The following is a 72,089-nucleotide window of genomic DNA, read 5'->3' on the forward strand; positions in this document are numbered from 1 at the left end:
ACACATGTCTTTACAGTGACCGAAACATTTATTTAGATAATTTGTATCTTCTTACTTCTTTTTTGTTCTTACTTCTTTGTTCTTTCTTAAAGTACATCGTTCATATTAGAGGACCAGAAGCCATCGACTTCAGCACGTCACGCCATCGACGTGTAGCCTCAGCTCTTTCCGCTAAACGTTGCTTCTTCTGGTCTGCACTCTCAGCAGGACGCTTCTGACGCTTTACTTCATCTTCCGCTGCTAACAAAAGTTGCCTCTGCTCTTCAGTTTCAGACTCAAGCTTTCGGCGCATAGCTCCAGCGTTTCGTTGCCCCCGCTGTTTTGCAATTGAAGTAGGGCCACTAGGACAAGGCCCGAGATCCATTGGAGAACGTTGCAGTTTAAACTGCCACACGACATGATACACAAACTCAGCCGCTTACGAAATTCTCGGGGAACTCACGAGACATGACTGAAGACGTCCAGAGACGAGGCGCAACTGACGAAGTCTCCCGCCCCAGATGCCGTCGCTCCGCGATTCCACGTGAAGCGTCGAGCAGGTACGAGAAGAGTGAATCAGCTTGCGGAGCGCAGCCTGGTTCGCTGTTCTCCGTCACGTGACTCACTGTACACGGACACCTCGGTCAGCCCACTACGACGCCGGCTTTTCCTCAAAATGGGGCTTCTAGCGCAATAAAAGTTTACGTAACACGGCACTGGCATATTTTTTATAGGAGTTCCCTGTTCCCTGATATGTTTTTTAGGAGCCCCCTACTAGCTATCAGGAAAAGATCTAACATGTGACCGGCTATTCTTTCCATCCCTCAGTATGTGTGTCCACTCCTCTTTGCTGCTACGGTGTCGCTCCAATGGAGAAAAGCGACAACTCGGTGTTTCGTAAACTTTTGTCCCAAGCTGTACAATCCAGCAAAAGGTCATGGCCATGTCTTTTTAGGCTGCAAGGGAATCGTTCAAATCGACTGTACAACGAGAGGAACCCTGCTGTGAGCCTGCAGTGTTACACGGCACCCTCCTGCACTGACACGCGCCACAACAACAACAACAACAACATATAAACTGAAAATAGAACGAAAGAAGGAGAGAGAAAGCTGTGGTATGTTGAGTCGTAATGCTCGCTTGCCACCCGCACGACATTGCGCCGGTCAACACAACAGTTGTTCCAAAGGCTCCCGTGTGGGAACGTGGGTTCAGTCAACCAATTCAATCAACTTTTAGTTTTCCTTTGTGGGTGGAACAAAGAGCCAAAAGCAGCCAGTAAGGTTTGACAAAGGTTCCTGGAGATCAATCACTTAGCCTACAGGCAAGACCTCGCACCCAGCGATCATCGCTTGCTCTCAAAACTGAAGTTTCATTTTCAGGGAATGAAGTTCCACTATGAGGACGAGGTCAATGATGTCAGCCTCTAACATTCTGGCATTTTGACATAGACAGTGGCATATTTTCTCAAAGGCAACAGAGGACTGACAACAGAGAGCGGCGCGAGACTTGTCTCGGAGTAAATTGGCATTACATTGAAAAGAAGCGCGGTTGTTTTGTTGCTATCTCTTTCTCTCACGTTCTGCAAGACACGCAAATCATATCCCTCTATATATCATGCACGGTGACGTAACTGTATCTTTCAAGGTAAAAAGGCAACAGCGCTCAGATTACTTCGCAACTCAACATCGGATAACCTTACTTGCGGCCCGTCTGAGCGAAGTCCCATAAGGTCCAACATTCTTATGACCTACTTCCCTTCCTGCTTCTGTTCTGATATACACTCCCATCAAGCAAAGGTACTATTAACTGACACCCTGCGTAAGGGAGCCTACTGGTTAGGCCCATCGGTCGAAAAGCATGACTCTGTATACCGTACTCTTCTGGATGTGTACCCTGGTGTTGCTGAGCAGAGCTCGGTACGAGCCAAACTGGAAGTCCCTGGACACGAGGCCGCTGCCTTCGTGGTACGATGAAGCCAAGATCGGGATTTTTGTGCACTGGGGAGTGTTTTCGGTACCCAGCTTCGGGAACGAGTGGTTTTGGATGAACTGGGTCAGGAAGAGACCGGGTGTAGTGAAGTTCATGAAGACGAACTACAAGCCAGGCTTCACCTACCCCGACTTCGCACCCCACTTTACGGCGGAGTTCTTTGACCCAGGAGAATGGGCTGACATTTTTGCTCGATCGGGAGCGAGGTACGTCTCGCCTGCTTGTAACGTTACTTTGTCATCCATAGTGAATGCGAATTTTTGAGATTTCAAGAACACGTTTACAAAGTGGGAGATTTCTGCTTATGCTTGATGATGGTAGAAGGAAAATTATTGTGATATGAACCCGCTCACCGATGGACAAGCTTCTCCAGATCTAGTACAAGAAAGAAAAAAAAAACGGAAGGAAAAAAAAAGTCGAAAAAGACGAGAGCCCGCTATGGTCTGTGAAGTTGCAATCCGACACCGTGACATTCTTGAGTATGTGCGAGGTATAAGCATTGTTAGAGATTAGCACTCTGTCAGCTTCAATGCCATAAAAGTCAATACAATGAGAACATGTATAATATAAGAATTAATGATTTTCCCTCGTGTCACGTAACGTACTTCTCTTTTAATTGATTCGTTCTGCCAGAATTTGGAATTCCCCCAAGCACAGAACGGGAAGAGCAACGAGCATAGAACTTGGGAACGCGGCTTATCACATCGTTGCACAAATGCCTGTGACAATTATCCAGCGTACCTCGCGGTGAAGTGTCACAACCACTTTAATATCATCAAAGCAAGTACTAACTGGCGCTCAGCGGTATTTGCGCATGCTACATTGATATTGTCCTGGAATGTTGAAGCTGTCGCATCAGACACAAAGCCCTTAGTTTTTCAAGCCCCCATACATGCCGCAGACATGCGGCTACAGGAACAGAGACACTATATATTAATAAGGCACATTCCATGCGTGATGCGACCGCGTTCGTAGGGGCGTTACGAGGCTTGAGTGACAGACTATGCGGTAACTCGACGTCAAGGTTGCAGGGGAAATTATCCTACAATACGTTGTAATTACGACAGAGAGCCTAATTAGCTTTATCGCACACTACATCGCACTTCATCGTACTTCATGCAGCTTCGTCGTTCTTTGTGTCTTACTGCCCATGCAGTTGTTGCAACAGGCATATTTTTCATTTTTCTTTCAAATACAGGTATGTAGTCCTGACGAGCAAACATCACGAAGGGTACGCACTCTGGCCTTCGAAAGTGTCCTGGAACTGGAATTCCATGGACGTTGGACCGAAGAGAGATCTAGTAGGTGAGACAACACAAACTTAGAGCTTGTACTCCAGTGCAAAGCAGTTTTGCCACCACGTACCGGTACAACTCTGGTGGCGCCGAATCACACTGCGAATCGTAATGAATTCTAAATAAAGTGTACTAGTGTTGACGTTCAATAAATTTCCTTAAACAATCACACGGTGCACATGTAAAACAGTTCGTATACCTAAACTTATTTTCAGGGGAGTGCGTTGGAGGATTGCATTCACACCGAGTCTGGAATGTGTAGTAGAGACACGCGAATCTGCACAGTAGTACTTCAAGGGACTTTCGGTCTCAATAGACCTCTACCCGAGAAACGTCATCATGACGTTGGTAGACAGACCGAAACTGAAACAGATCGGAAGGGGAGGGCTGGGTTCCACGAATGGCCACTTGTTCGCTGCCTCCTACTGAAAGAAAAGTAGGGTCGAAGGTCGCGTCCCTTTCAGGGACCGTCGTAATCCCCTCAAGATAGTGGTTTTCGGGTGCGACGTTGTTCGCCCCTAGCTGGCTAGCTTCAGCAGCTTCTAGCTAGCGTAGTTCAACTCTAGCAATACCAAATACCACATTGGTGGCGCTGTCGAACACTATGCATTTGCTTACAAACACATTTGTTTACAAACAGGGAGAGGTCTATTGGGTTTGATCTAAGTCTGCATGCAATGCCGGTACTGCTAAAAATATAAGCCATAACTGTTCATCTCTCCCCTAAGAAGTGGTGGTCAGTGATGATTGAAACTTGTAGATTTTATAAATTGTTCTAAACTGTGTAGAATTTTTTTTTGAATATTTGGCCAATTTGATTGCAATCCCTTGTTTTTCTAACGCGTGCTTCCCAGGTGACCTCGCTAAAGCCATAAGATCCCAGACGAACCTGCACTTCGGCGTCTACCACTCCTTGTTGGAATGGTTCAACCCGTTATATTTACAAGACAAGGCAAACAAGTGGAGGACCAACCATTTTGTCCAGGCGAGTCATGATGCCTATGAAGCCAAGTAAGGTTAATGCAGAACAGGAAACAACCTGGAGAAGGCTGTCTTTTGGCAATGTTTCATGTAAACCTGCTTACAGTTATTAATTGTTACTTGGTAGCATTGGCTTTGAGTCGGAGCGCTCATAGTTCTCTAGTTTCAGAGAAATGTACCAGTCAAAGCATTTATCACAAAAACACAAGTGTACGGTGAACAACAGCCGTGCACCCACCATTGAGAACTCTCGTGCAACACTATGCGAAGCCTTGGGCTCGCACAGAAGCCGAACTACAGAAGAGGGGCATCTCTGGAACCACAGGGGCTCCCTACACTGTTAAAGCAGAGGGGGGGGGGGGGGGGTACTTGCAGAATAAGCTCGCCGTTGTTGGCCACACTGAAGTGGGCGTCGTCACGACTATAGCAGAAAAAAAAAAAAAAAGAAAGAACTCAAAACACACAGAAAGGACGGACGGATGGAGGATGAGGATGCGTTGAGGGTGCACGAGTTCGTCGGGGAGAGCAAAGTATTAGATGGGTCGTTGAGCAAGGCCCGCCTTCTGCAGAAAGAGACTGAGGTTAAAACAGAACTTCACCACATAGCAAGCTCCTAGCCAACCATCATTCCGAATAATATCAATCTGTGTCCTGATTTGTCCAAAACAGGGTGGAGGCGCCTATCTGGGGGGGGGGGGGGGGGGGGGCTATATTTATTAGACGAAAAGGAAAAAAAACGAGGGAAAGGTCAGCCAAACGAGACGTCGGCTTGCTGTTCCAGAAATAAATAAATAAAGTAAGAAAGAAAATTAAGAAATACTAAATAAATAGAAAGAAAAGAAAAGAATTAAAGAAAGAAAGAAATAGATAGGCGCCTCCTCCCATATTCAACAAATCAATACACAGTGATGATACATTCGGAATGATGGTTGGCTATGAGCGTGCTATGTGGTGAAGCTCTGTTTTAACAGTGTACCATACACATACACATGACCATAAAAATGATACGACGACGTACCCTGGGAATATCAACATTTATTTGTGGTGACTAACTAAAGAAGTAGAAATTCGAAAGCACACTCAGAGGTGATACTACGAATTATTTTTTTTTAAATTCGATCCAATATTTTTCTAATGTAGATGGCGACACGCAGACATCCGGTTCACATCCACACTCTTAAAAATGAACTTCACCGCATAGCGCGCGCCTGCCCAACCATCATCTCGAATGATATCGTTATCTGCCCCGATTTGTTGAAAACGGGAGGCGTACACTTTTTTGTGACACGTATGCTGTTCATAATTGTCACAGAAAAGGCGTACGCCTCTCGTTTTCAACAAATCAGGGCAGATAACGATATCATTTGTGATGATTGTTGACTAGGAGCGTGCTGTGCGGTGAAGTTAATTTTTAAGAGTGCAGGTGAGCGACGTAAAAGGAACCGCTGGTATTAATCGCTCCATCCTCTGTGCGAGTGTATACTTCCACCAACATGTGTGACCTCCTTGCTTTTGAACGATAGGCGGTTCGTGGATGGTAATAGATCGCTACCCGAGAAACGTAATGATGACGTTGGTGACCGAAACAAAAAATCGGGGAGAGAGGGCTAGGTTCCACGAATGGGCACTTGTTCGCTGCCTCCCATTGAAAGAAAAGTAGGACCGAAGGTCGCGTCCCTTTCAGGGACCACCGTAATCCCATGAAGACCGTGGCTTTAGGGCGCGACCTTGTTGGCCCCTAGCTTCCAGCGTAGTTCAACTCTACCAAATTGGTGGCGCTGTCGAACACTATGACGTCATGTGTTTACAAACAGGGAGAGGTCTATTTTAGGTAACAAGTCTACTAGTAGTTGCGTACTCTCGTTGGCAGATGCTCATGTCCTACCGGCCATACAATCGGCCTACAAAACCAGCATTTGTGCTGGTCTGCTCAGCAATCTGCTCTCATAGCTATCTTTATTAAAAATCTGTAACGGGTCAAAAAAAGAAATCACCCTGTATTTCATTCTCCCGTGGATTCTAGCAAAGTATATTTGGAGCGTGTAGCTTTGCCGTGTGGTTGATTTCTACCCGCTCCCATAAGTAATAAGCACTATCAGTCCCTGCAAAGACCAGTAGAAAGAGTCAGCTAGCTGTGAGCCAGTTAAAGAACATCAGGTGCTGGGGACGATGCTTATCTATGCAGTACAGGAAACCACGATGGACAATCACAATATAGTGCATTCTAGACACACTCGAGATACTCGACACTCTGTAGACATCGCGCTAGACTATGGACTCTCTATGGACACTTGACACTGGACACTATCTCTAATTGACACTTGATGATACTTACCCTTTTTGGACACCCTACGGCACAAATAGCGAGCTCTTTAAAGACGCGTCACAGCGGCAACATATCCCGGTCATCAACCTGGTGAATAACGCCACGTTTTCGAACATGTTTCAGGGAAAAACCATGGTCGAACTCTACGACTTGGTGAATAATTACAGGCCAGAAGTGATCTGGTCTGACGGGGACTGGGAAGCTCGGGATACTTATTGGAACAGTACGGCTTTCCTCGCTTGGCTCTACAACGACAGGTGAGGGCATGGAGACTATGAAGTAGTATGCGGTGCTACACTCTAAGAAAAAAATATAGAATTTCCATTTCTTGCCAATCCACGCGTGCCTTCTCCTCCGCGGGTAGACGCGGCGTCGTCCCTTTCCTTTGCTTCTTTCTCTCACGTTTGCTCTAAGAAAAAAAAAAGGTAGAATTTCCTACCCAAGCTGATAGAACGTCAGTTTCTACTCTGCAGTTTCTTTCTACTCTGCAGTTATACCGAAAAGGTAAAATTGGTTTGAGTAGAAAGTGTTTGCAATACAGCTCTACCGAGATGGGTAGAAAATTCTGCGTTTTTTTTTTCTTTCTTAGGGTGCACATCAACCAATGTACTGTCAAGTATTCAATTTGATATGTGTCTACTTCGCTATTCTTAGCAACGTTCGATACACGATTTCGACCAACAGAACTTCTACTCCCTACGCGGGTCCTCCGATGTCATCTAAACATTTTGCGATAAATTAAAGGAGCAATGACGTGACGTTTAACATCGCTCGAAATCCTACCTCGTCTGTTAAGCTGTCCACCAGGAGTCACCATGCAAACTATTTTGGCTCTGTGGTACGTTATAGGTGTGCAATCGAATTTACAAAAAAAAAAAAAAAAGAAGAGAAGAAAGTCGGAGAAAGCAACCGCAGTCGGCCGACAAGATGCTCTCGTGACGTGATGAAGGCTCCGCGCTTTGTCTCTTTGTTTTTTCTTTGCACGCGCCGCTTATGCATGCTTGAGCTGTGCCGCCGTACGTCACTTGTCACGTGAGGAGAGTATCATATACGTCACGAAGTCCTCTCATTCTGTGATGCGCTCTTTTCATAAGGAGAAGGATTTTTCAAATGTGTCCGGAACGTAGCCCTCGCGCTCGCTCTGTAGGTCACCCACCCTCATCGTTCTTACGCAGGAACTCATTTTATTCGTTCGAGGACACTCTGCGCCGAAAAAAGTAAACAAAGTGGGCGTTACCCCAGTGCTCCTTTAAATCAGCATGGATACGCTAATGCGATAATTGCAGTAGTTATGCATTTTAATGATTTTCGTTTTAGAGCACCTTGCGAATAGACTGGTTTTGTGTTGTAGAGGGAGCAGGGCATCTGTCAAGGTACAAGGTTGCACGTTTTTGTGCTATTTCATAACCACTCATTGTTGATGAGAAACACTAACGCGAATATGAGCTGAAGAATGGACGTTGCAAAAGTGCGCACAAAAATAGAAGGGGGTGGGGTTATGTCGAAATTGGCTCGACGTTGTTGACTATGCACACGGGTGGGCGTCGTCACGATTATAGCCAGAAAGGGGTGAAGGGGAAATAGGGTGAAGAGCTTGAAGTGAGACATGTATCGAGGATGAATGCGTTCGATATGCACTGTGGATGGGGGCACGTTGCTGTATTTGTTTAAGGAAAAGGCGCACACCACAATAACCTCTGCGCAAGTCAGTGTGCCGGAAGACACGGCGATCACCTCTGATTCGAGGAGAGAGCAGGCCATACGCCTTTTCGTGGCCACCACCCTGTGGCCGGATGCATAAGCTCCAGGCGACCTTTTCAACAGGGAGTCCCGAAAGGCAATGTTCTCTCTCGAACTCTATTCACAAAGGTCCGTGACCTACTTCGTATTCTCCACACCTCACTACGTTGACGATATTTGTTTCCGCATAACAGGGCGGAACAAGGAAAGAATCCGTGACTCGACGGAAGTTGCTCTTGCTTCAGTCAGTGCAACTTTGTCCAGTAGAGGGTTGGAACTAGTACCTTGGGAAGTCCCAGTGCCTCGTCTGCATCCCGCGTGGGAGCCACGTTGGAAGGGACTTCCCCGGGATCAGCTTCAATGACGTCTCTATCCTAAGATGGAAATCGTGCATTACATGCCTCGGCATTACAATCGACAGTGCATAGCGCTGGTCGAAGTAAGTCAGTGACATCGTCTCTCGCGGAAAGAAAACACTAAAACTTCGACGAGAATCTCGGGTAAGGCACGGTGTTGCAGCTCATGCCGCGCGCAATTTCTTGCAGACTGCAAGAACCATACGCTGCATGCCATTTTACACCCCAGCACGACCCTCTCCTCTAGACGCCTGAGGGTTCAGAATATAGGGCGCCACGCATAACGAAGCTGCCTTGGAGGCCTCTATAATGACTCAGACCCAACTCGGGTTTCTGGTCGGACGACGCACAAAACCACCGAGCTTGCCGACTTCACTCCCCCATCTTCTGGTCATCATCATCTCGTTATCATCTTATCACCATCTTCAGTCTACTGTCGCGAAGATGCCCACATCTGTGAGGCCAACTACGGCAAGCTGTCACAATCACCACCACCTTATGGCAATTACCATGAATTCAAAAGTCAACAAGAAGGTATGCGCGGTAACTTTTTCATAACGGTATCATTTTGCATGGCGGTTGAATCGGAGTGTGTGATGCGGTGAGTTCCTCTTTTTTTTTTTTGTCCTTTTTTTTTGTTAGCGTTGCACATTTTACGCTCTTCTGTAACGCGTGACGCTACATCGAGAGAAGAGCAAAGGCAAGGAAAGTCTTACCAACGGCGTGACCCGCGTGTAAGGGCGTCCCGCTCGTTGGTCAAAGTCGTGCTGAAGACTGGGAGGAGGTGGGTTCGAATCCTACCACCGGCTGTGCTGTATGATGTTTTCTCTGGGTTTTACGAAGACTTATTTCCAGACGAACGTCGGCACAGTTGCCCCTGACGTCGTCGCAGGGCGCATACTAACCCCCCCCCCCCAATACCCCACTCCTTCCTGCTGTCCACTTTCCATCTGTACGCCGCTCATAGCCACTGTTGCTTCGCGGCGCAAACACGGAGTGCAAAGAAGAGGCAAAGTCCTCCTTTCGTGCTAGTACGCGGAATTCGTGCAACTCTGGCTATATGGAGAACAACAAGTAGCAAGGGGAAAGGTGAGTACTCGTCCTCGGGAGAGTTCAGAAGGACCTGTGATGTCATTTGTCTGAAAAATATGTCGTGAGAAATATCGGACCCACCCCATCAACCACACGGCCACATTGCAGCTACCACCACCGTCGTTGGGTGCTGCGTCCAACAACAACAATGGATGCTGACGATGTGATGAGGGGAGAGGGTGACGTGGGGATTCGAGCGGTCTGCCTGCTTATATTAGCGCACGTTACTCGGGGAAGGGATGAAAGGGGGTGGGGGAAGGGGTAGGGGAAGGCTCACACGTAGATGTGATGGTTGATGTAGATGTGATGTAGATGGGGTGTTCCAGCGCGGCGTTGCGGTACCATACCCCATTGCACGTAGAATATTATATGAGTGTTGCGTCCACTCCACAATGTAAAAGGTAGGAAATTAGGGAATTGGAGAATGAACACAACTTACGGAGCTCCTCAGCCGTGAGCACTGCTCTCTCAACTTCTGTGTCTTTCAACTGAAGACTTGTGTACCTGACTTCGTGCTTCGTGGTCACTCGTACAGCTCTTTTTCCGGCCCCCGACACCTCCCTCTGCGTCCCAGGGCTAACAAGGGAGAAAGGCGACGTTGCAGCATACGTGAGGAAGCTGCTCACTCTAGATATGATGTGCGCGTGGTATGCGACCTCCACAGCAGAATAAACCTCTACCCGAGTAACGCCATCATGACGTTGGTAGACACACCGAAACCTAAACAGATCGGAAGGGGAGAGCTGGGTTCCACGAATGGGCAATTGTTCGCTGCCTCCTATTGAAAGAAAAGTAGGACCGAAGGTCGCGTCCTTTTCAGAGACCATCGTAATCCACTCAAGACCGTGGCTTTCGGGCACGACCTTGTTCGCCACTAGCTTAGAACGTAGTTCAACTCTACCAAACTCGTGGCGCTGTTGAACATTATGACGTCATTTGTTTACAAACAGGTAGAGGTCTATTCACGGACGGCTCAACCACGAGCTAATCGCCATCGTCTCTCACATAAAACATCGTCAACATGCGCCGAGCTTTATGCTATTCCTTTCGCCACCCGGAAAATTACTGACAGCCCCGTTCGCTCTTGGGTCGTTTTTACGGATCCCAGGTCTGCGCGGCAGTGTGTGGCAACTACGGGACGTCGCGGCTCCCTCAGCCCTGTGGTCATTGAAATTCTGTAAGTACATAAGACACACAGGGCCGCTCTATCGTCTTCCAGTAGATCCCGAGGCATGTGGGCATCAGTGGAAACGAGGGCGCAGATCGCACAGCCGCAGGCGCGCATGAGCACACCCAGCGTGTGCCCATCATCTTGGCTCGGGAGGATCGCCGTTACCTCGCATCACCGGACCCGAGATGCACTCTCAATGGCAGCATGACATCACCACCCATTGTCTGCTTTACTCTGTCGACAGTCTTCCACCGCATGAGGCTTAATGTAGCTTTTACACATCTCATCGGTGTCGGCGCATCCAGCCTCTGTTCCACGTGTGGTGTGCGCGGTGATCTCCATAACATCCTCCTGGTCTGCGGACAGTAAGTCAGCTTAACATCAAGTCAACGTCAGTTCAGCGTAGCCAAATTTCTCGGGCCGTGGTCGGACCCATCCCATGAGATATGCAAGGCGTACGAGTTGTTGCGGAGTTCCTCTCCAGCACTGGACTAATAGACAATCTCTAAGTGTACTGCCATATTGTGTGTGCGCGCAACTTATCACTAGCAACAATTTGTTCTACATCCAATTTCCAGTCCCGTTCGCGAGACCGTGGTTGTGAACGATCGCTGGGGAATAAACGCCAACTGCAAGCACGGTGACTTTTACAACTGTAAAGACAACTACGACCCGGGTAATCCAGCGCTTTTTCCTCGTACTTCGCATTTCCATAATGTTTGTTTTTTTACATGTCGTTCCTTGTACGTATTCAGGTGTGCTTATGAGCCACAAGTGGGAACGCTGCACCACGATCGACATGAAATCTTGGGGTTACCGCAGACACGCTAGCGCCCAGGACTATCTTACCATTGAGGAGCTGCTCCGAAGAGTTGTCAAGACAATCAGGTGCATGGGTTTGCGAAATACTGGTGAATTGAAATGGAGAGAATCGTAAAGTGTGTTTATGCTACAGATAACGACAAATAATTAAAATATGGTCACAGTCAATCCATGAGATATGCAGGGCTAGGTATTTGTAAGCGCGAATTTCTGTAAGTAAACTTATTTGCCAGTGCAGTGCTTGCTTGCATTCTGTCTTTTATGGTTCCCCTGCACTAGGGGTTCTTAGCGCTTTTTTAGAAAACTGTAGTTTCCTCGCGGAATCGCTGTCATGGTTCACTTATTTACTTGCCCCTTGCAAAAAGATGTGTTTGCTAGCAAAATAATCTGTTGGTGCATAAACAGCTGCAACGGAAACATCTTAATCAACGTGGGTCCTACTAAAGATGGTGTCATCACTCCCGTGTTCCAAGAGAGGCTTCTGCAGTTGGGTTCCTGGCTGAAAGTGAACGGAGAGGGTCTCTATGCGTCAAAACCTTGGAAGCACCAGAACGACAGCCACACTCCTGGAGTATGGTAAGTACTCCTACGTCGCCACAACTATTCAGACGCTTACGGCCGTATTCGTAAGCGGTCATCCACGCGACACTCTACCTCGACCCCAGTGAGAGGAAGAAAGAAGGGACCCTTATGAGAAGCCACTGGGCTTCAAGAAACACCGACGCTTCCGTTTTAGTACTCGGGGAAAAACGCGATGGACTCGCCCCGTATTATAGGGCCATTTCTAGTCAAGGTCTATTTTAGAAGGATACTATACAGGAGCAGCTCGAGTGGAGGCTCGCGTCGAAGATCGTTTAACAATGCGGCCCTTGAGAGTAAATATACCTCTACCCGAGAAACGTCATCATGACGTTGGTAGACAGACTGAAACCGAAACAAATAAGAAGGGGAGGGCTTGGTTCCACGAATGGGCACTTGTTCACTGCGTCTTATTGAAAGAAAAGCAGGACCGAAGGTCGCGTCCCTTTCAGAGACCATTGTAATTCCGTCAAGACTGTGGTTTTCGGGCGCGACCTTGTTCTCTCCTAGCTTCGAGCGTAGTTCAAGTCTATCAAATTGGTGGCACTGTCGAGCACCATGACGTCGTTTGTTTATAAACAGGGAGAGGTCTATTGACATAACAAGTGGCAAGAGACATCCCTGTTATAATCGCTTCATCATTTGATGGTTCTTCCAACCCAATCCAAACGAGAGCAGTCTAGTGCGCCGAAGCATCAGCCTCCTGAGAAAGAGGAAGCCTGTCTTCAGAACTTTTTGTTTGTTTGTTATGTTTTTAATTTTATCAGATTTTTTTTTTGTCCTTTGCTTAGTCGTATGGTTCCTGTTAAGCTCCTTCAGACATCTTATACTGAGTTTCTCTTGCCGTTTTCCCACTTGGACACAAGGCTTATGATTGATTGATTGATTGATTTGTAAAAGAAAAAAATGGAGATGTTAGTCTCGCGCCACTCGGGACTGGACGAAGCTTGTCTCTCAATCGCACTGCATTGAATTTAACATCAATTAAAACATGTACTACGAAAAACGCGTAGGACGGTACACTGCGCCGACAAACATCGATTACCCAGAGCGAAATATTCCTCGTAACACCCACGGCTACGCAGCGTTGGTACTTGCGTCAAAATTCTAATTTCCTCCCACCTGATCTTGCAAAAGCACGAAACCTTTTTCGAACAGGCGTCGCATGTTTGGAAAGATGATAATCTGCTATTGGAATTCGCGTGGGCACGGACAAACGTGAAAGCAGCTCGATATTGAAACTAAAGTTTTCAATTACGCCATTCAACGGTTGTTAGAATTTCGACAAGAAGCTGAATACATTGAGACTGAAGCCTCCTGAACTTCATGCATGACGATCAATTTGCCAATTGAAAAATGCTAGTGCGGAGAGTAACCTTATGAGATTTCTGCGAATGAACGGTTGTCTTACGGTTCTGATATTGAGTGTCTGCTTACGATTGACGGCAGAGAAAGAAATCCTTCGTCGCACACTGTCCATTAATCTTTTTGACGCGACAGGACACGGGAGTACGAAACAACCCGCAGTCCCAAGTCAAAACCACCTCTACTGAAGATACTAAATATCCATGCCATTCAGCACAGAATATTCTTCGTAAAACAGGGTTAATATCAGGGAGACATGTAATTATCAAACACTCTCGCTATCACAAGCGGTGACATTGCATCACATGCACGTGAGGTACGACGTACGTTCGCGACTGGTGGCGACTGGTCGCGTTTGCGTTCCATGGTCGCTTCCTCTGCCGCAGCGCGACGTACACACTAATGACCTGTGACGTGGGCTATGCATTATAACCATCGCCACCTTGATGAACAGCGCGATCGCTTAAGCGACGTGACGTAGTCATTACGGGTCCGCCAGTCACGACCGTGTTTTCGGCTGACGAGGCGAGACGCCATCAGCCATGGATAGCCATTGGTAACCACAGAAAGCCTCTGTTTGAAATCGACTGCACCGTTTGGCTGAAGCTGACGACATGTGGCGAAGGAGTGAAGTGTCAGCGCTGACTAATTCGTTGCTTCTCAAAACTGGCACAGGTAGATGATGGGAATTGCAGTCACTGCCATCAGCTTGAAATCGTCGAAAAGACGAAGACGAAGACGGCCGAAGAGGACGTGTTTTCTGCGCGTTCTTCACTCTAGGCCTAGCGATTTCTGTCAATTTTATCCTCAAGACGAAGTTTTTCCTATCTCCACTGCCCTGCCCTGCACCGTCCTTTTGTTCGCCAGGGGGAGGTCCCTCCAGCCCCATTGGGGCCTTTGACGGACGTCGGCCCGCCGGTGTCATGGACACAGCAAGAACAAGTGCCGTTGCAGCTGTTAGGCTTCCAGAACCTCCAGCGAAACGCCAGCGAGACGAAAATGATGATGACGTCTTTGAGCGTGGGTACGTCCCTCACGATGACGCGAACCCCGCCTCCGACGACACAGTGGTAAACCTGGAAATCGATAACGAAGACGACGACGACACGACTCCTTTCCAAGTGGTCACATACAAAAAGAACCGTCCTGCGGGCATTCCAGTTGTCTTCAAACCGAAGGACTCAAGTCAGACGTTTTGGGATGTTAACCCAAACACCATCGCAAAAGACATTCTAAAAGAAACGCAAGAGAAAATCCTCTCGCACAGGATCAATGGAGAAGGTTGTTTGGTCATCAACGTCGCATCGGAGGGGTCCGCAACTAGCCTGCTGAAAATTGAGGTGGTTGCCGGCCTCGCAGTTGAGGTATTTGTGCCATCGTCGTATCTTCGTACAATGGGAAGGATAAGGAAGGTCCCTAAGAGATATTCCGAGCTTCAGTTGAAAGATTACCTGAGCGCATATAACATCCAAGCTGTGAAACGTGAATTCGCTTTCATCCGAGACGATGACGGGACGTGCACCTCTGTTGAGAAGGACAGCGTCATCCTCACATTTCAGTCAGGGCAAGCACTGCCGTCGGAGGTTCGACTAGGTTTCACTAGCTACCCTGTAGAAGAATATGTGTCACCTCCTACTCGGTGTTTTCGCTGCCAACGATTCGGGCATATTGCTCGGCATTGCCGATACGATGAACGATGCAAAGTGTGCGCGGGCCCCCATGACTACAAGGTGTGCACCGCACGGAGGGAGCCAAAGTGCGCTAACTGTAGCCTCCCACATGCAGCGACGTACGGAGCGTGCAGGGTGGTTAGAGCGGCAGTCGCAGCTCAAGTTCGTCGGGTGACAAATGGTCAGCCTACTACAAGCAAGATGGCACCACCTAACCCCGACTACGTAAGAGCTACTTTACAAGAGTATCCCCGTCTCACCAGCCAGACAAAGCAAAAGGCAAAACCCAAAGCTGGGAAGAATAAGGGCATAGGAACGTATGCTGTCGTCGCAGCTGGAAAACCTCACGTTCAAGGAGAGACCCATGGCCCCCTTGAGAAGTCGGCGGGATGTCATAGCACAACCCCGGAGCCCCGACGACTTCGTGTGAAAGCGAATTCGTGCAGGACCACGGTGGAGTCCTTAGATATGATTGTACCAATGTTATTCGTCGTTTTGCGTGTCATTCTGCGAGATCACCCTGCGTCACAGAACCTCCCCGAGGTACAAGCGTTGCTAGCCATGGAGGCTATCTTACTAGAAAAAAACCATGAAAGAAGCACTGACTCACATCATGGCAACGGCTCTTAAGTCGGCCATCATCTTCCAGTGGAATTGCAACAGCCTTAAGCCGAAAATGGGAGATTTTCGCAACTTTATTTTTCGCCATAGTTTCCCAATATTGGCATTGAGCGAACCGAGAGTGGACAGTAGCTTTGGTCTCTCAGGGTACGAGGTGTACAGTTCTCAGAGGACAGGTAACCACAGTCGAGCAATGTTGTGCGTGAGAAAAGACATACCGTGTGCCTTCCTACGATGCTCGACAGATGAAAATTTTGAATATGTAACGTGCCGGGTGCAGCTCAAGAGTACGCGTATCACAGTGACTAGTATGTATGTGGCCCCAAATGTAAGGATCAACGTGGATCAGTTTCGCGACTTTCTCCGAGGAGTTCCTTCACCGGTCATCATCTGTGGAGACATGAATGCCCACAGTGTTGTTTGGGGTAGCCGGCACACCGATACTCGGGGACACGTGCTTGAGTGTGTGATGGATGAATTTAACTTGACTGTCCTCAATGACGGTTCGCCGACATTCTTTCGAGGCCACTCCTGCCACAGTTCCATAGATGTCACCTTGTGCTCTTGTGACATAGCTCACCACATGGAATGGACTACCCATACAGATTCGTTGGACAGCGACCACATGCCTGTACTTGTTATACACCGTCTGTTCACACCTACGAAAGGACAGAGGCAAGTTCGGGTAACAGACTGGAGGCTATACAAGCTTCAGTCCCCTCGCCACATGACCTCAGTAACTACAGGGGAAGAATTCTCAGCTGCGGTGAAGGCCACAGCTGAGGCTGCAACCAAGGTTGTCACAGTTCCCGACACGTATCGTCAGGTGGACGCGGAATATGAGAGACTGCGGGCGATACGGCGCAGGGCTGAAAGGAGGTTCCGTAGGTCTGGAAGCCGTGCCGACTATCGCGAAGCATGCCGCTTACAGAGGGTCATCCGCCGTCATCTTCAAAGGTTGTCGCAGCAACAATGGAGAACCTTTTGCTCTACTTTGACTCCTTTCACACCTACAACGAGAGTATGGCAGATCATTAGAACGCTTGGGACGCCGACTACCCAGACATACCCGTTTAGAGCATTGGCTATCTATCGAAATACGGACGAGAAGACGGTGGCTAATGAATTCTGCATGTCACTTGCTAAACCGTCAGTGGCATCTGCAACTAGCGTGCATCAAACATCTGTGAAAGAGGTCACGGACACCACGTGCTTTACTCGCAATGCGCAGTGCGAAGCACTTGACTTCGACTTCAGCCTTGCGGAACTCCAGGCTGCATTGAAATCAAGGGCTCGCCAGTCATCGCCAGGTCCTGATGGTGTTACATATAGACATGTGGTTAACTTGGACCCAACTGCTCAGACGACCTTACTGCATATCATGAACGCCAGTTGGGCTGAAGGCAAACTACCAGCGTCATGGAAAGTCTCTAGAGTGGTTCCTCTACTCAAACCCGGAAAGTCCCCTCGTGACGTCAATTCGTTTCGTCCCATCAGTCTCTCCAGCTGTGTGTGCAAGATCATGGAAAAAATGGTCCTGAGTCGGTTGGAGTGGCTCCTAGAAGCGCATTGCGTTTTCCCTGACTCCATGTCCGGGTTTCGTAAAGGCAGATGTACAATGGATAGTGTGCTGGACTTGGTCACGTATGTAGAACATGAGCGCGCTCAAGGCCGGACAACTGCAGCAGTTTTTCTGGATATTAAAAGAGCATACGATACGGTCAGCCACAGTCACGTGCTCCACGACCTCTTCACTCAAGGCATCCAAGGGCGTGCTTTACGGTGGATTGCTGACTACATCCAGGGCAGGTCTGTTTACATGAGGACGGAGAACGGTGCAAGCGATAATCATGCTCTCACATGTGGAGTCCCACAGGGGGGCGTACTGAGTCCTCTACTGTTTAATGTGGTCTTATCATCTCTGCCACAGCTGCTGCCAAAGAATGTACATATTACCATCTACGCTGACGATATATGTTTGTGGGGCTCCGGAGTGCAGATGCCTGCGCTACAAAAACGTCTTCAAAATGCGCTAGACGTAACTGAAGGCTTCTTAATGCAGAGAGGAATGGACATCTCAGCAGAGAAGACGGTCTTCCTTCCGTTCACCCGAAAGAAATTGAAGCATTTTCAGTTGCATCTAAATGGGCAACGAGTAACAAGAGTATCTCACCATCGCTTTCTGGGAGTAATCATCGACGCACAACTCTCATGGGCTGCTCATGTCAAATATATAAAAGGAAGAGCCGATGCGAGAAGCAACGTGTTGCGTCATACCGCAGGTTCTCACTGGGGACTGTCGACCAGATCCCTATTGGCCATACACAGAGCTCTCATTCGGCAGATGATTGCATTCCACCTTCCGGTGTTACATGGTATATCTGACACCTCGGAGCGAACACTGCAGAGTGCACTAGCCAAGGGCCTGAAGATATGTCTTGGAGTACCGTGCGCCACTTCTAATATTCTAACCACAATAGAATCCCGAGAACTTTCGCTCGCTGTGCTGCGGACACAGGAATCAGTGCGTCATTATGCGCGGCTAAGCACGTCACACTACAAACACCCGCTTGCACGACAATTAGTCCACCGAAAATCGAATTTTTCAAATGCGATCGCTCAACACCACCGAACAATTCCTAAGGCGCAAAGACAGGAAACGGCGCTGCATCCTCCATGGACATTTATACCCCCGGTAGTTTGCACGTCCGTACCAGGTTTGCAGAAAAAAGCACATCACCCAACCTTGGCGATCCGACAGTACTGCCTTGCCACAATGGACAATCACAAGAACAGGACGGCGATTTTTACTGACGGCTCGACGACGACCTCAGGATCTGCATCTGCATTTGTGGTACCAGAGCATAGTAGGGAAGGGATCGCGAGACTATCGCATCGCACGTCGTCGACCATGGCTGAGTTAGTTGCGATTAAAATGGCAATAGATTATATAGGCACAAGGGAGATACCGGCTCAGTGGGTTATCTACTGTGACTCCAAGGCTGGACTTGAAGCTATACAATCGTTCTTGACTGGCGGACGTATTAATCCAGTTGTTCACGACATACTGAAAGAATATGCAAGATCGTACATCACCGGTCATGACGTCCTCATCCAGTGGATACCTAGCCACATTGGCATACCGGGTAATGAGGCCGCAGACAAATTAGCGGACGTAGCACATCTTTCGTCAACGAACTATGTGGTGCCATTTTTCAAGGCAGACGTGAAATCGCTACTTCAGTCCATTTCAAGAGCAGGTATGGAGGAACAGTGGCAGGAAGCTGATCGCCGATCATCTCTCCTCTTCAAGATCGACCCGGAAGGGAAATACAGGTTCCCATCCGGTACACGGAGGCCCATTGAGACGCTGCTGCATCGTTTTCGGTTGAATGTCCCGTACGGTCAACATTTCCTCCACAAGATTGGGCGGGCAGACTCTGCAGACTGTTCAGTGTGTGCGACAGTGGAGGACACTGAGCACATTCTCCTGCATTGTACAAAGTATGCTCCACAAAGGGCTAGGTTGAGGTATATCCTCGACCGCCTGGACAACAGGCGTTTCGACGTGGTGAAAGTGCTCGGACTGTGGGACCCAAGAAAGCGAGACACTGCCTTTGCGGCACTTGAGAACTTCCTTGTGAGCTGCGGCATGGAACTCATATTTTAGGATTTTGTGCGAGTGCCTCCATCAGTGTGTATCTTTGTGTATCTTTGTAGTGTGTATCTTTGCATTAGGGTGTATCTGTTTCTCTGCATGTTCTAGTGATATTTATTCACTTGCATTAGGGTGTATCTGTTTCTCTGCATGTTCTAGTGATATTTATTCACTTGCACCTAGTGTACTAACACACTAATTGTTGGGGATGGGGAATGGACTTTGTTTGTTTTTGGTTGTTTGTAGGTTGTTGTTTTGTTTTGGGAGTAGCAGAACTAGTCAGGAGACAAGTTCAATTTCTCCCTGGTTTTCTTTTAAATAAATCTAAATCTAATTGAAATCGTCGAGCACATCATAAAGGACTGTCGCGCGTAGAAAGTGGCGCGCGCAAAATGCATTGCAGACTGCTAGAACGATACCCTGCAGGTAATTTTACTCTCCAGTGGTGCCCTCTCTGCGAGACGCACGAGAGCCCAGAATTTAGGCCGCTCTCTTTGTGCAAAGCGGCTGGCTTGGAGACCTCTGTAATGGCCCTGGCTCAACTCGAGTTTCTAATCGAAAGACGCTCAAAGCTACTGAGCCTGCCTACTTCGCTCCCTCATCCCATCATCTCCTTGTCATCGTTTAGTCATCGCGTATACAGCTACAGTGGTGACGATGCCCACAGCTGTGAGGCCAACAAACGGCAAGCTGTTTCCGCCTCCACCGAATGAGAGGTGCCTGCCGGCTCTGCTGCCTGAGTGTTTTCCCTGGGTTTTCCTCCGACGGCTTTAAGACAAATGTCGACACAGTTCCCTGTGAAGCCCGCTCAGGACGCACTCCCCCCATCCCCCCTCCCTGCGATAGTCCTGACGCTATCCGCCTTGAGCGTGGCCGGCTACGGCAAGCAGTTCCATCACCACCACTACCGAATGATAGGAGGTATTCAGCAGGCCTTCTGTATAGGTGGCGCTAGTATTGCATGTTTGCTATGCTCACAGCAGATATAATGCGCGTGTAGTTCTGTGTGGGAACGCATACAATGCGTTTGGAGGCCACTAAAAACCTTGCTCTTGAGTCTTGTACGGCTTCCTTGTGCCATGCGACCAATATCCGTTGGCGTGAGCTCTAGGAATGCCTTCCATGTCGAGTTGGCACGCAGCACCATACATTTGTTTGACTACGAGAGATTTCTGTAATTAACGCCATTGACGAAGTAACAGATCGCCTTCATAACCGAATGTCGTTTGTTTTCAGGTACACCCAGAAAGCTGACAACGTGTTCGCATACGTGCTCCAATGGCCGAAAGGGAACGTACTGACCCTCCATTCCCTCAAACTGAACAAAGCGTCTCGCATTACTCTTCTCGGATACGACAAAGGAGACCTCGCCTGGTATACAACGCCAGAAGGCGCAGTGGCTGTCGAGTTCCCTGCGTTTACTCCATACGCTCTGCCCTGCCAGTGGGCGTGGACGTTGAAGATTCAGGGTGCTATGTAGAAGGAGAGGTACCGTTTGATGCACATTAAAGATAACGTGCTGCATCTGTCAAGAGCAATAAATAGAATTCAAATATTTTTGCTACTGTGAACACTGAGCAACAAATACGTAGTATGTATGGACAGTGGGGTCAAGTTTCTCATACAAGTTGGGATGAGGAGGTAAACCCCACTCGTCTCGCTATATTTTGCTGTGGTGAGCAAGAAGCGGGAAGAACGCGTCGGCTCATACGCTGATATCTGATAGGCGCCCATCAGCATGCTTTGCCCGACGGCGTTGCGTAATCGATGATGTAGGGGGCTTAACTCGTCTATATACCTGGGGAACAGGTCAATTCCTACAGATCAATTCCACCCACAAATCTAAAGACGTCTGTGATTTGCTTAGACGGGCGCATGACGCCTTTAAGTCACAATGTTGTGCGTTCAGAAACTGCCGTTTGTACACCGATCACATTGCGAAAACCTTCGTAAGGGATGATGTACTGAGAGCACCTTCGCATACTTTTCGGGCAAACGTTAAATACTCGCGTTAACAAAACGTGAGAATCGGCTTCCTGCTTGGCTTCCGTAAACTTCTCGTATGCTCTATGTTCCACTCCCAATGTGCGAACTACATTCTCCTCTTCCCCCTGTCCCCCACTCCTTCCTGCTGTCCTCTCTCCATCTGTCCACATCTGTACGCCGCTCATAGCCACAGTTGCTTCGCGGCGCTAACACGCAATAAAAAAAAGAAAAAACATTCTCCTCTGTCTGAGATATACTTGTGTGACTTGTGTGTGTTGGGTTGTCTGAGTGTGTAGTTCGTCACAAGGTAACAAATACGTACATGGGTCTTTGAAGGTTGGCCGCGGAGACTTTTATTTCTTTAAAAATACAATGGCAAATTTGGGAAGCAAGAAAACTGCGCCAGTTTTTCAAAGCATTCACAGTGCGCGTCTAGACACTGGTGCCATCGCTGTGGAAACTCTTTGATGTCTTTGGCGAAGAAAGAAGTGGACTGCTGTCGTAGTCACTGCAGGACATCTTTTTGGCTGCCTTCATCTGTGTGGAACGTTTTCCCTCCAAGGTGCACTTTAAGGGGCACAAACAAATCGTAATCGCTTGTGGCTATATCTGGGCTGCAAGGAGCATGGGGCAAAACCTCCCAGCGGATTTCGGCCAGGGTTTCTACGTCAAATTCGCCGTGTGAAGCCACACATTGTCATGAAGAAGAATCACCCTTCCGGACAACAGCCCAGGCCTTTTCTAGAGAACTGCGTTTTGCACGGCATCCTTTATCAACGTGGAGTAGTAGCGAACATTAATCGCGGCCCCTTGATCCAAGAAATCCACATAGATGGCACCTCGCATGCCCCAGAAGAGGCCTTCCCAGCAGACGGCTACATCTTCCTTTTCATTGGGTTTATGTCGCCATTCCATGTTGCTTCTTTTTGTCTGTGGGGTGAAACGATCCCTCAAAGGTTTCGCGTGACGATTGATTGCAAAATTCGTTCCCTTCAGATTGAAACCGCTTCAGCAGCTGCTCAGAGATTGCCATGCGCGAAACCCTTCCGGTCACAAGTGATGTGTCGGGGAACCCATCTTGCACAGACTTTGCGGAACAGTAATTTTCATGAATGATTGTCTGCACACTGCCGACACTAATATCACTGGGCTGCAATGTTCCCGAACTGTTACTCGCTGGTTCTCGAGGACGGCTTGCTCAACGCATGCGATGTTCACTGGCGTGACTGCAGTTGGACGCAACGTGTCCACGTGGTTCATTCGTCACCGTATCCCCTCCTACGCCAAACTGTCTGCAGGCCATTCGTACACACTTCCTCTTGACTTTGTCTTTTGCACATACTGTGCCTGAAATCTTTGCAAAATCGCAGCTGGTTTGACATTCCCCTTGACAGCTTGACTATATGCGTTGCTGTTCCACACTGCTCGCCGCCATGATAGCTCGTCCTGAAGTCGGCCCAGGACGCATACTAACACGCTGTCACCCACTCCTTCCTAATGTCGTCTTCATCAGTACGCCACTCCCAGCCACAGTTGCTTCACGGCGCTAACACGGAATAAAAAGAAGAAGATAGCTCGCGCTGCTTGACGTGCCCTGACCCGAGGATTGCGATTCGACCTTCCAAAGTTTTTGATTCTATTACGTTAACACACTTAATGCAGCACCCTGGCATCCGGGACATCCTGGAAAATCATCGACTTGATCTCCCGCTGAAAAGACTTTTCCGCACTGCACAAACTCTGCACTTCAGGTTGCGAACAAGAAGAGCTTTCACCTAATCGCAATTATTCAAGATTGGCTCTCGAGACAACGCAAACTGCATACATTGTCAGTAAATTGAAGCTGTCGAACCCACCCTACTGCATTGCTGTGGATATGCTGCTGTGCGGGACAAATACCTTGGCCATTGCAGGAATTGTACGGCGGATGATGTCCTACATCCCAGAGGCTCTTTCACGGAAAGACACTACAAAATTTGCAGCCTCGTCTGCTTTCTCCAGGAATCTGGCCTCGCTCAAAGGCTATGAGTACTGCTCGGACGTCTCCATCAACTCTGGCAGTTACTGCCGTAGATCGTAACATTCGGCCGTCATCATCCCTTGATCTGTTATCACATCATCTCATCTCATCCTGGCTACAGTCGTGACGCAGCCCTGGATGGACTTCCTGTCGTCCACTGGATTGCTCCAGACACTTTAGCTTTTTTCTCGTATTTTCATTCTTTTCATTCTTCCTTCATCATCTCCACATAATATTCCACATGCAATAGGGTAGGGTACCGCACCACCGCGGTGAAACACCCCATCTCATCGTCATCATTTATTGTTGTTGTTGTGGTTGCACCCCACATTCGTGAGGCGAACAACGGCAAGCCGGTTTCCGTCACCAACACCACCATGTTAACACACTGATTTTTCTCGAGCTAATAAAGTCTCGGTCAACCTTGAACGGCCCTTGTGCAAGCGAAATACACCATATTCTGAACCACCGATCCAATAGCATACTCTGCCGGAAGAACCTTGTCAAAATGTTTCTGGTTTGAATGTACCATGAATCGCCTTAGATCCCTTCGTTTAGAGGTCTTCCGCTACGGGTCCAGTACCGTACTGACCAATGCCGCAGATTACGGTGCACTGTACAAAACGCACAACGTTGGAAGCCCCGTAAAGATGACAGGCAAGTGCTCACTACTTAGTCAGGAAGAACGATTATGCAGGTTTAGCGTGCCACCGTGCCCCACTGGTGTGTGCTGCTCTATACCGTCATCTGATGCTAAGACCGGAAAAGCGTATAAAATTGCAGAACGTGATGCTTGTGTGTCAGCACAAACACGGTGCGTCACGCCAGTTCAGGATTTGCGGAGGCGTCGATGTGGATGGGTAAGCTATCTCCTCGTTTTCTTGGAAAGGCATCAGAGCAGTGTCTGTTCTGCAATCGTACTCTTTGTTGATAGATTACAATTTGCCCCTTTGTGCAAGCTTTCCTGCTGCCTGCCCTTGCCTTCGTTGTTTAGTTGCTGTTAGTCAGACATTTAGTCAGATTATGTTGCCTTGGCCACAGTATTTTAAAAGAGAAACACTGTTGTTCCTATAGCTCCACGTGTTCTTATAAATGCCGTTATTTCTGATACCTCGCAGTTCTTCTTTCAGCTCTTGCGTCACTCTCGATGCAAAGTGTCTAAGCAAGGACATTTAGTCAGATTATGCGGTCTTCGTCACAATATTCTTGAAGAGAAACGCTATCGTTCCTATATAGTTCCACGTGTTCTTAAAGGTCAGCTCCGGAGATACCTTAACTTCTTGGAACTGTAACAATATTCTGGAAGCCCGTATCGAACTGTATCTGAAACCACCCTTCATTTCCACAAAAGAGCCCCATATTTTAAATAATCGTAAATTAACCATTTCGAAACAGACATGGGGGTGGCCTCCATTTTTATGACGGCAGCTGTTCACGCGGTCTATATCGCCGACGTAAGTGATATCAGTGTTCAAGACTTCCTTCCCTCTCTACGGAGCATACGGGAATGTAAACAAGCGATGATGGCAGGGAGCGTCTGCTCGATCGACGTAGGCTTTTTTGATCGCATCGATTTTTTATATTTCGGATGATCTGCCAATGCCAAAACACGCTGTTGATACCATTTGTGCGGTTAGAATTCGTATAATTATGCTGTCGCGTTCCGGCCAGTGGCAAACTGGCTAAGAACGCAATGAACGTCACGTATGTCGTCAACGGAACTGTGCTACGCCTAATACGAAATATATTTTTATTCGCATTGTAGGTGTCTTTGATAAAGTAAGTCAATTCATTGCTCAATTAAAGACTTCACTCTCTTATAGTTACGGCTCACCACTGCTGCATCATTTGCGCATATCTTTCTCACTCTCGAATACCTGGCGTTTGACGTTACAGGAGCAGTAATCACATTTCTTGGCATTATACCGGGTGAACGAGTTGTGTTTGGCAACGCCATGTTATCGTATACACACTGCAGGTACGTACGTAAGAACTGGGCTTGAATGACAACCTTAGTGTAGATTCGCGATGAACGTATTTGCCGAAATTTTACGCTGTCGAGAGAGCAAGCACCAGATACAAGAACAAGATACTTACATGAGGGCATACGTGGCTTATGAGAGCTGAACAGAAAAAGAAAGGAAGGAAAAAATAAACGAAAACAAAAAATACATTGCACAGTACAAGGACACCGTGCAAGTGTAATTATCAGGTATATCTTGCATTTTATTTCGGCTGGTCTACTAGTGCAGTGCAGCCATGAGCCATCACCTTAACCAACCACAAAAAAAAAAAAGATATGAAGATGATGAGTTGCTTCCGTACGTCATCTACACCAATATTACATCTGGATCTGCATGCTGGTTTCAGGAGCCGAGTTACTTCTTGAATCAATGCAGATCTCCACACATTCCACAGATACTGTCATTTTACACGTAACATTGAATAGACCATAATTTTATTGAATACACAGAGATCATAAAACCCCATAATCCCTCGCAACAGGTAAACAAGTACACTGCAAGATGGACAGAATACAGGTGCAGTTGAGGGGAGTTGCCTCAGGACAGAAGCCGCCGATATTTCGTACGAGACTGTTTGTAGACGTTCACTGAAGCCCTTCTGCTGTCGACTTGCATATAATGCCTTGCAGAGCTGTTAGCGTTGTACTGACTCATTCACTGTAACGCTTGCGGTGAGCCCTCCTTGTGCAGTCTCTTCCTTCTGTTCGGGGGCTCATGAACAGCCACCGTCCACGGAGATCGAGCAGAGCACCAGAAAGCCCCTGGACATACCCTGACATGAAAATTAGCATTACTAGCAGTAAAGAAGCAATGCAATTCTCTGTTTCAGTAGTTTTCTCACACACATTCCTTATGCGTAGATACAATATGTGGCACACAGATAAGGTGGAAGCGGTGGTGTGATACATGACCTATTTACCATGAAATACTTAGATACGTGACCGAGTAACAGCACTGAGACGAGGCAACTTTTAGTGCACACAATGGCGGGATGTCTTTCAGAATGGGAAGTACACCCACTATCCCCAACAAGGCTTCGAATGTTCCAGTTCCTGTAAGTGAGGAATGCAGGACAATTGCTTAGTAATCGCTGCTAGCTTGAAATACTGTAAATCACCTTCGTGGGCCAAAGCAGCTTCCCAATGTCTTGATGTGCACATCTTGCATGGTGACTTTGATGCTCATGGATATGTGAAGCAATGTTATGATCCAAATATTCATGACATGCCAGAGTATCATGAGCCATTTTACCAGAACCAGGTTTCCATTATCATTGCTTGTCCATGTGCACACACATGTGCATGTTCACGATACTGTGGCACCATTATTGTAGCACCAGACGTCGCTTCACCAGTGCTGCATGCTGTATGTACCTGTTTCCTGAGCAAGGAGAAGCAGAAATATAATTATACCTGTTAAGGCTAATATTGTTAGGAAAAGCAAAAAAGCATCTACATATTTAAGAGCTACAAAATGTGATCAACAATGTTGACAGCATAGCTTGCCCCCCCCCCCCCCCCACACACACACACAAATAGAGATACGATGATGAGATGGGGCTGATGCTGAGCTTGCCCCAAGCTATACCCCTGCTAATAGGAAATATGTTGTTCAACCAATGGACAGCGTACATATGTGTTATGACGGTGTGCTACAAAGCAAATGTGGCCCTCTTGCAATGTGCCATGTGTCAAAACGATGATTCACAGATAGAAGAGTCTTTCTCATGACTTCACCTATTTCTGCGAATCTGTGACGAGGATGCTGACCGTCATCCCTTGCTGGTCAAGGTACTCAGTTGCTGGAGCCAACTTCATTAGTATAGAAGGACAGAATGGAATTTTTGGCACGTAATAACTTTACAACTTGAATACACAGCACTCACAGACACAGCCCGGTTTTTAAAGAGGAACAACAATATGCTACCATGTATGCAGGATATGGGGTAGTTCCATGGTTGGGAAAAGGCTGAGTGTGATCATACAGAAGTCCAGACAGACACAGAGCGTCTCAAAACAGGAACTCCTAAGTTGTTGCTGATTTCAGCTGCTGTGACTGTTTTGGCATCCCTGTGCCCAAGCTCAGACTTCTCCAAACTGATGTAATTTCTCAACCAGCTTCTCTGAGAAACTGCGTAGTTTTACATACAACCGCGGATTATAGGACTTAGCAGTCCAATATTTGTCGTTCACATGTTTACATTGTGTACAAGCCATAGTGCAAGTTTGTGCGGACACTTACCCGCAACTTTGGTCCTTTGGTGCTATCCTCTCCTCTTCGTTGTTGTCGAACGAGGCAGGTGCCGCATCCCTTACTTTTAGAGTCCAAATCGGCCGTCAGGTGAACGACCTCGTAACATTCTGATGCAAAATGCTTCGAGCACACACGACAGTTGCCCTGATAAGTTCAGAGCACTCAACCACTGGTTTCGTACCACTCAATCACGCACAATATCAACTGGGAACCTGGCACGAAACATCTTTCTTAGTAGCGTACCTGCTCGTACTGCGAGAAGCACGGCATTGTCACAATTCACTCACGCTGCATCTCTCACAAAGTGACAACGTAGGTGAGGTTGTGTGTACTGACTAGCCGGAGTAAAAAGATGATCAAATTAAGGCGCGGAGAAAGGTGCCCGTACTACTCTCGATTTCGCTTTTAGCCTGACCAGTGACGAGTGGTGATTGCTGGCGATTGCGAAACTGCGAGCCAGCAAACAAGCCAAGAGGAGCCAAAGCGAAAGCTGAGCGTGACGTCAGCTGTTCAAGCGGACGATCGGACGGCAAACCAAAAAACAGATTTCGCAGTAAATACAGGGTATTCGCCCAAACTATTTTGAAAGTACATTCAGTAGGCATCAACATTTGTGACTGCGAGTTTTTGTTGTAATCTGTGGCAGTGAGTTTCCTCCGGAGCTGACCTTTAAAGTTGCCCCTATGTCTGATATTTCGCATTTCTTTTAAACACCACGCTCTTTTTGTTTTGTCTTTCCTTGTTTCAAAGATTCCATCGTTTTTGGTTGCTGTTCACTGTACACAGTACTGAATCTCTCAGGGTTAACGTCTCAATGTTTTTGTTTGTTTCTATTTGCACCTTCATTATCAACGTAGTAACAGTACATTGCTCTGTATATTCCCAATCTGTGTCCGTGCAGTGTGGTGATTTGGAATGCTGGTTGTAAAGTATAACGGAAGGGCCTACAAAGCTGCCGCACTTGAATGCATTTGGCAATATGCACCACAGATGCAATCAATTTTCATCCAGTAGCGCCCAAAAGCCCGAAGCTCATCGTCATGCTAGCATAGTAATATTTTGCACGCGTTATTCACGAATAATGGCGACTCACATTTCCATGTTTGTTTTGAAACTCAAGAACCGTCGCACGGGTCCCGTATCTCCACAACTCGACAAGAGATAAACCTCACTGCAGAGTTCAAACAACATCCGATAACGCGCAACCTCCCCTCTCCAACTCGTCCATCTCCGTCTGTTCTGCTCCATCTCAAAAATCTTTATCGCACCGCCCAGCAACACGCCACCGATTTATCGCGCGAATAACCCAGAGTTTTCTTTGACTTCCGCAGGCACAGTGTTAGGCCTAACGGCGGACGTTATGACTTCGTACGCGTTACTCTTGCTGTGTGCCTGGGTTCCCTTCAGCCAAGCCCGTTATGAACCAAACTGGAAGTCTCTGGACACGCGGCCGCTGCCTCCGTGGTACGACGAGGCCAAGATCGGGATCTTTCTGCACTGGGGTGTGTTTTCCGTGCCAAGCTACCTGACGGAATGGTTCTGGATGAAGTGGGTGAGCAAAGACCCGGCCGCCGTGAAGTTCATGAAGGATAACTACAGGCCAAACTTCACCTACCCCGAGTTTGCGTCCCAGTTCACGGCGGAGTTCTTTGACCCGGGGCAGTGGGCGGATATTTTCGCTGGAGCAGGAGCGCGGTGAGTTGACCTTCAGCTTCTGAATGTCGTGCGGGATGCTTCTGTGAAGTCCGAAACGTACCGATAACATTGAAAGGGCAAGCAAAATTTCGATAGAGAATGAATAATCGTGTTCTAAAATAAAGCTACACAGGCGATGGCTTGTGAACTTCGAGATGTTGATAGCCTGCAACAACATGACGATGATGAGGGGTCGCACGGTCGCGATTACATATGACGCAAGATTTTATGCACAAAAACTTCCCAAATATGCATGCAAATATGCGGCGCGAAACGTCTAAATATGCACAAATTATGCGGAAATATTATGATGCAGGGAACGTCGCTCCGGAAGCATTCGCATAACTGGGAACTATATAGACACGTAAATTGTCTAAAAACATTCTACAAATGAAAATGCACGTTCCTTATTGGATGTTCGAACGTACATTCACGCGTGCGCACTCAGGTATTCCTTGTTTGCCATTGCAGAGTGCCACCATGGCCATGCCCAGGTTTTTTAACGGTGCGTGCTCCTATGCACAGCCGCACCAACGCATTTTTACATGCCGGATGATTAAAAACTTCCTGTTTTGCCAATGGACCATTTCCATGTACGCGTCGCTCCTGGCGGCGAAATGACTTAAGTAACACCACGTGGACTTTTTTGAGGCTATAGCAGGATAACATTTGTTTAGAATGGTATAGCCTGCTCCTGTGGAAGCGAACAACACGTGATGCACCAAAAACAAAAACAAAAACACAAAAAACACGAAAACTTGTTAAGGCATATTCATAACATGCCATGCATTCGTGCCAACGACCATGGCCACGCTCGTACAGTTTGACTATGGTTTGAACGCAACAGATTACAGGCATTGCGAGGAACTTCACACCGCATGCGCAGACACCGGCAAAGAGAAATAGGTTGGGACGGAGAGCGTGACACATGAGTTCTTCGTCGGCATCCACACGGAACCATCTTTCTTCATGCGTCCAACGGCGCGAATCCAAAGCTCCCGCATCTTTCGATGATGATTTTCCGGTGGGAAGCGGAAGAATCGTACACTGACATTTATTCCTTGAACGGCAGTCGACGACGCAACACACTACAAGGCATTACCAGAAAAAGCTTCACCGACCTTCCGACCTCCACCGACCTTCGCTGACTACTTGTCACGCGTTCTGTCTTCAGAAGCTGGTTCTAGGTGCTAGTGGTGCTAGTCGAATCCATTGACTGCGTAGCACGAAGCAGCCTAAAGACAGCGTAGTAACTTAGATGCGTAGCAAGAACGCGGGTTTAGGGTCGATGACCTCCATTTTGAAATACAGTGAGCAAAACAAAGGAACGGCAAGCGTTAAAAGTAGTATTCAAATGGCATATATATATATAAATAACATAAATATATAAATATAACATAATATACAACCGAATGGCGTGGAAAGATGGCATAATATGCAACCGTCATATTATATGATGGTTAGGAAGTAATATGCCGAAATATGCAATTATTAATTGCATTATTATTATTAATTGCAAATTAAACGTTGTAGAGTTGTGTCGTGATTGGTAATGTGTGGAAAACCGCTAGGATATCCGTCAGAACGCATTCAAAAAATATGCATTTTGCATGATCTCCGGGACCCTACATATCAGATTAGATAAATGGCATGGAAACGGAGTGGGAGGGCCTGAAGTAGCTCACGATATGATTGAAGTGCCTCTTCAGGACAGAAAGTCAGTTGATGTAGTATGTGAAAGACAACGCAAAATATAAATTCGAACTAAGAAAAATCATTGTTGTGAAACGTAATGACATACTATGAAGACAGCGACATCATTTGAACGAATGTGAACGGATGAAATTGTGTGCGCTTTTAAATATCGCTTATGTTGTTGCGTTGAACGTGGTAGTTTATAGTTCATATAAGACTGGACTATAAGACATGTGATGCAATGCGAGATAATAGGAACAACGTGACTAAACAAACTAAATTATTGTTCGCGCACGGTCTCTTGTGTGTGGATCTGTAACTAACCTGACCTTACTTTCGAGTATGACGGAAGCGACGCAGAAACGTTGTCCATCTACGAGAATTTCAGCTTCGATAACAAGCCAGAAGCTTTTCAATGGGAAACGAATTGAGAGCATATAGGACAATTGTTAGCCAAAGTCGCACTTAAATCGACTATTCTCAAGTGGCAAACTTCGCCTATCGTCGGCCAAGTCGCAAAAACCTCGCCTATCGTCAATCCATACTTGTTGTCCCTCAATAGACCTCTCCCTGTTTGTAAACAAATGACGTCAAATGTTCGACAGCGCCACCAATTTGGTAGAGTTGAACTACGCTCGAAGCTATGGATGAACAAGGTCGCGCCCGAAAGCCACGGTCTTGAGGGGATTAGAATGGTCCCTGAAAGGGACGCCACTTCGGTCCTAGTTTCTTTCAATAGGAGGCAGCGAACAAGTGCCCATCCGTGGAAGCCAGCCCTCCCCTTCCCATTTGTTTCGGTTTCAGTCTGTCTACCAACGTCATGATGACGTTTCTCGGGTAGAGGTCTGTTGGGAACAAGAAAAACTCGAAGGAACATAGCAGAAGGACGCAAGCGAGCAGGTGTGAACTAGATGGAAACATGTCCTTGAGTTTGAGGAACGGTGAAAACACGGGACGGACACTGTAGAGTGAATGTCCTCAGCTTATATCTTGTCCGTCCCCGTGTTTCGTCTCATGTTTTCACTGCTCCTCAGACTCAAGGTCATGTTTCCATCAAAGAAAGGTTCGTGGCATGCGCCAGGGTACGTCGCTGGGGAACGTCTAGAACTATTCGGTCCGAGATGAAACGGTGTCGGCGAGCTGCGGAAGAACGATGAACTACCGTAGTGTGGATAGCTTCCTCGCATCGTCTCTTTTTACACGTTTATTCCGCGTTCAGTGCAGTAGGTGGAGCATTGGGGAACCGAGCAGTATCGTCCCATCGCGGCACAAGTGATCTTCCGGCCGTACACAAGAATTACGGAAAAGAACAATTAACTCCGAACATCGGCCGGCGTGCTACCCACACTAGAAAGGTGACGGTGTCGCCCCCTGTAGGTCGATCTCGCAGAGAATAGCGCAAACATATACCACAGGGAAGGTCTCATGTTCACTAATTTCTTGCTAATTTCAACTGTACAGTTACGTGGTCCTGACGAGCAAGCATCACGAAGGGTACACATTGTGGCCTTCGAAAGTGTCCTGGAACTGGAATTCCATGGACGTTGGACCGAAGAGAGATCTAGTAGGTGAGTCTATACATGCCCAAAGCTGTGCTGAAGACTTGGTGGTGGTGGGTTCGACTCCTACCACCGGCTGTGCTATCTGAGGCTTTCCATGGGTGTTACGGTAGACTTTACAGAACGAATGTCGGCACAGTTCCTCCTAAAGTAGGCCTAGGACGCATACTAATTCCCTTTGTCTTCCCCTTCTTCCTGCTGTCCCCTCGGTCTGTCCACGTCTGCATATGCCGCTCATGGCGCAGTTGCTTCGCGGCGCTGACACAGAATCAAATGTGGAAAAAGAAAAATGCTGTTACCTTGACAACGACACATCTAACAGGAACTGGATTTATCCGTTGCGTAGTTCGTGATTTATGAGCGAAATGAATCTGCAATTTACCCTTTCCTCTGCCTCCTTTTCAAGAAGACCGGCAAAGCGCAGCGCACTCTCATTGGTCTCCGCGCAAACGATCTGACCAGTCATCGCGGGAGACCCTTTGAGAGGACCAGTCTGAGGCCTCTCCGCATTGCCAGCCCTCCTGAGAAGGAGAGGGAGAAGGAAACGGTTTGGATCACTCATAAAACACGAACGACGCAATGGACGAGTTAAGTTCCTTTTGTGTGTAGTCTCAAGGTAACGACATTTTGCAGTGACAGCCGTTAAGGGCTGAATTTCGTGAAGATCCCGTACGTACGCCGCATCACCGAAACCCTTCTCTCCCTTGGTTCGCGATAAAACGAAGTAACGAGAAAAAGGCACGTCATTTCAAGTTTCAAGTTTTACTTTTAAAGGTGCCCATAAACAACCAAGATTGGTTGTTTTGTAGATTTCGGAGAGCCACGTTGGCTGTGACGTTGACGTCACGTGCCTCAGAGAAAAAGTGGCTCGGCGGTTGCCGCTTCACATGTCAGGGCATGTGAAGACTTCCGCGGCCGGCTTCACGTCGCCCGCAGCAGCAAGGGAGACGGTGTACGTACGTTGCGTGTACGTACGGAAGACCTTGCTGCGGTCCACAGTCAATAGGGCGAACTATGCACATAGCGATAGGCGAGCTCATATAAACAGCTCTGTCGCTGTCGTTCATTTCATGCCACTATAACTTGCATCATATCCGCCAGTTATTTTGTTTTTCATTCCACAAAGTGAATTTTTCGTACTTGAGCACTCCTCGAAAGCACCGTTTCTCTTGCATGAACTCCGCTCCACCAGGTGACCTCGCTGACGCCATAAGGGCCAAGACCGACATTCACTTCGGCGTGTACCACTCCCTGTTGGAATGGTTCAACCCGTTATACCTACAAGACAAGGAAAACAAGTGGAAGACCCGTATCTTCCCTCACGTGAGTCCTTGTTAACGATTATCTATCTATAAAGAACACGTGATGGCGCCCCTCTAGATAATAGTGTAAATATAGGCTGCCATACTCCGACTCGCTTATGCAAAAAAAACACAAAAGAAAACGTTGTAAAACTGGCCAATCGTAGTACGGCTAAGTTATTTTCATGGTATATTATACAGACGCCAACCGGAAACACGTTTTCACATTTTCTCTTTTTTTCGATCAATCAATTAATCAACATATCCGGCGACTTTGCAGTAATTGAGCAGATACTTCCCACATGGTTTATGCAGGTAAAATGCGGTCACATAGTTAAACAAAAGAGACAAATAGATTGGTTAAGAAAAAAGAAGTTCCCTGGAAATTCTGTCTCCATCCCACTTTCGATGTAGCACGGGACCACCTCCTTTTCTAAGGAAACGTGAATACGGTGCACTGCTGTCAGTTCATATAGTAGGTGCTCAAGAAAAGGGTACCATTGATAAACCGAGCAGTGACGTCAAATCCCAAACGGCACCGGAAGTGGGAACGAACCACCGTAATCCTGCATGGAGTAAACCTGCTGGACCACCCGAAAAGCAATAGCTCAATGGGCATAGTTAAAGTCATCTCCTTTCTCAAGAGTACTTCGTATATGAACCGGGTGCCCGAAATTCGGGTGTAGTACATCCTCAGACAACTGTGATAAACGATTAGTGCAATAAGAAATGCTATATTATGCTTTTGTCTGCTCCACCACTGTTTCAGGATTATGAAATATGTCACGTGTTGTCGTTAAAGCGACTGCGCTGCCGCATACTGGTAATGTCAGGCGCTGTTATACGTACCGTGATTCCATTATACATTCAGAGGCGATGGTGGGTGAGTGGGGTTGCCACCACAGAGGTCATGCCACCATCATCATCATCATACCTGTGTTGTTTTGTTCTTGTTCAGCATGTTCAGTTCAGCGCATCTGCATGGCCTTTGCGCAAAACGTCTTGTGTGCTCGCCCCGTAACTTCATACTGCCTTACTCCTGCCAGGCAAAAACGATGGTGGAACTACACGAGCTGGTGGAAAAGTACAAGCCAGACATAGTGTGGTCGGATGGCGATTGGGAAGCAGTGGACACCTATTGGAACAGCACTGGATTCCTGGCTTGGCTATACAACGACAGGTCAGATTGAACTCTGTTCATTTGGTTTAATTGGTTGTTAAAAAGAGGGAAGTAAATTCCATGAATTCTTCTATTCCCGTAATGGTGCCCATAATTCCCTTCTGAACACCAGACAGCGCAGTGGTAGAGTGCGATAGGATGTGTGCAATAGCATCACTTGTGGCCACCAGGGTGAAATGTTCGAACTTTCCAAAGGTTTCATCCAAGGTTGCCAATAGTTGCCAAATGTTGTTCCAAGGTTCCCCATAATGAGAGTAATGAGGTTCCGCGTATGCTCTTGTGCACCTTTCAGTCCCGTTCGTGATAGGGTGGTCGTAAACGATCGCTGGGGAAGCAACACTCCTTGCAAGCATGGTGACTTTTACGACTGCAAAGACCGCTACGATCCAGGTAACATACTTGCCTTCTTCCAATAAGACATGTTATTTCCACCTCCCTTCTCTAATGCACGACTTGTGTGTGTCCAGGAGTGCTACAAAAGCACAAGTGGGAAAGCTGCATCACCATCGATAAGAAATCTTGGGGTTATCGCAGAGACGCTACTCTACAGGAGTACCTCACCATTGAAGAGCTTCTCGAGGAAGTTGTCAAGACAATCAGGTAAAGAGGGTGAAGCGGCAAGCGATAACCAGAATAAGGAATTTTACATGCCTTCTTTTTCTCGCGTGCTTTCGATGACGATTGGTATAATGTCGTGCACTGTGTATGCACAGCTGCTATGGTAACATCCTCATCAATGTGGGTCCCACCAAAGACGGCCTCATCGCTCCTGTGTTCCAAGAGAGGCTTTCGCAGCTGGGATCGTGGCTGAAAGTGAATGGAGAAGGACTCTACGCGTCAAAGCCTTGGAAGTACCAGAACGACAGCTATACTCCCGGAGTCTGGTAAGTGCGCCAGCATTTAAGGATCAACGAATCGATAAGTAGGGTTGCTGTGAACTAAGCTTTATTTCTCAAGCTGTCTATCACGAGCGAGTATGCGTGATATCTTTGCTGACGAGTACAACAAGTCAATTTATAAAAACACCCTGGAAGCCTTGCGCGGAGTAGTGTGACGTCCTGCCGTGACGTGTGGAGTACAGTGTGAGGGAGCGACCCGATCAGAACACACAGCGGGTTCTCGTGACGTCATGGAATGAAGTCAACCACACTCGTTCTCTTACGGGCTCTTAGAAGGAGTTGAGGGGACGTCCGTAACAAACACATCGATCACGCGGTGCATATATAACCAACGACCTTTTTTGTGTTTGTATGTGCAAGAGCGTCTGTTGTGTGTCGTGGCGTGACATCATTATTCATAATTTAATTGTTGTTGTTGTTCTGATGCAACCTGGTGCAGCCCCAAGGCAAACGTTTATGTAGTGGTCTTACACTTCGCCTTAAAACGAAGCCACACGCTTCACAACAGAGGACAAATGAGAAGGAACTGAATCTAATCCAGACATCCCCGTGAAACTAGGAAGAACATAGAACAGATGGGATACAAGAGCAACGTATACACGACCTCTTCACACCCACGCACTTGGTTAACCAGAAACATTGGTTAGTTACGTTGAGTGGCATAGACTGTATATACTGTCCACAGCAGCGCCAGCTAACGGTTGCTCGTACTTCGAAAGCACGAAAGTATTCGTCATTGCTAATGCACACACATTCGAGGTCTATGTTAAAGAAAAAGCATGTCCCTCAGCTGTACACTCGTTCGGAAGCGATGGTTGGTCGGAAACGAAGCGCCTCGCGTGAGGTAGAGGCGTGCTTATTGTGCACGTAAACGTGACACTCATTTAGTGCTCATAAATATGTTTGCCAGACTCGCTTTCATACGGCCACGTAGACGCCTTTTGTTTTATGTCACTATTCAGTGAGCTCTCAGTTTTCTGTTGTCTTCGTGTCCAGGTACACACAGAAGGATGGCAATGTATATGCTTACGTGCTTCAATGGCCCAAGGGAAATGTCCTGGCACTGGAATCTCTACAACTGGATGCTGGATCTCGCGTGACTCTCCTAGGTTGCGACCATTGTGACCTTGACTGGGCCAAGAGGCAAGAAGGAGGAGTGATCGTCAAGTTCCCTGCGTTAACGCCTGACGCTATGCCGTCGCAATGGGCGTGGACTCTAAAGATACAGGGAGCTGCAGACTAGGGCACATTCCTTGTGACCTGCTGCTGTAAGTGGGGGGATTTTAGCGGGGAAAGACTGTGGTTGCACACACGAGTAGCGTCTACGCTACACACCACATTGTGTTTCATCCAGAAAAGTCTAACGCTATCCCGTCCGTATAGAGTAAGACCGTATCCGTATAGAGTAAGACACCATCTTAAAGAAGCCTCAAAGTGGACACACGAAAAGTACAACATAACACAGAAAAAGTCAACACAGTCGTCCGCAGAACATAGTGGAAGCACCAAAGCTAGTGGTAGTATTTGTGGTGACGGTAGTGTCTATGTGAGCTTGTGGAGTACCAGCACGAGGACAACAGGACCCCCCCCCCCCCAAGTCTGTTGTTTCTTCTGTTCGAGTCCCTTTTGTCCAATGTGTGTGGGAACTATTCGAACTGTGATGGGCTACTGACAGTCGTGTGTGTTGTGTTGATCCTCTTCGTATGCCCATGAGTGAAAGACGTGCTTTAACTTTTGAAAGGGGTGCTGCACATACCGAAGAACAGCACCACTCCCCATTTCTTCTGTTTTAACATGGATGTGCAATGAGGGGCTCGGTTCTCTGTTGTACTGCAAATGACGCTAGCACCAACTTCGTGCTCTTTATTCACTGAGAGGCACCATCGTTTCATAATATTTACGTTAGGAACACGGATATAGTGGCCAACACTAGGTAGGTTTTCGATGTAGAAATTAGATGTAGATTCTCAATAACACTAAAGTGTTTACATTACAGTTGCGCATTACAGTATTACATTACATGTATTACAGTCCGCTTTGATTTGCCTTGAAAGTAACAACGTCTCAACGCAAAAGGTGTCTAACGACGCTTGAGATGACATCGGTGTAAGAACATCGACAATAAAATAAATACTTATCAAAGAATTTGAACGCGTCTCAAAGTGTCATTGGACCTACGGTATATTAGCTACAGCGTATTGGTTGTGGTGCTGGTGCGGTGGTGATGATGATGGGGATGAAATTGCTTGCCGTGGTCGGCCACGCTTAAGCGGGCAACACGATATCGGAATCTCTGCCTCACCGGAGATCCCCATTGATCCCTGGTGACTCATTGCGGAGTGCCAGAGGACACTGAACACATACTGCTCAGCCGCGAGCGATTCTCAGCAAGCCGTAAAGTTCTCCGGTATGCCTTGGTGAGACTCAACAACGACGCCCTTGACCTGAAGAACGTACCCGGTGACTGGCCAGCAGCATATAGAGATGTTTCACACTCTGTGATCTCCTTCTTTGGGACTTTTGAACAAACATCCTTTTAGAATCATAGCGAAACCTCGCTACCGTAAGTGTGCTGGAGTAGCCGGCCCAATATAGAGTTGGGCCAACATCTCCATACCAAACAACCAACCTCGCCGAAAGCGATAACGAACCGGGTTCGCACTTCTGCACCGACTGAACAGTGTCCTTTCAGTTTTCCTTCTTTCTCTTTATTTTTTCTAAGACAAATGTCGGCATACTTCCCCATGATTCTGGTGGTTATGTAGAGGTATAGTGATGTGAACAGCTTGCGCACACAATTGGGGAAGAATTGCGGCTTGGAGTTGCGGCGTGCTCCTGTAATGGGCTATTTGGAGGTCTGGCCCAGAGGCCGTGGTGACCGTGTCATTCCCACCCATGTCGGCATTCCCTCATGAATAGACCCAGGTAGCAGAATCCCCAACACAGCAGCATTAGCCATAGCTTGGTAAGTAACGACATCGCCATTAACATCTAAGCCATTTCATTCCTATATATCAGGTTCCCCCCTCAAGCCCTTCCAGTCCATTTTTATGCTCTGGTCGACAAGAAGTTTTCTACGTCTGCAGCAGCTTATACAGTTGGTGCATCCACAAATGTCAAGTCTGCCGCGGCATTCGCAATACCATCCGAAAGTGTAGTGCGAGGACGACGCCTTTCGCATCCAACCTAATCAACATCTGTGGAGCTCTAGGCCATCCTTTTCTTTCTGCAGCACATCATTGACCTTACCTTGCCGGAATGGGTAGCGTTCACTGACTCAAAATCTGCACTGCAAGCTATTGTGACGGACGTGTTAATGGCTTACCACCTTGTGTACGAAGCAGGGCACAGGCTGGTTCTCCAGTGGGTTCCAGGCCATTGTTGTGTCGTGGGGAACGATCAGGCCGACAGCGCCTCAGAAGCAGCTCTCTCGTTTCAGAAACGAACAAGCATTGCTCTGTTGAGAGGGGACCGTCTTTCTATCTTTCGACGTCTAGTGACACCCCTGGCTTCCCGCGAGTGGACAACTGACCCCTCCATCCATGCTGAGAAGAGCTGATCCAACGCTCGCTTTCCGCATGCCAACAAACACCTCTCGTCAAGATGTTGCATCAATACATCGAATGCGACTCGTACGGGCTTTTACAGCTCAGTGGCGTTGCCGCTTGAGACAAGTTGACTCTCCCAGATGCTGTCACTGCGGTGCTCTACAAGATCTAGAGCACATTCTTCTTCGTTGCCCATACTAGAAGCCTTCCCGAACCGCACCATCCGCGTCTCTTAATCAGCTCGACTCTCGCCCCCTCTGTCTATCAAAATTGCTTGGTCCATGGCCAGATCATCCAGCCCACCAAGGCGCTGCCTTCATAGCTCTTTTGACCTTTTTGGACACCGTAGGACTTCGACCATTATTGCGAAGGGGCTCGGTTATTTCATTCCCCACATCACCACCAGCAGTGGACTAGAGTATCGCCCCTGGCGATGAAACTCGCCATTTATGTGCTCAAAATAAAGTTGTTTGTTGTTGTTCCTTCCTATATAGGAGTAGGGAAGTCAGTCTGGTGAGAAGATTAACTCTTCCTGTTTTTTCCCATCTTCTTTTCTTTTTTTTTTTCACAGTTCAAGTGTAATCCAGTCGGTCTTTAGCGAGGATCGACCCCATTCATTCTTCTCAGCCTTTACGCTCACAGGGGCATGGAATTGGTACGCCTCAAGTCCCTGATTCCTTGCAGACTCGCACACTATGGTGGCAGAAGAAAAAGGTTAACGTTGTTGCCTTCACCTCCCGCCTAAATAAGGGATCGGTCAATACCCTTTGACGGGACACTGGAAAAAGAATAATCCCGTCCAATCTTGTTTCGCGCTTGACTTATTCCATTAAAGGCTTACAGGGGCGAAAAAAAAGTCTCACACGTGTACGACACGTTCCTCTCCATACCGGAAGTGTAGTCACGGTCGTCGAGTGCACTTCCGGTTTAGAAGATTAAAATATAAGAGCGTATTAGTAATAAGCATTAAAACGAGCTTCCGTGCAAAAGCTGCCTCGATAAGGGGCACATAAAAGTAAAAGGCACGTGCTTTTCAGTGATTTTTTTACTGGCATTTTTCATTCGGCTGAGCATAGCTGGTGTTTTAATTTTCGTCTGTTAGAAAATATTGCCCAGAAAAAAAAAAGGAAAATATAGTGGAACGAATTGCCTATGAAGCTAGTATGTATGTACATAAGCCTGATCGAATAAACGTTATCTGACAAGTACAGAAAAAAGTGATTGCGTGATTGATCTAGTACCCTAATCAGCCGTGAAAGGATAGTTCCAGGTCGCTTGCTTTTTACTACCCTAGTGGAGTGCATTAAGTGGAGTCTTCGATAAGGTCATTTTGAAAACCTAAGCTTCCACTTAGAAAAAGGGTGACTGGCAGCACTGCCCTGAAGACCAGTTTAATGGACTCCATCAAACATCGAAAAAGAGTAAAGATAGAACAGTAAGGAAGCGCATTTAAAGACGAGGACGCTCACTTCGTCTTCCTCTTAATCCCTTAGTTAGTCCAAATACGACACAAAACTACAACAGAGGTATTTGCGAGCAATGCCTCTGCGCTTGAAGTGTCAGTACATGAGGCTGCAAGGGATTGTGCTGGAAATGCGTAAGAATCTTATCTTACGTTATAGGTGTACACACCTAAGTGCGATCACGTTCAACGTGAGTTTAGTTTCATGTGTAGGCTACTGCCAGTATTATAAATGTGAACATATAGGCTTCGTAAAAGAAAAAGAGAGGAAAAAGAAATGCTGGCTGCCGCGCAAACTATGTACCTTACGTCCGCACTAGCAAACTGCAGAAGCGACAAACGACAAACACCGAGCTGCTTTGTGTTCGTCTTTTATCCCTCCGCGTCCGCCAAAGCTCAGGCATCATTTTCGACGGAAGTAACAAAGCGGAAGAGTCTATGTGCGGGTGATGAGATTATAAAGGCGTGTTCATTCCCCAAGAGTGTTCACGTTGAAATGCGTGTTCATTCTAGGCGACGAACGAGTATTGTACTGCTGATTGAGAGGAGACCATCGTTCCATTCTTCGGCGGCACCCCTGGCTTCCCTCCCAATTCACAACCGACACTCTCCCCACATCTATAGCAAGAGATGATCCATTGCTCGGTTTCCGGATGCCACGAAACACCTCTCGTGAATACGGTACACCTACATCAATTCATCGGATGCAGCTCAATTTGGCTTTTACAGCTCAGCGTCGTTACCGTTTGCGACGAGTTGACTCTCCAAGATGCCATCACAGAGGTGATCTGGAGGATATAGAGCTCATCTTTCTTCATTGCCCGGACTATCAACCTTCCCGGTCCACACTTTCAGTGTCGCTAAAACAGCTGGACTCTCGCCCTCTTGCCATGTCAAAACTGCATGGTCCGTGACCAAATCCACCCCACTGACGCTCTGGCCTAAAAGCACTTCTGAAATTTTTGGACACTGAGGCGACTCAATATTCCATTTCACCACATTACCACCGGCAAGAATGTAGTGTCGCCCTGGCAATCAAGCTCCCCACTCGACATCATTTAAATAAAGTTGTTATATCTATAAATACATGGAGCGATGGCTATGGTGATGATCACTTCGCACGCTGGAATTGGTCTCTCACTGGTGCGAAACGTCTGGACTTGCGCGAGAACGAAGAGGAACTGATAAAATAGCATAAATGTGGGCGAGATGGTGGAGGAAATCTATACTGTAAAAAAAAATTGCGTTTGGGCAAAATTTTTTCCCAAACACAGGCTTTTTTACAGAATGAAGAAGCGGAAGAAAGCTACGAGGTAAAGCTATCATTCTCTTGGAGAACTTGCCACACTTCTACACACCATCCAGTGTGCTCCATTCCACTGGATACTCACACCGAGTCCTTATGTAAGACGATAGATTGACTATGCTCGCACACAAATCTCTAAATAGCCGTCCCCGATACCAACCCCGTACACATACAGAGGCAGGGAGTGGAGTATAAGAGAAGCTGTCATCCGCACACGCCGTGATGACAGCACCCCGCAGCGGGCATTCTATCGCGTGTTTACGGCTACTTTAATTGCTTCCAGCCGGACGCCCTGTGAGGAAGATGGGGGCCAGAATTAGCTTGATTGTGAGCACTGACTGCAATACCCGAAGGCTAGTAGGCTTTTGCGTAGGATCAGGGGACTGGAGAAACTGGGTGGGTAACTCAGTTGATTGCTTATCTGGCGGGAAGAAGCCTTCAGATAAGAGACCGGAATTGTGTGTTGGAGTCACTAAACAGGAGCTTCGTTCTGCGCGTTGTGTGGCTGCTTGATGTGCGAGGAGGACTTTTTTTTTAAATTGAGAGCTTGCGGGAATGACGGAAGTGGAGTAACTAATAGCTCTGCAGCCGAGCATGGCTTGCACCGTGTATAGGGAATCGAGTTAGTTCTTTTTCACATTTAATGTTCGAGATTAGACGCGTTGGGGGCCACTTTTTTGCGTGTGTATGAGGACGGAACCTCGGAAGCACAGAGATTGGGAAATATTCGTAGAAGTGAATCCGCCGGGATCAACCAAAATATAATGGGCGTTTCACCTAACGTACTAAAAGAACTTACTTGACCGAAAATTACGGGGTCAACCGTAGTTATACCTACTGCGAAATTTTACCACGACCTATACGACCAGGGGTCGGATTCACAAAGAGCTCGTGCGACGGAATCTGTTGTAACTCCGTCGTACGGGAAAGTTATGACGAAGTGTAGATTCACGAAAGGCGCGCGTCGCAAAATCTTCGCAGCTTGCGGCGGAATCCTGCGAGAGCTCCCGAGCAGTCTTACGAAGAAAGATGGCGGCGTTATTTCACAGCGGTGGATTTGGTGACGGGAAACAAAGACTCCGTAATACGCGCCAACGCATTGCACTTTGCCACAGAACCTTCGAGACCATCCCCGAAGTGACATTGAAGCACTTTTTTGCTTGATAACCTTCAACAAATGCTTCAACTTTGTGCTCCGTAAAATCGGGTCGCAGGGATTTTTCAAACATCCCCTACACCCCGCTAAGACACCCCCAACACCCCTCCAAATTGTCTTCAAGAAAGGCTAAAGAAGCCATAAAACCTGCAAAACTGAGCGCCACACACCGCTTACAAAACACCCTCACCCACCCCCTCCCAGGAACGAACATACTGGGAATATATTTGCTGTGTCATCGAACGCGTTTCGCCTGTGATTGCATGGCATCCATTATGGCTACCGAAAGACCGAGAGCACGTGCAGTAACAAAACATTTGGGGACGGACAACTTCGTCTTCTTCTAATGGGACGACTCTTATTGGTGCGATTACAAATTTTCGTCATCGTTACCATAGCGAAAACATAGTCTCGCACCCTTTGGCTGTTTCTCTCGGAGATGCACGTGACAGGAAGCGAGCAACTTCCTGTTCCCTGCCAAAGCGGGTACCCTCTCCACTACGATAGCTTTGTTAATCGCGCTTAGGACGCCGTCGTACGCGCGTCGCAGGCTACGACGTCTTAGCGCATCTTAGCGTAACTTACGATCGCGTTTGTGAATCCGACCCCAGACTTGCGGAGTTGCCACTCCACAGTTAGAATGATTCCGGAATCATTCCAGATTTATCAGAGCTTGGAATGGAATTGGAATGGAATGGCGCAAACTGTCTTAGAAATGGAATGGGAATTACGGCTCTTTTTTTCCCACAGGAATGGAATTGGAATGGAATGGCCTGGGTGCCCCGGTGGTACAGATTTGATCTCAACCCGATGGTTTCTGCCCTCGCACCCATTGCACACACGCACCGCACCTGCACACGGTCTAAGAACGAAATAATATTCAGCATGTATAAACTGGTCTTCCTCTCTCCTTCATATCGAAAATAATAATACAGAAGCTCTCCGCGGTCACCAAGAGCTTCGCTCAGCTTCAGCAGACGTAGAACGAGTATTTTTTTCCACAGCTTCGAACATTATGATAGCACAGCGAATAGACCTCTACCTGTTTGTAAACAAATGACGTCATAATGTTCGACAGCGCCACGAGTTTGGAAGAGTTGAACTACGTTCTAAGCTATTGGCGAACAAGGTCGCGCCCGAAAGCCACGGTCTTGAGGGGATTACGATGGTCTCTGAAAGGGACGCGACCTTCGGTCCTACTTTTCTTTCAATAGGAGGCAGCCGAACAATTGCCCATTCGTGGAACCCAGCCCTCCTCTTCCGATCTGTTTTGGTTTCGGTGTGTCTACCAACGTCATGATGACGTTTCTCGGGTAGAGGTTTATTTTCCAGGACCTCATGTTTGTGAACCGGATCACACGATATCCGTGATCAGCAAGATTGCTCACATGTCCGAACTTAAAAAAAGAAATATACTGGCCAACCCGGTTCCAACCCATAGATTCATATATATATATATATATATATATATATATAGATATATATATCATCACAGTTAGTAGTATATCGATGTGGTTGTGATGTTTGAACCTCAGTAGTCAGAACGTTGGTAGATTGGAACCAATCTTCCGACTACTAACCTCTCCTCTCTTGTCTTTGTGGTTTTTCCGTGCTAGGTAATGCCGACCTCCTCATACACTGTTGGGCTAGCCAGTTCAGTTACCGGTCCTTCTTTCTTTCCTTTTTTTTTTTTTTTTTGGTTGATTGAATTGAAAGAATGGAGTGGGGTTGCCGATCCATTCCATAGGAGTGGCAATTGATCACACCTTTCCATTTCGAAGAATTGAAAGGAATGGAATTATCACAAATCTCCATTCTTTGGAATGGCATTGAAATTGAATGCATGGCCCCATTCCTCAACCATGGTTACCACTACCTTGATCAATTTTCTCAGGCAAGAACTTGAATTTCTTGAATAGAAGATCGAAATACGCCCGGTGAACGTGACATTTTCATCTTTTTTTTTTTACCTGAACAGGAAGCAGAAACAAAATAAAAAAAGTGAGACAGCTACCGTTTGGAGGAGCACCAATTGTTGGCCCTAGAAATTGATTGAAGTGGTCGTAAATCCTGGCAAAAATTCGTTGAAGGTAAATAACAAAGGATACATGAAGACAAACAACAAATATATAAATTCTCGTAAACGTAGAATTTTTAATATAAATTTTAACACGTCAGGTGAAACACTGTGTAATGCCTCACTTTTCACAATTGTTATTAATCTCTCATTTTCAAAAATTTACGCGCTCTGTTTACAAATGCTCCGTTTTCATGCACTATTGCGAGAAGCAAGCAATGTTGTAACCCTTTCGTCATATGTTTACTGTTGTAGTGTGCCTTTCCTTAGTGGATGTCACGGGCCTTTATGTGAATGCTGTATTAACGGCATGTAGTACTACTGTATTACACAGCAAAACTACACAAGCGCTACACTGCGCTTATTATTGCATATTAACTATGGTTACTCCTACGAGCACAATATAGCGTGCTCTACTGTTCCGCGTACGTGCTGTAGTCCAACCGTGCAGCAAATTTGCAGTTGTTAATCTACTCGGCAAAGGTGGGTACTTTCTGTCTAACACGACAGCTCGGTAAGTTAAATTTGATATTTTGTTCAACGCAACGCCAATAACATTGGTCTTACACTTCTCTAAAAAACAAACGTTAGCTTTTATAGCTCTTCAACTTCTTTTGTTCGACTTTTGTTCGAAGAATTCATTCTTTGCAACCGCGATTCCTGACTGGAACCATTTGCCCCAACAGGCTATTCAAAGTCATCATCATCATCATCATCATTGTCATCATTTATTATTGTTGTTGTTGTTGTCGTTTATCTGTTTCATTGAACCATATTATTCGTGGACGTCGACATTGTTACTATGTGAGTTTTGCGCTGTGTTCCTTGCTCATGTGGTTGCATCGGAAAAAAAAAACTTTGTAATGCGCTTCATTCGAACGGCATATAATATGCAAGAACTGCCCCCAAATGAATGAATTAATAAAAAAACTTAAATACCAAAGCTGGCAGCTTCGTCTTAGCAAATGTCAATGCATGCAGAAAACTCCAGGAAACGAGATATAGAAAAGGGAAGGTAGACACGCCGACGGGTGCTCTCCCAAAACTCCTCCATTAGAATTTAATGGGCGCACGTCGCGCTAAACGCTGCGGCCTTGATGGAGGACTCCGGGGCCGTCTGGCGCCAGACGTCGCCTCTCAAGTTTCCGCTTCGTCTTCGTCACTTTGAAGGAGAAAAACGTTAAGTAGTTCCGACGCCCGAAGTTTCAACGTCGCACCAAGAAGGTGAATAACTTTTCTGCCGGGCGTTCTTGTCAGCGACTAAAAACGCCTCCTTGGTCTGCTTCCAAAACTTCGAGGCCCGACTCATAGGTGACGCGTGATGGAAGAGGCCCACAGCGTCGCTTCCGTTTGTCGATTGAACAGCGCCCTGAAAGTGTAGCGGTGGAAAGCAAGTCATCGCGTGTCAACAGATCAAAGGAAGGTCAAATAGAACGGTATAGCTCCCGCATAGATTGTTAAGTCCTGTGTTGGAGGAAGGCCAAGCATTGAGACCCGGATCGTGTTTTGTAACTTTCAGGCATCAATGGCACCTCTTTAGTCTTTTAAACGAGTCGCCTGTCTCCGACGAGGCGCTGTGCCAACGTCACCTAGATTAAGAATGCCTGCTTCGTGGCTATTTTTCTTCCCTTGGCCAGTGCGGTGGCGGTGGTGATGATGGTGGAACTGTTTGCCCTAGCCGGCCACGGTCAGACGGGCAACGTCACTGCACGTCCTCCCTCGCAGGGCGTACAAAAGGAGTCCGGATTCAGCCAATCGCCGCAGACGATTTCAAACATAGGCTTTCCGTGGCTACAAGTGGCTGCCCATGTGGATCATGACGGCTCGTCTCCATGGCTACGACCGCCGAAGCATTGTCGTTATTGGCGAACACTGAATGTCTACGTCACGCCGTTTAAGCGATAGTACCGCAGTCACCACATCACGTCACCTTTCACCACCACCACCACAGTCACAGCGATATGTGAGCGGAGGCGGAAGGGATAACGGACAATGTCGTAGATATAACTTCCGTTTTTTTTTGTTCTTTCAATCGATCAATACGGTGTCGAACTACATACGAAGGCTTCCCGTTTCGTGGATGTTCTGCCAGTAGTCTTAAGAGGCCATACCAGTCGGGGAGCAACTCCGATTTACGATTTTCCCGATTCTAGATGGCGCCACGCTCGTCCTTATCACGCCGTTCGCCACCGACTCACGAAATAATCCCCATTGTGCATGGCTGACCTCGCGAGTTTAAGGCGGCCCGCGCCCTCTGCGCTGTTTGTCGAGTGGTAAAGTGTCGGACTTTGCCACGAAAGGTCCGTAGTTCGATTCGAGACATTCACGTCTTTTTGCTTGTCTCCTATTGCTACATGAGTACTTTATTTTTTTGTTCTTATATATTCATGCTACAATTATTGTTTTCACAAGTCGCTACCGCCTGTACTGACTGATTATGGAATTTTTAGTTGCTCTTCGTATTGTTTTACTAGTGCATACTTACTGTATGCCGACGTACAAGTGTGATCGTATCGTACGGATGCCGGTATCTCGGAGGCTCTCAATTGGCTCAATCTACCAGCGGCTGTAAATTAGGCTATAAACATTGCCTACACACTGCGCTTACAATGCCAGTCTGGAAAATCTGCTCGAAACGGTATTCCTTTTTTTTTCTGCACTCGCTTACATAATAATAATAATAATAATAATAATAATAATAAAGAATAATAATAATAATTTTACTCAAGAAAGCAAACTACAAATATAATAAAACAGGCCCGTCTAAGCGGAAAAGCTTGTGGCACTGGGCCTGAAGCAGTCAGCGGCATACAGTTTGACAGTACATGAACATATAAAGGTACTACATCCCATGATAAAGTTGCCGCAGCGCTTTTTTTAGTTTGTACTTCGATTCCAAAGAAAAACTGTCGAAGGGGAGCTCATTAAAGATACGAGGTACATAGCATTGCCTGCGACAAAGTCCATATTGTGTGTGTGAGAAATGCACAACAGGGCAGCATTCGCTAACCGGGGTCCTATATGAGGGGTCCCAAAAATGTTTTTACAACATGCAATTTACCTTGATAATAACTCTAACCTAATCGCTCTAACCTATGTTCCCACCGGGGACGATTTTTCCGTATCCCGGAAATTACAGGAGCGCCGTTGTGAACAGCTGAGGAAACGGATCATAGCCGATCAAGTGCTATCACATTATTTGTTTAAATTGGGAGACGGGATTTTTTAAATTAATATGCATGCTAATGCACAGTAAAACCACTGAACAAGGAACATAAATGCGGTTACACCCACTGCGCCGCTTGCGTTGCGCCGATTACATCTGTTCTTTCTGTTCCTCTCTCACAAAGTTTGCTGAGTGCAGACAATGCGGTAAGATTAGGAAGGGATTCTCCAACAACAAATAAATATTGACTATGACACGAGGTGATTCATCACTGGTGATTTTCCAAGGTCCTGCTACCTTCTACTTATTTCTGGCAGATATGTAAGCCGTGTTCTTTTATAAAGGGGAGTACTACAGAATACTGAGCGCAATGACACATTACCTTCTGTATTCGTATCAATGAAATGAAACGCAAATGCCCACAATCCTGAGGCTCTGACTTCACGCTCGTTGAACGTGGATATCGTCGGACGTATCCCAACTCAACTGGAATACTGGTATTTTCATATATAGTTCTGTTTTGTTGGTGGCGGTCAGACAATGATGTTGTAGTTGTTGTCTCATACTTTCTATGTTGATGAACCGTATTTTCAATGCAATCAAACCGCAATGAAACACCTGAATAAGTAGGTGTAGAGCTTATTTTATAACCCATAAACATCGGCCCAAAAAAAAAAGATGTACGGACAACTGTAACACCTGTGTCTGACTGACAGTAGAGAAATACTATAGAATCCAGCGAACGATATCGCTAGCGAACTAATGCAGCAAACAATGTATATCCATTTTATGTTGCTTATTGAATGGAATGTAGATGTAACTACTCATTATTAACACATAAAAATAAGAAAAAAAGCACCCTATGTCTCCCAATTTCAACAAATCCGCAAAGCGAACGATAACATTCGGTCGGCTGTGATGTATTTCATCGGCTGTCTAGATTTCAGTTCTTACTTGCATCTACAGTCAACCCTCGTTTTATGAACCATCGATTTACGAATTCCCTCGGTTTATGAACGGCGTCACAAGGGACCAAACTTTTTCCATGTATTTCTCCCTCGGTTTATGAACCCTTGATATCCGAATTGTGAACGGATTTTCAGGGAACGAACCGCAAAACCATGTGTGTTCTGACCTCGATTTATGAACGGGGTTGCGAACGCACGGGGAAGTACTGGGATCGCGTCAATAAAGATGAATAAAGGATGAAGGTCAAGCACCCGTGCAGTGTCCCACAGCCACAAGAATTAGAGATTGAGAACAGAGGATTGCATTTCCTGTGCTGACGGTGAACACATATGTGAGCCGCTCGATGACGGTGCTTTAGTGAAGTTGTCAAATGATGGTACCCAGGGTGATCATAGTGACAGTGAAGATAACTAGCAGGATTGTTCTGAAGCTGTGACAGCTCGCTTAGCGTGGAATCACATCTACAGTTCGAGGACCAGGCGGACGAGTCAAGTTCCAAACTTCGATCGTCTCTTCCGTAGAGGATAAATACAGCCGAATGTATGGTGCAGAGCACAACGAACTGTTTTCACAAATAAACGTAATCTAGTGCATTTCCTGTCGCGATTCAGCCCATTTCTCTTCAGCACACCTTGCACCTCGATTTATGAACGATTTTTCGACAAACGAAGGCTGTTCATAAATCGAGGGTTGACTGTATATTCCAGGGGCTTTTAATGCACAATTATCCTCACTTTACCCACCACACACTTTCTTTTTGTAGTAAACATATTGTAGATTATTGTTTTTCATATTCGCTGGCTAGTCTATTTGCGAGCACCAAATGCTATGCATTCCACTTATTTGATTTCTAATACAATAATCACAAAACTTTTTCATAATCTACACCATCCCATCCAGTGGTCATTCACTGGAGTGCTCACCCGGTGTCTCTTTGGCCAGCCACAAAACTTTTTCATAATCTACACCATCCCATTCAGGATTGTATCTCATTACGGCCGATGTCTCAATACGGCCGATAATCCTTTAATCCTCAAGTGTCTCATTACGGCCAAAGTCTCAACACGGCCGAAGGCAGTCTCATTACGGCCGAAGATGTCTCATAATGGCCAAATGTGAAAATGTGTATTGTAACCTGCATTGATATGCAATGTCGCAGCCAGGCATGGATATATATTCAGCAGGGTATAAGGCATGCACTGTGCCCTTAGGGCCCTTATCATATTTATATACACATATTGCGAGACAAATGGTATGTTATCATACCACAGCACAATGCAACATATTGTGTAATGTGTACTCCCACAAGGTAGTGTTGATGTTGCTGTGAAGCAGGCTACTATGTGGAGTTAGCTACTTGTAGAGAGCTAGGTGAATATTGGCTTTGTTGTGACGCTTTTGGAGCCATCCTACAGTCACTGGCCAAGACGGAACACCTATCTCAGTCGATGTCAGTTTATTTCCATTCGCCTTACAATTGTACAATTCTTGCTTCTGGAATGAATAAACCTGCAAGAAGCGAAGAGCAACCATGAATAGGCTAGAATACTTAAAAAAAAATACTTTGTCTCTACATGACTGGTTTTAATGTGCACAAGCTGCACATGTGTTGATACGTGTCTGTTATTTCATACAAGGTTAACATAAACCTTCATCTAGACAAAAGAATGACAAGCCTTAAAAATGTGACTTCCAGGTAAACACAGAGCATGACCATGATGTGAATATAGGTCCAGTAGTTCATTCCCTTAATGGAAACATGTGAATATCAAATAGTGATACATTACAATTCATGAAATGATGCATGCATAACTTTCCATTTCTGGTTTCTTTTTTATAAAAGTAGTGCACGAATTAACATTCGTGCACTACTACAAACTTTCTCACTTCACAACAGAACCTTATGATGATCTTAACAGCTCACCTCTTCGGCCAGGACTCCCTGGGCAGCAACATCCTATTAGCCATGTTGTTTTTCTTTTTCGGAATCCTCTGTGCAGCCACATACCGTGCCTGGAATGGAAAACCACCTATAAATAACAATGTATTTGAATGACTTCCTCTTGAAGTACTTATTCTAATCATATATGCTTTTGTGCCTAGTATGGTGCGCGAAGGCACATAAGTACAACATTTGCAGACGTTCGACGTAAGCAGTTCAAGGAGATCAATTCAAGTACGCCGACTTGCGCTTTTATTTTTGAAGAAATACGACGACAAATTTTAACAAATTAAATATGGCTCACAATGATACGAGTAAATGCTGCTGTACGGTGATGCACTGTCGGTATCTTATCGTCTTCGAATAAATTTGTTGTTCCTAAACGCGCAACCAACTAGAAACAACGCAAACCTACGAACAGATACCGAGTTACATCTATTACAGGCACTTCGGCTGTTTTGATTCATTTAAATTAGTCGTATGAGAATCCAACTATGTGTGGACAGCACACTACTAATCCAGACAATCTACGAAAGCATTACTCACCAGAATTCCTGCTGGACTTGGTCAACACTGCGCGATATACGTTGGGGCTGTGGCGATTCATTAAACTCGATTTTTACCGGAACAACAGGCGCTGCTCGAAAGACAACGACGGAAAATAGAGAGCCGCTATAAAGTCCGCTAATTTGCACATTACAGCACTACAAATCGATATATGAACACGTCGTAAACAGCAACCACTCGCTCACACAAGAAACGAGGTACCCAACGTTGCTAGACACCATCCGAACTCCAAAGTGAGAGTAGCAAAACAACAAGATATCAAAACACGAAAGGAAGAGTATTGATCCCCCCTCCCTTCTATAGCATGCAAAACGTGATTTGCGCTGAGATGAACATATATGTTCATGACGCGAGTAATTTTCACTTTTCACTGATCCAAAGGAGGTCACGTGGGATTGCTGATTGCCTGACGGTTGCGAAATTAACAGCAATGAAAATGGCGAAACGAAACTTGTGAATCGTGCATTTGCTCTTCATGGCAGCTGCCAGAAAATCGAATCAAACTTATGGGACACTGGATTACAGGTATGTTGGCATCTTTTTCATTCCTTCATATCATTTCACATTACACTATACGTGAATACATGGTGTCATGTCTCACGATGCTGGGGAAGTAGTTGCATGGGGAAGTGTGCATGGTTGTAGACTTTTAATTTTTGATCGCGTAATCGAAATATCGGCACCTTTCGCATTGTGGCTTGCATGTGACCAACCAAGTGCTGTTCCCTTATTAGCGCTTCCTGCAAACGACAAAACGAAACATGCGGGAATGTATATTTTTGATTACTCATATATAACAAGAAAATGTATCGTTTCCAGGTTGCTGCCACTACTCCATGTGCCCGCAATTGTCTTGCGCGTATGATTACACTAACGACGTCGCCTACCACGGCGGAAGTGTTTTGCGTACACGCGTTTCAGCATGAAGCCTGCAAGTAACATCTGATGCTTACCCTTCTGGTATTCTGAATTTACATATTGTAGCCTAGAGGAATTCCGAATGCCCAGAGTGACACACACTTATAACATTGTGACATCAGTGCAGTGGCATAAGCCCTAATGTAGTGCCCCACGAAAATGAACGAGGGGCAGTGGTTTATCCAGAATCCCAAGCACGAGAGGGGTGTTGGAAAAAACTGTGGGGGAGGTCATCATTATAGTTAAGTCATTACAGCTTAACATATCATTACAGATGTATCTGAAGCTGAAATCACAAGGGCACCCCCTGTAGGGGGTGCACAGGCAAAAAAGTTAGGGGGGTGTAGGGGGGTCTGGGTAAAGCACTGACGAGGGGGACTCCTCCACCCCATGTCAAGCCTCATAAAGCACCTCCTGAAATATTTTCCTGGCTATGCAGCTGCATCATTATGACGTAATTGTCATTGTTGTCCATAATTCTTGAATATGTTTTGAATATATGGAAAAAAAGTCTGCTTGACAGCATATGTCTCATGGTCATCATCAAACGAAAGCATATGTCATTTTGTTCTGTGCCTTATGTACTTTTTTTAAATTTCAGGTGGACGTAAATTGTAGAAGGCAGCTAGTGGGGGAGAAGATCATGGTCATAGGTCATGTGGCTCCTGGAGCTCCCAGTGGGCTCCCTTGTGGAGTACTTTTCAGAACACGCACACAGTTCGCTCACAGAACCAACGAGTAGGATGTTGCTTGAATACTGAGAGAAAATGGCATAACACACACAAATATCGTGTGACACATATGACAATAAAAACATTTTTCACGAGGGACGCATGAAACACTGTCGCAATATTGTGTGCATGAACCATTGTGTGTGACACAAGCCGTGGGGGCACACCGCCTCGGACACATTTTGGGAAGCATAAAACACAGTATATACACAGCTAATATGGTGGATGCTTTTTTTTTCTTTTTGGCCGTTATGAGACATCTTCGGCCGTAATGAGACTACCTTCGGCCGTATTGAGACTTTGGCCGTAACGAGACATTTGGGGATTAAAGGATTTTCGGCCGTAATGAGACTTTCGGCCGTAATGAGACTTGGGCCCTAATGAGACTTCGGCCGTAATGAGATGTTACCTCTGAGAGTTCGGCGTTATGATTTTTTGTTCTTTTGACTGTCGGCCCTCTGATAGTTCGGCGTCATGATTTTCGGCCTTTTGATAGGCTCAATCAGCCTAAATAAATGCATTGCATTTAGCAACAGCTATTCAAAAAAATGAAAAAAAAAGGAGAAGGAGGAAGCTCCTAAAACCCCTTGGACTCAATCTCTATGTATAAATAAACAAGATAAAATCAAAGGAACTTGACGCGCGACGAGGTCTCGGAGCACGATTTCCATCTCATAATTGCGCTGATTATTACACGGAAACAAAACACAGTACTATATTTTTAGACACTGCTTGGTTTTCACAGGGTACTTACTTACACCAGACCTTTCGTTCAGCGTAGACACTAGTTCAGCGGCGAATCCCCAGTGACCCGGAGCTTTTCCTTATCTTCCTCAGAAGGCCTCCCTTTGTGCGCCGTCAAAGACAGACGGGTACAGGTTTTGGGTCATCCAACTTGCAACTAGCAAGGATTGTCGAAAGATGGAAAATCCAGGGAACAGGTCTCGAAAAATTGGCCGTATCTCAAAATAACGTGATCGAAGTCCCCGTTGCAAAATAAACTACTGTAAATAAATGTTATCTGGCTGTTTCTGCGCGGAAACTGCCAAAGCCCACTTAGACTAACCAGAACATGAAAATGCAAACACCGAACTTTTACTAACCTAATAATCAACTAACTAACGTGCTGTTCCGTCGCGTCCGTTTCATTTATCTCCTATTTGTTAATTTTATTTATTTATTTATTTATGTATTTTTGGAATAGCAAGCCGACGTCCCGTTTGGCTGACCTTTAGCCCTTTTTTTTTTTCGTCTAATAAATATATCCCCCTCCCCCGTCGCTGTCGTTGGTTGTCGTTGGTTTTCCTTGCTACGCGAACGTGAATTTGGGTTCCGGAAAAGACTGTTGCTCATTGCGTGGGCGGAAATAATTGTGCAGCGGCCGCTTGATCGATTTTTAAGATTATAAAGATTATTAATTTTTATAAAGATAAAAATAAAAATAAATTGATCAATAAAAGAAAGAAAGAGAAACAACAAATAAAGCTGCAGTTCTAAGTACCGTTATCCTAAGAAACATTTATCTGTGTGTAATCCGCTGGCTGGCTGTTTCAACATTACGAACATTACAGGGCAGTCCTGTTGGATGTTACTGGAATGTTTGTGAAGTCGGCCTTCCACTAACCGTAAATACGAGAGATTCTCGTTAGCCTTATGAGACAGTTGACTGAGTAAGCACAAACTCATCTCACTTCTCCATAAGCGCACCGAAAACAGAAGAGGTTTATTGGTCTCGGTGGTCTCTTACACGGGCCGCGACAACACTCACTCGTCTACCCAACGCTCCCCCCCCCCCCCGACAATGCTGGCTGACGATAATCCCTTTACGAGCAGCTAAGTAAGCTTTTGTTCTGGTCTCCAAGGCCATGCTCTAAGTCCGCTGTCCATGAAAGTGGAGAATGTAAAGAGGAGAGAGGGAGCACTACAGTGCGCGTGCGCATGGTCCATCCGCATGGTCGGCGGATGGATACTGTCAAAATGTTCCGCGTGGTTTTTCCTGTGCTACGGCTAGAGGGCGACACAGAATGACGCGGTTTACGGGGCTTTGAGACGGTATTTATCCGTACTCACTTTTCATGCTTTTTTTATAAAAACGGAAAGTGGTAGACATATAAATTTGATGTCTATCGATTCCTGAAATAATTCCAGAGAAAGTAAATGGAAAGTTTTTTTCGAAATGGCAATAGAAGTTTAATAAAACCTGTTCAAAGAGGGAGGAGAAAAATTGTGTATTTTTTTCGCATTCGTGATGTCCCCGTAAAATACATACTACATATATGAGAAATCCTGTAGCGTAAATAGTTTCATCTCGTCTTCCTCTTTATGATGAAAGCACCCGCGTCAAAATCTGCGCGGCGGTTACCGAGAGAAAGCATAAAAACTGTTCCATAGGAAATACATTGGGACGGAGAGCTGGTATGCCCTCTTAAACGGGTGCTCACTCATTCGCAGACGAAATGGGGTTCTGAGGCCGTGCTGTTGCAAAGTAAGCGCCGTTGCGAACAATGAGCTGGTTATATAAGCATGTTATAAGTTAATGCTGTCGGATGCTGCTGCAAAAGTGGAAGGAATACAGCTCACAGTGTAACTATATTCTTACGCGTATTAAATGATTGAGGGTCGTGTGGCTAACATGAATGCAGCCGGCATCTGGTGAACACGATGGAAAGTAATTGTTGTGAGTCTGAAAAACAAACATATACGAACAACACACAAGCAACAAGGTGTCTAAGAACACGAACAACTGATATGTGCCAGTCTTCGAAAAAGACTGCCATATTTCAATTGTTCACGTTCTTAGGCACCTTGAGGCTCGTATTATGTGTGTGGTTGTCTGTTTGTGTTTCAGCCTCAGAACAGCTACCTTCCATCGAATTGTTTTGAGATCATTCGAATTCGACCCGATTCGAGAATTGTGCCACTCGCGCATGCGGCTCTAGTACGAACATCCTGAATGCATTACACATGCGACCTCTATGCGCCTAATAAAGTGACTAACTTCAATTTCTGCAATATAATGTACACGGCCAACTACCAGCCCACCCACTGAATGTGTTCACAAAAGGAAGGTGGTCACCCGGGACAAGTGAAAAATGATGATTCAGTATAGCTTTCAAATACAGTCTAAGTATCGCTGTCAGGGGACTCAGTGCCCCAGTCATCAAGCTAGCGCAAATCCGGAACCAGTTTCCTTCGGTCAATAGTAAACATATGAGGTCACTTCCGTTCTGACGAGGCATTAAGGGGGGAGACTGTTGAATGCATTTCCTCTTCTTCATTGCGATCGTGTCCTATGGCGTTATGTTGAAGTGACGTCACTCGATGATAAAGGTTCGAGCTTAGTAATTGTAATGACTCTGTCTGACGGTAGTATACGTTAAATAATGTCTAATGAATTAATTAAATCCTGTCGTCCACTGGATTGCTCAAGACGCTTTAGTTCTTTCTTGTATTTTCATCCTTCCTTCATCATCTTCACATAATGTTCCACGTGCAATGGGGTAGGGTACCCCACCACCGCGGTGAAATACCCCATCTCATCGTCATCATTTATTGTTGTTGTCTAATTATAATGCCGTCATCACCACATTGTCTAGATCTATAACCACACTATTTTGAAGCAACGCCTTTTGCATGTTTCATCGTTAATTTTCTTTATTTACGAGGATGTTAATCCACGTGGGACTGTTACAGGGTGAAGCACACACTGGGAACAATCAACTATTGCCTCCATCAAGGAAGCAGAGGTGACACGTGCATGCAATAAACCAGATGAAACACCACTAGAAATTAGGAAGGTGCCCAATCAGCACAACATCTTGGCCCAATATTGGGCCGATATTGGTAATAGTGGTCCAATATTGGACCGATATTGGTAATAGTGGTCCAATATTGCACCGATATTGGTAATACTGGTCCAATATTGGACCGGTATTGGCAATACTGGTCCAATATTGGACCGATATTGGTAATACTGGTCCAATATTGGACCGATATAGGCCCAAGATGTTGTGTTGCTTGGGTGTCAACAACAACAACTTTATTTTGGCTTTGGAGAGTGGGGAGGTTCATCGCCACAGGCGATACTCTACCCCATTGCTGGTGGGAATGTGGGGAATAAAATAACGAGCCCCTTCACAAAGTTGTCACTGTTCGACAAGGAAGGAGGAAGATGTCAATGCTATAGTACTCTTCACCTTTTCGAATTTACACTTGATCAGTCAACCAATAAATCGTTACGGTTATTGTTAGGCACAAGCAAGCTCGCATAACTGGAGCCGCCATGACAGCAAGGGGATGTTGTGTACGCATAAAAGAGTGATTGTGCCATCTGGGAGCTCACTAGCGACTTAGACACGAAAAGTTCTTGCGCCCTTCGTGGTGTCGGTGGGAAAGCGATGATAGAGGATATTCTTGATGTATCCCCGCACCATTTGCGAATGTAAGTTGCACAGCGATCAATCCACTACTGCCTTAAATCAAGTGCAGACATGCAGAAAGACATAGAGCCGAAGCAAGCGCCATCTAGGGACGGCACAGAACCAGAGAGAGCCTAACGCCTAGCCTAGTCTAACCTAGGCTAAGCTAAGCTAACCTAATCTAACGCATAATAAGCTATGCATATACTATCAGGGTTTTCGACAACATGGGCAACAATTTATATATAGAGAGAGAGAGACTACCACAGTCATTACACGTCGTCACAAGAGCCCAGGCTGCGCTAATTGAACAGCTGCGCAAAGCTGTTTGTAACACCAGTACATCTTCACTGTCAATTTCGACGATAAAGCACACACACGCAAAAAAAGAGAACAGAAACGTGATTATGAAAAAAAAACACGAAAGAAAAACATATTAACGCAAACAGCACGCAGTGACACGAAAGCAGAAAAGAGCTCCTCCCCGAATATTCCCGCCTTCCCCGCACCATGTCGGCATTTTTGATCGCCCAAATAAACCTGTCACATGGCGCGTTATGTTCCACGCTGTTTATGAGTCTCACGCTTTTCTTTTTTTAAATTTTTTATATACTTCATTTGTACATATTATTTGACTATATTTATTTCATTGGCTGTCTCGGCTGTCACGGCCACACCCTCGATAAAGCCCACTCTAAAACGGGCTTTATTATACCTCGGCAGCAGCCGGTCAAATCAAACTGTCAACCGCAGACGGTCGCATATGATATGGTCCGCAGCGAGTTAACCTCATCTTGCAGAATCGTGGGTTTTTCCCTCTTTCTGTTTGTTTGTTTGCTTGCTTGCTTGGCAGTCTTGTGTTCTCGGTGCCAATACCGTTAATCGTTAGGCCGAGGTGTTTTCAAAATGAACAAAAATATTGCTCAAAATAAAGATGAAAAAGAAAGTGAAGGGGAAGAAATGAGGTCGTATGCGGGAAGTGCGACGGGGTCTATCATAATCGATGAGGGTTTGAAGTGTGCTGTAGGTGATGGGTTTATTTGCTCTCGCAATTTTTTTTTTTCGTTGTACGTGACAAAAATCGAAGCGCGGACGCGTGAGATATCTCGGTGAACAAAGTGAGAAGGCTGAGCTTCAAGGCTGGGTCATATAGCAAGCTAATTCTATAGCTACTGTAAAGCAGCAGGCAAGCTGTTAATATTGGCAGCGCCATTTAAAAGCTTATTCCAATGCACACACACACTGCGAATTTTATGTGCGACAGAAAACTCGAAATAGTTTTTAATCACGACCAAAATTGCGGTGAAAAAACGCCGGGTGACGCCTGGTGGGAAACAATCGCCTCGCCTACTCGTCGAGCAGTGTTACATGTTCCCGTTCCCAACCCTCCATCGTTTAAGTCATGGCTAAGTAGCCGGCTACATGAACCTTCTTTAAAAAGTTTGTTCAAACGAGATAGTTCCTGACATATATTCTCTCAAAATGCAAGAACACAAATGAGTAACAAACTGTCAGCAGAATCACGAGAGAGTAATCTACGTGATCAAACATCCCATGTGATCATCACTTCTCCTTCATTTATTGTTGTGGTTGTACATAACATTCGGTTGTCCTTGTTGTGTAAAGGTCATGCCTGTTACATAAGATTTCCCAGGCCTGATACTAACCATTGGAATTGTTTCGCGGCGCTAACAAGGAGTTAAAAAAAAAAGAGTACTAGACGTTGGCTATGGGTTCGTAAGTGGGTTGTATTTGCTCAAGTGAATAATTTCATAGACAAAATACCTGGTCTGGAAGTATCTTGAACACAGTATGTTATCACTCAATGAACTACAACAACTTTATCTGATGATAATGACTGGGGAGTTCCATCACCGCTAGCTGTACTCTACCCGCACGTTGTGATCAAACTGGGTTAGTGAATTACATTGTTACTAAACAAAATTACAATTTTCTGTAGCGCCAGAGCAGTGCAGTGCAGTTCAAAATATTGCCGGTGTATTCACTTTGCCAATAAACTGAACTTCGAAAGCCGTTATCATGTACTACATAGACATATAGTTGTCATATAGACTCATTATGGAACTGTCAGAAAGTGCGTTTTCCCAAGTTCATTACTCTGAGCTTGAGAAGGTTCGTCATCGACAATGTTATCATCCTAACCTGGTACAGACGCTTATCTGAACAGATCAGTGCGGAGGTAGACAAATTTTTCGTCACGCAGAGCAAATCCGCGCAGCACATGGAAATCACAAAGCCGTAATAAAGAAACAGCTATACCAACGCCTGCGACAGTAATATTAAAAAGAATGCTCACTCCAACTCTCTGATAGCTTTAATAAACGTCGAGCACATTTGACATCAAAACTTCCACGTCGCAACCGAGCTTCTGCCGACATTAAAGTGCTGAAACGCAACAACCGTCTTGACTGTCGCGACAATCTCGTATGGAACCATCAAGAAAAGAGTCCTCGCGTAAACCGAAGGATACCAGTCAAGAACTGAGCCGAGTCAAGCGTGAAACCTTGAGGTTCCCATTGTCGTGCGATGTATGCCTCGATAACCCGGCAACAGCGGCGCAAACATCCTCAATTATGCTCTCCAGTCCTCCGTGCTCGTCGCCGCCGCCGCACTCCAATATCAAAATGGCGACATATTAGCATATCGCCACGCTTTCCAAATGATATTCCTTCCCTCCTGGAGCCAGAGGGGGGGGGGGGGGGGGGGGCTTTGTTAACGCATGTTCGAGCCCAATGAGTATTTGGAGATGGATATTAACTCCGCACTGGGTATTGTGGGGTGGAATGCCGCTTTCTTGAACGCGGGTGCCTGTTTGCTGAGTCTTCTATTTGCTGTCTTTAATACGAGGGGTATCCGGAAAGTCAGTTCTGGTTGGCAGATCTTGGTCTTAATGAGTTAGTGGGCGAACCACAAGACTCATGGAGTAATAATAAGAATAATGAAGTTCAGTGCAGCAGGACGTGGAGGGTACTGATATGATGATGATGATGATGATGATGATGCATTATGCATTTTACATGCACATGAATTGTCGGCTTACTTTAGAATATCGTTCATATTGAACGTGCAACCTGGCAAGAATAGTTACCAGATAGTTGCATTACTCGCAAGATAACAAGCCCGTTACTTTTTTGCCAAAACGTAACTCTTTAGTTCATAACCAGGTATTTGTAACGAGTTACGCGCAAACTATGAAACCTCAGCACTCAAGCCCACGTCGGTGACTACCTGGCGAATGACGACACGAAACGCGACCACTCGAACCCTTGAAAGAACTCAGCTTCACTTCATGTCTTCTGAACTGAAGTCTTCAGCAGTGTTTTGACAGCCAATCCTTCATCTCGACGTCCCTTGAGTCCTTCGCATCCTAGCGAGTATTCAATGGACGATCAAGACAAATAAAACAGTAAAAAATTCAACATTATTTTATTGTTGGAGAACACGCAAAAGTTTTTCCAAAGACACACATACCAGCTTTTCCTCCTTAACTCAATTAATGCATCTGTGGAACCTGCACAACCGGCACCGGTGTCTCCCGCAATTCCCGAATGCAATGACAGAGGACTCGTTCAACCGTTCGAATTTCATCCTCCGACTGTCAAAATGACGTCGTAAGGACGACAGATGTCGTGCACGAACGTGACAGGTTCATTTCAGGCGTCCTCTTCCGGACGACGAGACGTCATCTATGGATAGGCAGGGCCCAGATATAGCGATGTGGACTCTCGATCGGCGATATATATTTCGATATGACGCAAAACACACTGTGCTGGAGATCATGCCGACGGAACGTTGATCTGTCCAGCTGGCTTTAGGGCGGTGTTCAGCCGTATCAATATAAGGATCAGGCGCTGGAGTGCGAAAAACGACCGCCCGCTGTGCCATTAAAATGGGACTGCGGTCGTGACTCCAGCAATGCTTGACATTTTTGAGAATTGTTATCTTCAGTATGTGAGGGGCATTCACCAGAGGAGAGGAAATTATTAAGCAAAACAGGGGACAAAGCAGAGACCAAAATATAACCGTCATGTGATGCGTTTTATTTCGCCACACTTGTGACGTCAGCAGGAAAGCCTGCTTCTGTATGGGGCGCACGTGCAAAACGCGTTTCATAACCATGCCGTCATGCGCGCAGGTTTTCCACCGAGATATTCGATTTGGACAATATGCAATCGCTACAAATCGAAATTAATTTAAATATCTTAAACAGTTTGGACTTCGAAAACAAAAACAAAAAACTTGTAACACGACTGTTTGTGTCACTTTCTAATGAAACGTATGATATCATTGTCGTCACCCTCAACGTCTCTCTACCCAACGGAAAAATATAGCTACGCACCAGAAGCTGGAATAATGTAAGGGTGGGGGGGGTGAAGAGTTATTAAAGGGGAAAAAAAGCAGAGGTCAGCCAGATACAGGTCGGCTTGCTATTCGAAAAAGAATAAAGACAGGGAAGGAAGGAAGGAAAGAAACAAGAAGAAAAACACAGAAAAATCACACACCCGGTCACACGATCACAATGCGTTGATAAGGTCCGAAGCGTGGAGGGAGCGGAGGAACGCAGTGGTGACAGCCCAGTTGGTCGGCTGAAGAACGGGACCCAGTAAGGTAGCCAATTTTAGAGTGCTGTAGCCAAGTTGGGATACACGACGGCAGAGGGCGTCACGACGTAGAACGTGTTTCCTGCACGTTCTACACCCAGGTGTCATGACATAACTCCCCCACCCCCCTTTCCGTCACCCACCGCCAAATATCTGCTCGTCTCGGACTTCGTGGGCTGCGTCGCGTTCCTATTGTCCGCCACTGCGGCAGGACGCTGGATAAAACGCTGGAGAAACGTCTCATGCGGTTGGGCCTTTATGGCACGTCACGTTGCTGAAGTGATCAGGCTTTGTCTGTGGATGGTGCTGGGATAACGCGCTGTAGGGTACGGCGTGAAGAAAAACTATTTTGGTCGCACACATAACCATCTCGCAACGTAGTCGCCCGATGTGAAAGTGAAGGGATCGCGAGCCCGCAGTTGATCCCTCAATGAGTTTGAAAGTCGCACAAGACGGCAACCGTCCCCGTTCCGACTGCATATTCTTTAAGGGGGCCATCCATAGGGGGCTTCCTGCGCGGGACCCGTGGACGACATGCCACTACTGATTTTTTTTCTTTTAATTTTCTTTTGCAGCAGCCAGGAGGACCTGCGCAGGACCGGACGAGAGCAATACTATTGCATAAAAATAGCTGCTGATATGCTTTACAAAATGGTACGCTTCAACAACAACAACAACAAATAAGTTAATGATAATGAATGGGGAAATTCGCCACGTAAGGTGCGGCCCACTACCCCAAGGCACAATGGGGCAGGATGTGATATGTCCTGATGATGAGGTGATGAACGATGCTAAATAGGGATTGTCAGTGGAGTCAGTAAGATATCAGAACGGTAGGCAAAACCACAGCACACAAAAACACACACACAGCACACAGGTACGCAGGCAGATCATAGGGTAGAGAGGAGACCAGTGTCCCGGAGAAAACTCTTGAAATACTCAAGAACTTGACGATGGTCAGTCTGGTACGCTTCAGCGTGTCGCGTTCCCAATCAAACTTAAAGTTCATTGTCGTGCCATTGACTGTGGCGGGCACCTAGAGTGAATGATGCATAAAATAACACCTTTTTTCCCCTCTCGTGTATTTAGAGAGCCATTCACTTTAATGATCTGAAGCATTCACATGAAACCTGTGGGGATGACGACAGGCCTAAATGGATTTACTGCAACGCGTAGACAACGGCCATCAACCATCCATTTTCATCAACCATTTACACCAACTATCTTAAAATAACGTTGTTCTTGTTGTTGTTGTTGTTGTTGCTGTTCCGAGAATGACCGTTTATACACGTCGGCAGCCCCACGCAACGACGAAGCAAGACATCGCTCTCCCGCCTTGGCAGTCTTGCCTACAAGGTCAATATAACGTAGCATCTCAATGTCAAAAACTGCCTCGTGATAACCTAACCTAGCAAACACGCACGGTGCTTTGAGAAGGGAAGGAGTTGGAGGAGTCACGTCGAATATCCTGCTATAAGATCTAACGTCCGAGCTGAATTTTTTAGCGCAGACCACAGGAATTTCCGAGGGGATACCCCAATACTGATATCGCATTAAAAACGTTATGTTACGTTATGCCATGTGACGCGTCACCCTTTGCCCTCCCCGAACGAGCGACCCTGAGTGAGAGAGCTAAAAAGCTTTCACCTTGCTCATTTCCTCTTCCCTCCTTTATATTCGAAAGAGGATCGACCTCATTGGGACTCTTTCGCCACTGGGAGTCAAACGGAGATCGAATGAGCTTTGGCCAACATGAACGTTTACGTCTGCTCTTCTTCTTTCCAATTTGGCTCCCTTCAATAACAGAAAAGAAGGGTCTCTATCTGGCGATCGATAAACGTGTATAATCTGGGTGCATTGAGCGAGCTGAGTAAGGCGGGAAGGCAGACAACACGGTGGACTCCTCTAGAGAGTTCCTTAATCGAGAATCACCATAACTGATCTGATATGGCTCCCCGTGGGCACTTTCCTGCAATTCGTATTCCGACGTAATCCGAAAATAAGAACACGACTCTGTATCCGCACCACAAATGTAATGAAATATACAATAGAGTGCGCAGTGGTCTCTCAGTTGCCGGATAAAAGTAATTCCGTAAAAAATATATATGGTTAGTTCACCATACGTGCTCTTGTCGTTGTTGACTTTCGATATCACGCTCGAGGCGTGCGGCCACGAATTTGTGATTGATTGGATGATGTTTTAGGTGGACTCGGCAACGTTGCCCGCAACACTTCTACTTATCCCTCCCTTCCCCATTCTTGATGAGAGCCATAGACTGTGTTTCTCAGTGATCGTCCATATACTCATGCATCATGTACGTTATTATGACATCATGTCGGTCGAGTTTAATTAATTGTTTCATCAAATTATTGCTACTTTCAACCGCACTTAATCTGTCCATCGGCACGTTGAGCAAGGCTATAGCGTTACCTGCTCTGCAATACTTTAACAATTATGAGATGCTAACAAACTGTATACTAAGCTGTAGATTATATAGCGTACTTGTAGGCAAGCTCGTGGACAAAGCCTGAGCGAACAAAAACACAGCAAACAAACACGTTTGTGTTTGTCATGTTTGTTCTGTGTCGCCCATCGCTCATGCTTCCTCAAGATTGTACACCAGCGGCATAGTCTACTGGGTAATAGCATACACTCGTTGGTGTTAGTCAAGGTCGTGCTGAAGACTATAGGAGGTGGTGGGTGCGAATCCTGCCACTGGCTGTGTTGTCTGAGGTTTTCCCTGGGTTTTCCGGCAAATTTCCCAGACGAATGTCGGCACAGTTCCCCCTGAAGTTGGTCCAGGATTCATACTAACCACGTGTTCCCAACTCCTCCCTGCTGTCCTCTCCATCTCTCTACGCGTATACGCCGCTCATAGCCCCAGATGCTTCGTTGCGCAAACACGCAATCTAAAACAAAATTCAACTCTACTCGACATATTCATCCAGCGAAGTGGATGAGAGCGCTGTCCTTTAAGCAACTACGCTCAAGTTTGAAACGTTGGAAGTAGGAAGGAGATTAATCACATGCAATTGTTCTGTTGCCCTTTTTCTTGTCCCTGTTAAATTTTGCTGCGTTTTTTCGTACTTGAAGTTGTCATGCCAACTGCCACGCTTTAGTACCCTCGTGAATCACATGCAGCCACATACTGCAGCTTTCCCACTTTCCCGCTGTCACAGAGATTCGCTTTGATGCGAAGGAATATACTCACCTGTTCTATCCACTGTGCCAGTTACCGCGAGCAATGGAGTAGAGCATTGTGTTGTCGTGTCTCCTTCCGTTCGTGTTCTTCGTGTGCTACCCCGCCTCAACGTCTTTTTAGATCAACGATCAACGTCTTTCTAGAGTAGAGTATCACCTGTGGTGATGGAGCAGCCCAATCATCATCATCATCACCCTCAAAATAAAGTAGTAGTTCTCTTTGGTGGCCCGCTCTATAAATCGACCACTGTCCTAACAGTGACATTTGTAGAACGACCTGTAAGTGATAAAGACAGTCAGTGCATACTTAAAATGGCATAGGACTAGACAGACAGCTACGACGCACAGCAGTGAACGTTCAACAATTGCTTTATTACAGATCCACATCCCTTAAAACCAGAATTCATTTCAGTATTATTTTGTAGAACAACATGTACCCTTCCAGGACTGTTCAGCACCGTCCAGATAGAACTACTTTGCTCTAAAAGAAAGGGAGGGATAACTAGGCCTCCGCACACGACATCCGTTTGCAGTGGGAACCGACAGCTTCTTTGTAACACCAGCACAAACGACAGACACCTCGCTGACCAGGTCCCCCAAAATCGGCTCCGAGTCTGTCCGTCTTTGCGACAGAACGTAGTGATTTGGAACAAGCCAGTATTCGCGGCCGCTTTTGCATCTGAAAGGACTTCCGGTTGTACAAGCCGGTGTTGATAAGGATCTAATTGTGAAGCCGGCGCCCGGAGGACGAAGAACAATACGGCTTTACAGCGTAACGCTTTTGGCTTGCGGCGATTTGATTAAGCATGGGGAATAGGTGAGGGAAGACAGGGGGCGCTTTTGTAAGCGCGTGCAAATTAATGGATCTCCTGTTTGAATTCGGTTGTGTAGACAAAAGGGGTGCAGGCGGAGAAAGCAGATTCGTTCTGGCGGAAATGGCGTTCGACACAAAAGGAGGCATGGGCAACAGTAGTTTTGGATTTTGCAGATTTTCTGTTTCCTTGCAAAGACGACGACAGTTTCTATTGAGAACCTACATGCGGGTTCTCGCTTTCAAAGTTTCACGAGTTCAAACGGCAAGTTTTCTTTTCTGTCGCTTTCTGATTAGGTTTGGAAAGAAAAACGTGGAAAGGCGGGCATGAGTGACTGAGGCTGACTATTCAGATTGCATATGTAAAGGGGGAAAACGAAACAAAGAAAAAGTTGGAGACAAAACAGGGAAAGATACAACAAATACAGCACACACGCGCACACACACATACGTGAGGTGATGAGGAGGAGGACGATTCTGAAAAAATACAAAGAAGCAATACAACGAAGCTAATTGACTACGGTGTACAGTCGTCGTCAAGTTAGCAAGCACGTTTCGATCCCCTTTCAACAGCACATACTTTGAACGACCGCTATAGTATATTTGTTCCGTGTTTGACAACCGATATACGGGGTATTCCCACCGATAATATTTATATTTTAATCACCTCTGTTTCATAAATGCCGCCAACTTGGTTGTCTGCCTCTCTGAATACAGTGATCTTGCATACCGAAAGCAAACCGACGACGTTCTCCTATTGGAGAGCAAACGCAGGTCACCAAACCTAAACTGGAAAGTGGCACTTCACTCAAACATCAGCGTAACTGCACAGATCGCTAAGGCGCAGATGTAGTCCAACGTTTTCGCGTCGCAGTCAGCGACAGTCGAAGTCAGGCACGCCAAGCAAAGCGATTCAGGAAATATGCGTTTATAGTCAGACGCGCGTCAGCAGTGGCGTGCGAAAGTTGCACATGCGCAAAGTCGCTGTGACTTCAGCAGCGCGACTGCGACTGCGCTGATCTGACTGCGCGAGCGCGGTCGGCGAAAAATAGAACATGTTCTATTCTGCGCGGGCGACGTCCTAGCGCGTTGAACGCCGCCGGCCGCGCTAGCCATTAGACTATAGAGGGCGTGATTTCCTCCGGCGTAGCGCAACTGTACAGCGTGCGTACGCGCAGCACAGTTACGTCGAACTATATTTGCGCCTTTAAAGGGAACCTAAAGACGTGACCGTTCTTTGAGGTTAGAGTCGTATTCCACTGTAACTGACGTGTAGATGCCATATGCAAGATTTCATCCAGTAGAACCTCATATTTTCGGGGATGAAACAGAAAATCGAACTATACGTGTACACATACCGTTTCGGATTTACGGCGACGTAAGCACGAGTTAACGTTAACGATTTAAGACGTCGAAAAGGGGGGAAAATAAAACACTGTCAAGGAGCCCGCGAAGAGGGAATCACACACGTAACATGAAAAACGGTTAGGAGCAACTAATATTTTTCGTTTATGTTTATATATCAACTAAAGAACTTTCGTGCAAGAGACTGCACTTCTTCAGAAGAAGTGCAGTCTCTTGCACGAAAGTTCTTGTTCGAATAAATATTAGTTGCTCCTAACCGTTTTTCATGTTAACGAATTAACGTTAAATTAAACACGAGTTACCTATAGGTACAGAAACCACGCTTAATGCCTCTTCTCGTTCCATAGAGACTTGGATAGTGCATTAGTCAGAATGAATGTTATGGCTCGATACCGAAAACAGAGAGAAATTGAAATTTTGGAGGGCTCGCTAGTCGAGCAAAATCGGGGGGGGGGGGGGGGGGGGAGTGACGTAGAGATTTGTGGGGAGGAGTGTGTCAGTATCGCTTCGGTATCGGGGAAAGAATACCTTTTCGGGCTTAAATAGGGCATGTTCTTGGGAATAAAACCTGGCGAAAGTAAGCAGTCAGTTGAGCGGCTCGTCACCATAGCAACGGCAGCGCCAAGCCGGTATCATCATCACCAGCAGCACCGCCGTCAGCATAGCTACGGCCGCCAAAAGTACGGCCGCGAATGGTGGATTCACAATGATTACATCTCGTCGTTAAAGCAATAAGGCTTTATCTAGGTGTTGTTGGCTAAACGTACCTTAGCGGTAGAGCCCTGCACGGGCCTGAATTTACCGGCACGACCCGAAGCCACTGAGGCTTACCCGACCCGAGTCCGACCCAGCTGCAGAAAACTCAGCCCAGCCCGTACCGTACCCGACACCACGGAGGATTACCCCATCTGAGCCCGACCCGGCTGCCGAAGCCGGCTCGCATGCAATGTGGCGTACATTGTACACAGCAAGTTGCGTAAACCATACATACTTGGAACGCGCAAGCGCAACTTTTGATAGGGTTTGTACTTGTAGCAACACGTGCGCGTCGAGTCTAGCGCGCCTGTTCACGGTGCACGCCGCAGCGAGGGCGAGATTCACAACATCGCGAAGTCGACGCCTGTCTTGTAACGTTTTAGCGGAAAGACGTAGGGAGCACCCAGGTACATGACTGCTTTGTTTTGTTTTTGAAACGTATGTTGAGGATTAAATACTGCGAAAGAATGGCTCACAAAAGCTCGGCCCGACTGAGGTCCGAGAACTCTCGTACTGAACCCGAGCCCGGCTCGAGCCCGCAGTCAAAATGACTCTGTGGACCGATTTCAGTTCCTTGGCCGTGCCGGGCCTGGGTTTTCGGGCGGGCCCGGCCCTTTGCAGTGCTCTAAGCGGCGATCATAGAGATGTGTGGCCGAAATAAAGTTGATTGAGAACTGTTTGAGATAGAGTAGAACGTAATCAGCGAGGTCTGTGTGGAAACGGTGGCTTCAGTGTTTGGCAGAACAGAGACTCGAAGCTAACCTGAACCTGAAACAGCCACCAGGGGGCTTAATCGCTTCATCGTCGTTACTGTCATTACGAGCTAATGAGTGGCGGGAAATTCAAAAAGATGGGCACGTGACACATTGCGCGTGATGTATACCACGCCCTTCACGAATCGCGCGAAGAGCGCCGTGCACGTGTTTTATCACGTGCCCTTCTCGACTAGTGCCCCGCCCATCGTTAGCTCGTAACGCGTGCAAGCGATTAAAGGTACTGTAAAGCAGCACTGATCAAATGCCATTTAGTGAGGCTATTTGATAGTCCAAGCCACCAGGACAAAAACTGCGCAAGTTTCATTCCAATCGACGGTGCAATTAATTACAAAATTACACTTAAAGATTACGGGCAACACTGTACTAGGTATTCGAAATGAATCCGTGCTGCTGCCACATACGGCGGCAACCACATTGCATGCGTAGAACACTGTGCCCGACATAACAATCCACCACAAAATCCGCCCCTGCAATCCACACAACTATCCACATCTGAGGATAAGTGGATAAGCGAACTGAAATGCCGTTGAAAAAAATGTGTCAGACGTTCAAGAAGCTAGACAGCGTCGGGACTTGTTTGTTCACAGAGGTTCACAGAGAGAGCTTGTTCGTTCGAAAGAAGCCGCGAACAGAAGGTGCGCGCAGGCGCAGCAGAGACGTAGGGTGAGCCTCCATCGAACAGGGGCCGGCGCTGGGTTACTTCGCAAAAAACACTGTTAACAGCGGTTTCAGAATGCATAGGTAAACAGGGAAACTAATATTATGGTTACTAAAATAACGAAGTTCCGATGTAATAGTGTGTAATGCCAATTTTCAGTGTTGCCCGCTGTACAGGGGGTTGTTTGACACCAGGCGTCGCACAGCTCCACTACGTCGCATTTTTCATGGCAAATTAAAAATATTTATAGCGCGTTGTCGGTCTTATGGTAGGTTCGGTACCATATGTCCGCATATGGTATTTAGGAGCAACAAAGTCTCTAGTCACATCACCGGCATATCATGCTTGTCTACTGCTTTACAGTACCTTTAAGCCCCCAGGTTCGCTGCTGCGACAGTAACGTCACAGCAGCGGAACTGCTGGCCGTCCATTTCAAGAATGACGATTTCCACTGGTGGGCGTTACTCGTAGCGCCGCTTCATACATACAGCACTACTTTGAATGTGACCCGCGAGATGTTGCAGGATATCCCTTGTACATTCAGCCTGCGCAGTGAAACTGTTGCAAATATTCATTTGCTTCCTAGAAGCGCAATATTTTTACTGTTTCTCTTCGCACGCAGTCCTTTAGCTATTCTCTATGTAAAGACGTAACTGGAGCAGATTTACATTCTTCCCTACATTCATATTTATACAAGCTTCCATCCACGTGTACGCAATATTTCCTTGTCGTATATATAGTTCTCAGAAGCAGTGCCTATGTTCGTCTAGAAGCCTACGCAATCATACTGCGTAATACAGACATTTTGGGCAAGCAGTGCAGCTGGCGCCGGGGTTTAAACGCCGAGTCACGTCGGAGTCATCGTATGGCAGGTGGTCACTCTAGCAGTCCAGCCACGCCGAGCGTCTACTTCGGTCTGCTCCTCCTGAAAATTAATGCCACATGTGTCCTGCTCTTTTTTCTTTTTTCACTACCTTTCGAAGGAAAAAGATCTCAGGGCAACAGCAGGCATATCCGCGATATTTTCTGTCTCAAGATGTCACGTGTTTTAAGAGTGGCTAATAACAGTGGACAGTTTCTGGCGCTCAAAGAACGGACCACATGTGACGGCATAGCTAAAGCGATAAGCGCTTATCTTTTATCCGTGCCTTATTCATATCCTTATCCATAAGCATTTACCAACGGCTGCTCTTAGAAGCAGAAGCACAGCTTAAACATCATATTTGTAAGTTGGATGTTACACTTAATGCTTTGTGTTTGCTGTCGTACATTACCCACGTCACTGTATTATTCACAATGCATGTTTCGTCTATCAACCATGTACGTGCATACAGTCTGTCCCTATTATTATGCTGGCTACCAGGGGATTATCAAGATGACGGA

The 72,089-nt window shown here is 46.4% G+C and overlaps 2 protein-coding genes and 1 long non-coding RNA gene across 4 annotated transcripts; 2 read left to right on the forward strand and 1 right to left on the reverse strand.

Moving 5' to 3' along the window:
• The first annotated feature begins 1,677 nt into the window (after positions 1–1,677).
• Positions 1,678–21,201, forward strand: LOC135391748 (alpha-L-fucosidase-like). Of its 2 annotated transcripts, XM_064622174.1 has the most exons (8): positions 1,678–2,174; positions 3,167–3,273; positions 4,118–4,248; positions 6,694–6,827; positions 11,508–11,605; positions 11,685–11,817; positions 12,157–12,327; positions 20,881–21,201. In XM_064622174.1, the coding sequence occupies exons 1-8, from the start codon at positions 1,837–1,839 to the stop codon at positions 21,122–21,124; spliced, it is 1,356 nt and encodes a 451-aa protein (XP_064478244.1). In that variant the 5' UTR covers positions 1,678–1,836; the 3' UTR covers positions 21,125–21,201. The 2 variants fall into 2 exon arrangements, with proteins under 2 accessions (XP_064478244.1, XP_064478245.1); XM_064622175.1 differs by lacking the exons at positions 1,678–2,174; positions 3,167–3,273; positions 4,118–4,248; positions 6,694–6,827 and adding exons at positions 7,899–8,749; positions 8,856–9,200; positions 10,981–11,294.
• A 3,281-nt stretch (positions 21,202–24,482) lies between these two features.
• Positions 24,483–38,407, forward strand: LOC135391750 (alpha-L-fucosidase-like). The gene is made up of 9 exons (XM_064622178.1): positions 24,483–24,510; positions 29,259–29,622; positions 32,779–32,885; positions 34,069–34,199; positions 35,224–35,357; positions 35,650–35,747; positions 35,825–35,957; positions 36,071–36,241; positions 37,253–38,407. Exons 1-9 carry the CDS (start codon positions 24,501–24,503, stop codon positions 37,497–37,499), a joined length of 1,395 nt encoding a protein of 464 aa, XP_064478248.1. The 5' UTR covers positions 24,483–24,500; the 3' UTR covers positions 37,500–38,407.
• A 12,976-nt stretch (positions 38,408–51,383) lies between these two features.
• LOC135393356 (uncharacterized) lies at positions 51,384–51,920 on the reverse strand. Its single transcript, XR_010422584.1, has 2 exons — positions 51,865–51,920; positions 51,384–51,449 (listed from the first exon to the last, which is right to left on the reverse strand). It is a non-coding gene; the product is annotated as an uncharacterized LOC135393356 (long non-coding RNA).
• Between the last annotated feature and the right edge of the window lie 20,169 nt (positions 51,921–72,089).

This window comes from Ornithodoros turicata, chromosome 4 (assembly GCF_037126465.1).
Source record: "Ornithodoros turicata isolate Travis chromosome 4, ASM3712646v1, whole genome shotgun sequence".
NCBI classification, from domain to species: Eukaryota; Metazoa; Arthropoda; class Arachnida; order Ixodida; family Argasidae; genus Ornithodoros; species Ornithodoros turicata.

Coding starts and splice junctions, on each gene's coding strand:
- LOC135391748 (XM_064622174.1), top strand. CDS start 1,837: ATGACTCTGTATACCGTACTCTTCTGGATGTGTACCCTGGTGTTGCTG. Junction 3,274..4,117: donor ACCGAAGAGAGATCTAGTAG/GTGAGACAACAC, acceptor CGTGCTTCCCAG/GTGACCTCGCTAAAGCCATA. Junction 4,249..6,693: donor GGACCAACCATTTTGTCCAG/GCGAGTCATGAT, acceptor AACATGTTTCAG/GGAAAAACCATGGTCGAACT.
- LOC135391750 (XM_064622178.1), top strand. Junction 35,358..35,649: donor GCTTGGCTATACAACGACAG/GTCAGATTGAAC, acceptor TGCACCTTTCAG/TCCCGTTCGTGATAGGGTGG. Junction 35,958..36,070: donor GAAGTTGTCAAGACAATCAG/GTAAAGAGGGTG, acceptor GTGTATGCACAG/CTGCTATGGTAACATCCTCA.